Source organism: Chlorocebus sabaeus, chromosome 11 (genome assembly GCF_047675955.1).
Source record: "Chlorocebus sabaeus isolate Y175 chromosome 11, mChlSab1.0.hap1, whole genome shotgun sequence".
Taxonomy (NCBI): Eukaryota; Metazoa; Chordata; class Mammalia; order Primates; family Cercopithecidae; genus Chlorocebus; species Chlorocebus sabaeus.
In genome coordinates this window covers 20,925,268-20,997,356 of record NC_132914.1, presented here as the reverse complement: position 1 = coordinate 20,997,356, position 72,089 = coordinate 20,925,268, and the positions used below count along the sequence as shown (strand labels likewise).

The following is a 72,089-nucleotide window of genomic DNA, read 5'->3' as shown; positions in this document are numbered from 1 at the left end:
CTATTACTTGTAGTTTTAAAAGAGGAAGTGAAATTTCCTATTTTATGGGCTTGCATTTATATAAGAATTCTTTATAAGTGAAAAAAGAAAAAAGTAATAATGATTACCTGAGTAATGAGGAAGGCAAGATATATACTGAGAAAGCAGAGAGCTAGTGGGGAAGCAATGTTTCACTGAATAACTTTTTATATTTTTGATATTTGAATTATGTGCAATAAGGAGGGAGGAAGGAGAAAGGATGAAAACTGAGAGGAAGATTTAGGTGACCTAAGGGAAAAAATAAGAGGACAAAAATAAAAAGCCAGCATGAAGAAATGACTGCTAGAATCTAACTAGTGTTGATTTAGGCATTTCAAGGGGGAACAAGTTGATGATCTTAAGAAGGGGAGTGCAGTACAAAGTCTGCTCAAAGAAAAATAAATTTGTGTTTAATGCATTATACACTGACCAATACAAATGATGTGAGTTTTATATTCAGTTTTGTTCTTCTATCAGGTGATAAGCACAGAAGTGAGTTTCTGTTCATAGACAGGCTTTTTTAAAGCATGTGTGTAAAAGGTTGCTGATTTCATAAAAATTGAGAATGGATTTAAGATTCTAGTCCTAAGACCCAATTCATTATCAGACCATTTCATGAAAAGATATTCCAAAGTCCAGAGTCAGACTGTAACTGTGGGGAATGGATTATCCAGAATGTATCTGGACATAAGGAGAGAAATCAGCCACTTTGCTCTTCTACAGGATAATAATATGGTCCTGATGCTGTGTTGACTTAAAAACCAGGAGGTTCCTAATGTCTGCAAGCATTCCCTTTAATAGAAATATTAAATCTACATGCTGCCTTAAAGAACATTGTAAACCCTACTGAAAAAGAACTATGGTACAGCCATATGTTAAGCTTTTCAGATCTAGTGAGCTCCTGCCTTACACGTGGAATCTTCCTAACACTAAGAAAGCTTCCTGGCATTCCAACCTGAGAATCTGATGAGCCTCAAGAAGTTTTTTCAAGGCATGCTGGCTTTGTACTTGCTCTCAGTGGCTCCTGCATTCTAAGCTGAATAGCTGTAGCCTTTGTCAAAAAAATCAGAAACTTTATCCAACCTGTGAATAGGGTGGAGTAGAAAGGAAAGAGAGGAGTCAGAGAGGAGAGGTAGGAGTCAGAGAGAACAAAGAGAGTGTACAGAGAGAGTGGAGAGAGAGAGAAGGCAAGGGAGAGAGAAAAGAGAGAGAAAGGACAGAAGGAGTTTAAAGAGAGAGGTGGGGGGACTACTGGATATTGTGATATTGTTGTATACTAGACTACTTTGGTTGCACTTTGGATACACTCTACTACTCTGCGCAGTATGGAACATAGCAACTGTATTTCAAGTTGTGACCTGCCTCCAGTCATGTTTTTCTCAAGCTACTTTCTTTACTTCATCATTTCAAAGCACTTTTATTATTTGCTCATTCCCAGCTGATTTTTTTCTTCTGCAATTTCCATTGAAGGCAAGTAGAACCACTATAAAAGTTGTATTCTAACATCTAGAAGGTCAGACTTCCTTAGTATTTTTGAAGCAACTCTAGAATGCTATTTGTTAGTTACTTAGAGTCAAACTGTTCAGTGTAGTAATGAAGACACACACACATACACACACATATCTAAAATATAAAAAATATATTTGAAACAACACGAAAGTGGGTAATGCCTACACTGGCTGGTTCTCCCCCAAATCCCCTTTTAACCTTATAATAACCCTACAAGACAGACATCTTCACTCCAGGTTATGCAGGAGCTAATTGAGCTCAGCAGATTATATTGTCTAAATTGCAGAGCAAAGAAGCATTTCAAGTTCAGATCTTCTTATTTCAGAACTCATGTTCTGCCCCACCCCAATAGCTTTCCTAGGTATTGCTCTTATTCTGTTTTTTCAAACCCTACTCAACTCTGACCTAACACCCTACATTCAATTCAATCTCCTGTGCAGGTCAGGCAGCTGATTTTGTCTTCTAACATTATATCATTATGGAAATAATTTTCATAAGTAAGCAATCAATGTGTCATTGTTAGTTGTTACTCCTCATATTAGAAGGTAATCTGATATGCCTTTGGCATCTTTGTTTGCAGAGCTCTTGAGTACAAGAGCTATGAATTCTTTCTGAGCTCCCAGAATTACACATCCTTGAACTTTGCAGATTACTATTATATCTTTTCAGTCCTGGACTGAAACTTGTAACCCCGAAATAAAACTTACAAGTTTTTTAAACTCTGCACCAGAATTGTTGAACAAGCACAGAGAAGTTCAGGTCAATTTGGCTGAGCCAGGTTTAAAAAAAAAATCTATTTGCTATGCACATTTGATTTGTGGTGTGCAATAGATTCCAGAAATAAATACAAGATTTGTTTGATGAAAGCTATGATGAAAAATGGAATATTGACTTATGCTACCTCCAGGCCATTTTTCATTTATACATGTAATAAGCATTTATTGAACCTCTTCTAAGTCTCAGAATTTGCTAAATACAATCCAGAAAACACAAAACAAACTTAATAACATGTGATGCCTACCAGGCAATAGTGGTGAAAGCATTGGACTGGACATTTGGAAACCTAACTTAAAAATCGACTTGCATGTAACTTGATGTCCAGTAAATCATTAAATCTCTTCAGTCCTCTAGCTACACAATGAGTTAAATTATACATTTGTGGGTTTCTTTCAAAGCTCAAAGTTGTGTGGCCTGTAATAATAGGTCCTGAATAACTGACAAAGTTGAAAAATACAGATGTTGCCTAACTCTCCAGACAAAATGTGAGGTGGGATTTTCAAGTTTAAAAAAAAAAAAAATATATAGGATGTACTTTAAGTATTTCCTGATAAATTATTTGAATTTTTGAAATGTTTATTTTTCTTTTAAGTCATCCCCTTGGTTTAGGCTTTTTTTTGTTAAAGAATTCTACAGCATATAATTGCACTACAGGTAGGTATTAAGTAACCATAAGAAACAGCAACAAAAAAAGTAACAACAACAAACTGATCACCCATTTCTCTGTTATCAAGGTATTTTTGTATAGTCTATTTTAGGTGACATTGCAAAATGTATGTGATTTAATTTCTCTTGTGTCTTTGGTGAAATCGCCATCTCAGTTCTTGTCTGTATTTCATGCTATTAACATATGTTGGCATCTGAATCCATATTCAGAATTTTCTCATCTCATTCCAAAGAAGTAATTTTTACTAATAGATGGTATTTCTAATAAGCTTAAAACATACATTTGAGACATAAACCTCATCTCTAGACCCTTGTAGAATATCTTCTAATCAATATTTCTTACATGGAATCTGTTGAATTTTGTGCTAAGTCTTTCTAATAGAATTTTATTTCTTATTTTTATTTTGAATTGTGTGTGGGATATGAAATACTGTATTAGAGAAGCTGTGTTGAAAAGTCACTTCTTAAATTCCTACAGTGAATTCTTCTCTACATGTACTACTAATGACAAGATCAAGGATTGCTTGAATAATGGGTGCTAACACAGTGAACAACAAAAGGACTCCAAGTAAAAATGTTTATCCACAAAACTACAAAAACTCAAATATAACATGATTTATCAAGATAACTGACTCAATAAAATATACTTCTGTTCCCAAAGAGACTATTTGTCAGAATGGTTCCTGCTCCCCAGACAGCAGAGTTTATAAGAATGAGCCAAAACATCAGCAAAATGTAGGAATTCCTCTACAAGACAGTGGAATTAAACTAGTCTTGTAATTATAGTCATGAGAAACAGGACTTAAATCATGTTCATCTTTTCCTAAATCATTGAAAAAATCGAGGAGAAGCTGGGAAGTAGTTGTAGCCAGAAAAGAGAGGGAGCAATTTTAAGCAAAAACTATTTTAGCAAAAGCAAAAAAAACTTATGTCGAGAAAGAATCTGCATATATTGCTTCAAGGAATGTTACTGTGTAAATAGAGTGTCCATGAAAAAACAGATCCTAATTCACACACACACACATATAGTCAAACAGTAGCACTGCTCTCAGTAATTGCTTGACATGCCAGCCTCACCCTGGGTGCCACTTTCTATTTTTTGAATGAATCTAATAGAACCCTCTTGTTACATTTCTAATTGTCTTCCCTGTTGAGACACAAATGTGTCAAAATCAAAAACATTAAATCCCAAATTTATATTCTTTTTAACCTCGAAGTGTCTCCTTTCCCATACAGATTATACCATATAAATGGTACATATGGGAAGAAAGTAGGCTAATGTAAAGTGATTTTAAAGATCTAATTGCTTATTATTCCTCATCTCTGGGCAGGGCATCTCTGAAAAAAAGGCAGCAGCCCCATTCAGGGACTTATAGATAAAACCCCCATCTCCCTGGGACAGAACAACTTGGGGAAGGGGCGGCTGTGGATGGGCACACCTTCAGCAGACTTAAACATCCCTGCCTGACAGCTCTAAAGAAAGCAGCAGATCTCCCGGTCCCGCGTTCAAGTTCTGATAAGGGATAGACTGCCTCGTCAGTGGGTCTCTGACCCCCGTGCATCCTGACTGGGAGACACCTCCCAGTAGTGGCTAACAGACACCTCATACAGGAGAGCTCTGGCTGGCATCTGTGGGTGCCCCTCTGGGATGAAGCTTCCAGAGGAAGGAACAGGCAGCAATCATTGCTGTTCTGCAGCCTCTGCTGGTGATACCCAGGCAAACAGGGTCTGGAGTAGACCTCCAGCAAACTCCAGCAGACCTGCAGCAGAGGGACCTGACAGTTGGAAGGAAAACTAACAAACAGAAAGGAATAGTATCAACATCAACAAAAATGATGTCCACTGAGAGACCCCATCTGAAGGTCACCAACATCAAAGACCAAAGGTAGATAAATCCATGAAGATGGGGAGAAAACAACTTATATTTTCTAACTAATAACCTCAAAGGGATCTTAAATTCCAGGTATAAAGATGTGTATTTACTTTAACACAGCAAATCTACACTTGCTGAGACTTAGTATAACTATCACCAATATAAAACAAATGCCAAGATTATATTTCAAATTCTTGATAAAATATGTGCACAGGAATAACTGTTAAGTCTAATTATAAGCTAATTTCAGTTATCTTACCTGTACCAGCATTTTAGAATGTTCTGAAGCATTTCCACTGATAAAATAACCGAAAGAGAAGACAGTTCCATTTCTCAATATGAAAACCTGTAAACATTAGAATATTAGATACAACCTTAAACAAACAGCTGTCCAGTTTTTTTACAATGCCCCATAGATACTAGAAAGAGTAAAATAAAATTTGAAAAGTATACAAGATACTGATTTCAGGAAAAAATTGCATAGGTAGTGAATTAAAAACATAATGTTGATAATAGTGTATCCGTTGCTGCTGCTTCCAATAAACAAATATTTATTTATAGCTTACTATGTCCCAGAAGGATGCTAAGAATATTATGTGCAGTCCTACATCTTTATGTCTGTATCATCTATATCTTTATGTCTACATCCATGTTTGTATAGATGATATAGACATGATATAGATATATAGCTTTATGTCTACATTTATGTTTATATAAATCTACATCTATGTAGATATTTATATAGATCTACATCTATGTAGATATTTATATAGATCTATGCTTATATAGCTCTACATCTGTAAAACATTACTCTTGCTGATCACACCACATCTAGAGCTCTGGTTTTCATTCTAGAAGTGACATTTAAAAAGAAGATATAAATCACTAGAACAAATCCAGAAAAAAGTAACAGCACAATATAGGAGCTTAAAGTCACGCTATAGAAAGAATGATAGGAGAAACCAGAAATAGTTGTCCAGAAGAAGAAAAGGAAAAAATGACTGTTACATACCTACCATGTATGAGGCCCTGTGTTAAATAATTGTATTAAGTTAGCCAGGAAAAAAAAAACGCTAAACCACTTTGCCTTACAAAAAAGTTTACAATCTTTAAGAAAAGCCTCTCTCATGAACTGACCATTTTGTTTATCTGAGCAAGGAGATTATTTGGAAATATGCAAAATGAGCTGGAAGCTGAGTTTGGAAGTAGGGACTGGAAAGAACTGCATTAATTCTGATTAATTATAGTATTTTTGTGTTAATTATGAAAAATTAATAAATTGGAATAAATCTGGATATCTCAAAGACAATAATGAATGGAAGGCATAATCATGTCAATATAATCATGTCAATAATACAAAACTACAAAAGTCATAATAAGCTGACATTCTTACTAAAAAAACTAAATATAAAAAATAAACTATTAATATATAGGGAAAAGATTATTCAGCTTTAAAGAAAGGTAGCCATTGTGAGCCAAGATCATGCCACTGCACTCCAGCCTGGGCGACAGACTCTGTCTCAAAAAAAAAAAAAAAGAAAAAGAAAGGAAGAAAGGTAGCCATCAATCTGAGTGGTTGCACTTTTATTAAATGCAGAGGGAAAAATAGGTAATGTTTGCCATTACCATCATTAACTAAACTTTTGGGGAGGTCTTATTGAATGGAATAAAAAAATAAAATTTAAAAATTAATATAAATATTAGAAACAATGAGATACTATCATCTACTTTGCAGATAATATGCTTGCATACTTAAAAATTTAGTAGATAGTATTTAGTAAAAGAATTTGGTAAAGTGGCTAGATACAAGGTAAATATATAAAATAGTGTTTCCATGTTAGCAATAACTATCCAAAAATGTAAATGGTAAAAATTCCAATAAAAGAGTTACAAACAAAAGTATAAAGTCTTATTGGGGATATGAAATATTATCTGAACAAAATTAAGAATGTTCTTGAATGGGAAATAGAAATTATCCTAAAATTAATATAAAAATGTAATATCTCCCCAATTTTAATCCCAGCTCTCTTATTTTGGGAGAGGGGAAGAAGAGCTAGATAAAATTATCTTACATTTTAGAGAAACAACAGACTTCTAAGATAGCAATCATGAATCCTAAGAGTATTGAAAAGGAAACTGACATTACCAGTTAACAAAGATAAAACCAATATAATCAGAAATAAATGTATGAAAAATTAAGTGTGAACAGTTTATAAAATAATGGTACAATAAGTTATCTTCTTATCTTACCTATCTTGTATCATATATAAAAAATTTCAAATAAAATTTTAAAATAATGTAAAATTCAAGAAAAATCAAATAAAATGCATATGTATAATCTAGGATTTGGAAGGACAATTGATTTATATTTTTTTAACTATATGGGTAAAAAAGTTCAATTAAAAAGTCAGTAGGAAAACCATAGTTTGGGCAAATATATTTGTAATGCTTTTTAAAGATAAAGGGTTGATTAATATTAAAGAGGTTTTGTTTTAAAAAAAGTTTTAATTGATCATAGATATGAATTAGCAATTCTGGGAAGTACCAATCCAAATGTCCAATAAATATGAAAATCTATTCAGTCTTCCTAGTATTCATTCATTCAAGAAATATGTATTGGGTTTTTATCAAATTGTTAATGAGATATAATTTAGTTTTAAAAGGATTATTCTGATTTGCTGAGAGCAGAACAAAAGAGTGTAAATCCAGAAGCAGAGAAGCCAACTGGGAGAGGATTGTAATAGTCGAGGCAATATATGATATATAAATTTGGTTGTTAAGAAAACATTGAATTCTGAATAATTTTTTTTTTTTTTTGAGACGGAGTCCCGCTCTGTCGCTCAGGCTGGAGTGAAGTGGCGCGATCTCAGCTCACTGCAAGCTCTGCCTCCCAGGTTCTTGCCATTCTCCTGCCTCAGCCTCCCAAGTAGATGGGACTACAGGCGCTCACCACCACGCCCGGCTAATTTTTTTTTTTTTTTGTATTTTTAATAGAGACGGGGTTTCACCTTGTTAGCCAGGATGATCTCGATCTCCTGACCTCCTGATCTGCCCACCTTGGCCTCCCAAAGTGTTGGGATTACAGGCGTGAGCCACCGCACCTGGCTGAATTCTGAATAATTTTTAAAGAAGATCAGTTGATAGAAGGGGAGTAATCTGGAGGAGTAGGTTTGGAAGAAAATAAGAAGGTCTATTTTGTGTATGTTACATTTATAGCACCTATTAGACATATAAAAGTAAACTGTTTGATGAAAGTGTCTAGAATTTGGACATTAAGTCCAGATTGGAAGTATAAATGTTGGAGTTAAGAGAACACTGATTAAGTAATAAAACTAAATGAGGTCACAGAGAATTAGTGTAGATAGGGAAAATGTCCAAGGGCCGAACTTTGGCCCACTTTCATGTTTAGAAAGTGAAGACAAGTAACCAGCAAAGAAAACTCATTCAATGATATGGAAAAACAAACAAACAAACAAACAAACAAAAAACAAAAAACAGTAGAATGTGATATCCTAGAAGTTAAGTGAGGAAAGTATTTTAAAAAGAAAATGTGATCAATCAACTGCTGACAGTTAAGAAAGAAAATAACTGAAAATAGATTTACTCACATGGAGATCATTGGTGACTTTGGCAAAATGCATCTGTGGAGTGCTGGGTCAAAGTGTTGAGTAGGGCAGGTTCAAGAGACAATGAGTATTGTTTTAAGCCGGTACATTTCAGGATAATTTCTCATACATTAAAAGTTAACTGATGCAAAGAGTGTGGTATCAAGAAAGTTTTTTTGAAAATGAGAAACTTCAGTATATTTTATGCTGATAATATTCATAAATAAAAAAGAAAAATTACTGAAGTCTTTGAGCAAGGAAGATGAAATCTAGCACACAAGTAAAAATGTTGACCTTTGATAGGTATGTGGATAATTCTTTGGCAGTAACAAGAAAAAAGGAATAATGGGAACTAATATGGGTAGATTGGGAGATGTGGTGTTAGGTGTGTACAGAAGTTCTTTTCTGATGGCTTCTATTTTCTTGGTGAAATTGGAAGTGACATCATTAGCTAAAGGTAAGATAGGAGAGGAATTTTTAGAGATTGGTGCAGAGAAAAGATGTAAAATCAAAATCTAGCTTAGTGGAATGAATGGTTTATAGAAATGTTTTAAGATTGTGGGCAGCTTTAAGGATATACTTACGATTTTGAGGTCATGAATTTAAACTGAGAGCAGTCAGCATGGTTTCTTATTGTTTCCAGCACATTCACCTGGATATGTGCTGATTAAACAGAGTTGAGGATTATGGCTGGCAAGCACAGCAACAGGACAGAAAGACAAGGCCATTATTTCTTATAGTGAATGACAATTGAAATTATTCTGAATAAAAGAGAAAAATGATTTCAGTGAAGTGAGGGATAGTAAGAAGGTGGTAGATTTAGGTGGAGTAGAAATGATTTTTGGAATTGGAATAACAGCAGAAATAAACTAGAAAGATGGAAAGTTGTGGTCAGAAAATAGAATAATTAAAGCTATGATTATGAAAAGCTTTCAGTTATTGGTAATAAGTCTTACATTATGGCTCAGAGTACAGTAATTGGCTATGATAGAATATAGAACAAAATAATTAGAATAAAGGAGATTTAGGCATTAAAAAAACCAGGATATTTGAAAGATTATCTATGTTGATATTACAGTCACTAAGATGAATGCAGACAGGAGCAGTGTTGGGGGTGTGCCCTCAAACCTGAAATTCAACCACTCAGGAAATAACGAAGAGTGATTAGTGAGTTCTGCAGTTGTCTCCAAAAAGTTGAGGTAGGATGTGGTTTGGTTTGACAGATTTAATATTAGTTACTTTTAGTGTAAGAGGGAGACATAAGAAAAGTAGCAATAAAAACCAAAGTGAAACTTTGCTACTTCCACATCAATGGTGGGATTTGAGGAAGACTTTAATTAAGAGAGCACTGTGAGAGAAGGAGTGTCTTCAAGGAGACTCAGGTTTTATTCAGTTAGGACAGTAAGTGACATAATGCTCAGAAAATGTACATAAATATATAGTATCTTTCTTGCTCTAGACCATTATTTCTCTCTCTCTCTCTCTCACACACACACACACACACCTACTTATAAACATATGTATCAGACAATACCATCTCTTACTCCTCTTTTTCAAGTAATCTCTCATCATAAGTAGTAAAGGTGTTAGCACCAAATCACTGTTTTCTTTTCCTTACTACATCTGACTCTTGCTGATTTCTTTTCCTTTCTCCTCCTCCTCTTCCTCCTTCGTCTTCCTCCTCCCCCTCCTCCTCCTCCTCTTCTTCTTTTCTTTTTCTTTCTTCTTATTTCTTCTTCCTTCTTCCTCTTCCTCTTCCTTTACATGTAGTTTATTCCAGAGATTGCAGAAAACACAATTTAGAGAGTATACAAAATGAGACAGGGAAATAAGAAAGCCAGTGAAGAATGCAAACACGTGAGTTATGTTGTGAGCTACTGTACACAATCTTTCTAAAGACCCTCTGAGGAACCACACTGAATATAACACAGTTGCTCCACCCAGGAGTCAGGGGTGTGGTGGCATTTATATGGCAGCTTATATCAGTTGCCAGTTTTGTTTTTGCTACTTTTATACAAATTTCTCTCTTGCTTGTTTTTCTTTTTATAGATTCAGGGCATACACGTGCAGATTTGTTACATGGATATATTACATAGTGGTGGAGTTTAGGCTTTAACTGTACCCATCACTGAAATAGTAAACATTGTACCCAATAGGTAATTTTTCGAGTCTTACTTCTACCCTACCTTCCTCACTGCCGATTTCAATATTCCCCAATGCTGATTTCCATATTCATGTAGAATGTTCATTTTAGATCTTAGCCTTTCAGTTCTTAACTTTCTTACCCTGAATGATCTTATCTGCTATCCCCTGTTGCATTGTTGAAACCTAGATATTGTCATGGCCAATAACTGTTGTGGCAGATGTTGACAACTAGTTATCCAAAGATCATTTGTAACTCTCCCTTGCCTGCATCTACACTAGAGAGTGCAAAAGCTAAAAGCTTTATTCTGGGGTCCCACATGGTGACCACATTAAATATAAATGAAAGTCCACTGTCTCTTTCACTTTCTCTTTCTTCTTGCCTGGAACACAGACACATGACTTGGAGTTGCAGCAGTTACTGGAAGCCACGAGGTAAGAAGCATAAGGATCAAAGCCAATGTATTGAGGTAGTAGAGCAAAACATTGAAAAATGTCTAAGGCTTCCACATCTGGCCATGGTTTAATTTGTATCAGTCTAATTGTCAAACTGAGAACTAGAAGAGCAGGGTAAGATGAGGGTGGGGGAGAACTGATGGAAGACATGGAAGAAAAGTTATGAGAAGTTATAATCTCTGGGAAAATAGAAGCAATGCATATAAGACATACTACTATTCAACTGCGATAAATACAAAGAAAACCATATCGAGACACATCACAGTAGAATTACTGAACACCAACAGCAAAGCAAAAAATCTTAAAATCAGCCAGAAAAAAACAGACATAATACCTTCAAAGAAGCAACAATGTTAGCTGACTTCTCTAAAGAATGAAAGCTGAAGGAGAATGTAAAATGTATGCCAAAATATTGGAAGATAATAACTGCCAACCTAGAAATCTACAATCAGCAAAACTATCTTTAAAAAAATATTTTAGGCCAGGAGTGGTGTGGTGGTGCACACCTGTAATCCCAGCACTTTAGGAGGCTGAGGCGGATGGATCACCTGAGGTCAGGAGTTTGTGACCAGCCTGACTAACATGGTAAAACCCCATCTCCACTAAATACCAAAAAATTAGCTGGGCATGGTGACGCATGCCTGTAATCCAGGCTACTTGGGAGGCTGAGAGAGAAGAATCGCTTGTACCTGGGAGGCAGAGGTTGCAGTGAGCCAAGATCACACCATTGCACTCCAGCCTGGGCAACAAGAGCGAAAGTCTGTTTAAAAAAAAAAAGATCTTTAAAATTTTAACATATGAAAAATTTATAAGAAAAAGAATATGAGTATATTAATTACTACAGAACTGTATACTTAAAAATGGTAAAGATGGTAAGTTGTATTTTATTGCAATCAACTTTTTTTTAAAGAAAAATTGTCAACAGCAAACCTACTCTAAGCAAACATAAGGAAAACACTAAAGGAAGTTCTGGGAGGCAGATATTTAAATAAATAAATGAACATTAATAAAGTTAATACATGGTATATCTAAATGCATATAAAATAATAATGCCTTGTAGAATGTATAATATTTATAGAATTAAATACATAATGATAGTGCAAAAATTTGAAAGGAGTAAATGAAATTACAGTACTTAATGTTCTTAAATTTTGGGGAAATTGCCTTAAGTACCAATATGAGGAGGATTCTAATAAATCAAGGATTGATATTGCAATAGGTTAACTACTAAAAGTGCAGTGAAAATTTAAGAAGCAAAACTAAGAAGCCAACAGAAAAAATAAGAATAAAATTAGGCAAAACCTAAGCTAAAAAAATAGCTAAGAAGAGAGAAAGTAGAACAAGATAGATTTATAAACATGAAATTAATAGGGAACAGATATAAAATGGTAGATTCATGCACATGAAATAAATACTTCAATTAAAAGACAAAATTTTAAACCTGACAAAATTTAAAATCTATTTATATACCGATTTTGAGGAACACACCTTAATTATGACATGTAAAATTTTTTTTAATCTCAAAAGGATACACCATGAAACGCTAACTTAAAGAAAATTATCTTAGCTATGTTACCATCAGGTGAAGTAAAAATAAGTCAATGAATTATTAGGCATAAAGGGGACCATTTCAGTGATAAAACTGTCTATCAATTAAGGAGATATAACAATTCTACATTTTTATGCATTGAATAATGTAGTCTTCAAATAAATACAATTTAATGAACAAAAACCAGAAAAAGACAAATTCTAATTGTAACAGGAAATTTTAACATAACTATCTCAAAAAGAGATAAGCAAATACATATAAAAGGTAAAACAAGTAGGCATGAATAAGATTTGAACATTAACAAACCTGACCTAATTAATATGTATCAGCACTGTACTAAAAATTTCAGCATGCACGTTCTTTTCTAGTTCACATGAAACCAGTACCAAAAATGAATGTATACAAATTTCTAAGAATTAACATCATACAAAATATATTTTGTGACCATCATGAAATTAAGTTTGAAATAAAAAACAAAAAAAAAACCCCACAAATATTTAAGAAGCAAAACCTGTCTAAATAACTCTTCTATCAAAGAAGTCACAGTAGAAAATTAAAATAAAAGAATAATATTACGATAAAATAATAATGAAAAGTCTGCATACCAACACTGTGGGGTACTGCTAAAGCTTAACAGAGCATCTGTTCTTAAACGTTAGCACTCATTAGGATCACCCGAGGGCTTCTTAAAGTACAAGGTGTTGTGCCCCATCCCCAGAGCTTCTTATTCAGTAGGTCTGGCACATGGCTTAACAATTTGCATTTCTAACAATATCCCAGAATATACTGATGCTTCTGGTTAAGGAACCACCTCTTATCCTAGAATATATACACAACTTTATGACAATAAATGTTATTTTAAAAACATTTTTTAGAAAAACAAAATTTACCAAAATTAGCACAAAAACAAATATGAAATCTTCATAGCTTTATCTATAGTTGACCCTTGAGCAACTCGGGTTTGAATTGCATAGGTCCACTTATACAAAGGTTTTATTTCAATAAATATACTGGAAACGTTTTTGGAGATTTGTGACAATTTAATAAAAGCTCTCAAATATTTAAAAAATATAAGAAAAATTTAGGTATGTCTTGAATGTATAAAATATATGTAGATAGTAGTCTACTTATTTACTACCATAATGCATACAAAAAACTATTACAAGAAGTTTATCAAAGTAAAGTTTTATGTTTAACTAAAGTTACATACACAAACATACACCATACAAGGTACCATTTGCAGTCAAGAGAAACATAAGCAAATGTAAAGATGCGGTTTTAAAATGGCATGAAATTAACTGTAGTTCACACTGTACTACTGTAACAGTTTCATAGCCACCCCCTATGGTTATTGCAGTGAGCTCAAGTATTGCAAATATCCATTTTAAATGCCTTGTGATGTTAATCATCTCTGCACGAGCAGTTTGTCTCCACAGTAAATTGCACATCACAGAAAAAAAAAATGGCCTCTTGCAGTTCTCACATGTGTTTTACTGTGTTTAGGGCAATACTTTAAACCTTGAATCACATCATGTGATCCATACGAAGTGCCACTAGTGATGCTGGCAATACTCCCAAGAAGCATACAGCAGTCATGACATTATAAGACAAGGTTGAATTGCCTGATACTCATCAGAGATTGAGATCTGTAATGGCAGTAGTCCTGCCATTTCAAGAGAAATAAATCCAGCAATAAGGACCATTGAAAAAAATGAAAAGGAAACTTGTGAACCCATAGCTGCAGCGACACCAGCAGGTGCAAAAGCCTTGCACTTTCTGTGAGATACTCTTTTATCTTATATTGAAAATGCAGCTGACAGCTTAAAGCAAAAAGAAAATGAAGGATCTAAAGCTGGAGAATTTAATGCCAGCAAAGGATGGTTGGATAATTTTAGAAGGAAGTTTGGCTTTTAAAATGTCAAAATAATAGGAAAAACAGCTTCTGTCAGTCAAAAGGCAACAGATAACTTCCCAGATGCCATTAAGAAAATGATTGAAGATAGGCCAGTCACAGTGGCTCACACCTGTAATCCCAGCACTTTGGGAGGTCAATGTGGGTGGATCACTTGAGCCCAGGAGTTTCAGACCAGCCTGGGCAACATGGTGAAACCCTGTTTCTACAAAAACAAAACAAAACAAAAACATATATATATATGAAGCCAGGCATGGTGGCATGCACTTGTAGTCCCACCTACTCAAGAGGCTCAGCTGGGAGGATCACTGGAGCCTGGGAGGTGTAGGTTGCAGTGAGCCCAGATCACACTCCAGCCTGGACAAGAGTGAGACCTTGTCTCAAAAAAAAAAAGAAAAAAAAGAAAATGGTTGAAGATAAAGAACATCTACCTGAATGGGTTTTTAATGTGGATAAAAGTGCCCTATTATAGAAAAAAAGAAATGTCACAATGAACATTTATTAGTAAGGAAGAGAAGAAAACGCCAGGATTTAAGGCAGAAAAGGATAGGCTAACTCTACTGTTTTGTGCAAATGCATTTGGGTTTATGATCAGGACTGTCCTTACCTATAAAGCTGCTAACCCCTGAATTTTTTGTTGCTTTTGTCATTGTTGGTTTTGCTTTGTTTTGTTTTAGAGACAAAGTCTCACTGTGTTCCCCAGGCTGGAGTGCAGTGGCACAATCATGACTCACTGAAGCCTTGGACTTCTGGCCTCAAATAATCCTCCCACTTTGGCCTCCCAAAGCAGTGAGATTACACACATGAGCCACCATGTCAAGCCTTCCCCTGAGATTTGAAGGTAAAAAATCAACACCAGTTGCCAGTCTTTTTGTTGTACACAAGAAGGCCGTGATGAGAACCCTTTTTCTGGATTGATTCTGTCAAAGCTCTGTCTCTGAAGTCAGGATGTTCCTTGAGAGTAAAAGACTGCTTTTTAAAGTTCTTTTGATATTGGACAATGCCCCTGGCCACCCAGAACCCCATGAGTTTAACACCAAAGGCACCAAAGTTGTCTACACACCCCGAAACACGATGTCTCTAATTCAGCCTCTAGACCACAGGGTCATAGGATCTTTAAGGCTCATTGCACGTGGCACTCTATGGAAAAAATTTTAACACCATGGGTGAGAACCTTGATAGAGAAAACATCATGAAAGTCTGGAAGAATTACACAATTGCAGATGCCATCGTTGTTTAGAAAAAGCCATGAAAGTCATCAAGCCTGAAACAGAGTTCTGCTGGAGAAAACTTTGTCCAGGGGTTGTGCATGATTTCACAGGATTTATGAAAGAGCCAATCAAATAAATCATAAAAGTGATTGTGAATATGGAAAGCAGGTAGGGACTGAAGGATTTCAAGATATGGGTTTTAGAGAAATTCAAGAGCTAATAGACACCACATGCAAGCAGTTAACAGAAGACAACATTATGGAAATGAATGCTTCTCAATCAATACCAGATGGTGGGGAAGAAGTCGTAGAAGAAGTGGTGCCAGAAAACAAATGGACATTAGACAGTTTGGTAAAAGGGTTCCAATTATTCAGGACTGCCTTTGACTTCTTTCACTACATGGACCCTTCCATGATATAGGCACTAAAACTAAAGCAAATAGTGGATGAAGTATTGGTCCCATATAGAAACATTTTTGGAGAAATAAAGTGCAAAGTCAGACAGAAATTACTGTATTTCTGTAAAGTTACACCTAATGTGCCTGCCTCTCCTACCTTTCTTTCCACCTCTGTCCCCTCTGCCACCTTTGAGGCAGCAAGGCCAACTCTTCCTCTCCCTCCTCAGCCTACTCAACCTGAAGAGATGAAAATGACCTTTATGATGATCCATCTCCACTCAATAGTAGATACATTTTCTCTTCCTTATGATTTTCTTAATAACATTTTATTTTCTCTAGCTACTTTATCGTAAGACTACAGTATATAATCCACATAACATATAAAATATGTGTTAATCGAGTATTTGTGTTATCAGTAAGGCTTCCAGTTAACAGTAGCTGATTAATAGTTAAGTTTTGGGGGTCTCAGAAGTCATACATAGTTTTTTGACCACATGGGGATTGGTGTCCCTAACCCCCACATTGTTCAAGAGTCAACTGCATTAATAAATTTAAATCTTTAAGAAACATTACACCAAGAAAACTCCAGACCCAAATGACTTTACCAGGGGATTTTTCCAGCCACTCAGGGAAAAAAACAAAAACAAACAAACAAACAAACAAAAACCACATTAATCTTACACAATGCCTTCTAGAGAACAGAGAAAAACAAAAACAAAAATAAAACAGCACAGCTTCTTTGATGAGGTTAGTGTATGACTAAATCAAAGCCTTAGAAGGATATTACAGGAAAAGAAAAAATATGTAGTTCAATCACTCTTATGAACATAGATCCCAATGTCCTAAAAATAAATAAAATAAAATAAATATTCAAACAAACTGCATCCATCACTATATAAAAAAGAGGGAGACAGGGAGGGAAAACTGAGTTATTGATGGCAACAGTAAGTAACTGTCTTGGATTGTCTACTTGGAGGTTTCCTGATAAGTGTTAAAATTAAATTAAAAACTTATGGCTGGGCACGGTGGCTCACGCCTGTAATCCCAGCACTTTGGAAGGCCGAGGCAGGGGGATCACGAGGTCAGGAGATTGAGACCATCCTGACTAACATGGTGAAACCCCGTCTCTACTAAAAATACAAAAAATTAGCCGGGCGTGGTGGCGGGTGCCTGTAGTACCAGCTACTCAGGAGGCTGAGGCAGGAGAATGGCATGAACCCGGGAGGCAGAGCTTACAATAAGCCGAGATCACGCCACTGCACTCCAGCCTGGGCGACAGAGTGAGACTCCATCTCAAAAAAAAAGTAAATAAATAAATAAAAGACTTAACCACAAAGACAGTCTTGGTTAGGTTTGCTATCATAGGCAACTAAGTGATTTATTTACTGACATTATTCTGTTATCCACAAAAATCACAATCTAAGCATCTAACCATTGACTCCTAAATTTCCAGTACCCCAATTTCAACAACTGTTCATCCCAACTTCGAATCTAGTCCATTAACTTGGTCACCTTTTCACTGTCCGCCCAGGCATCCCTTCCCTCCCTTCCCACCTTAGCCCATGGTCTATCACCACTGTCATTTCTTTATGTATATCCTCAACTCTTTTGGCATCATACTTCATTGCATTTGCCTGACAAAAGCCCAACTCTAGTTAAATTAAATGTCTGCACACTTCGTGACTGCACATAAGCAGCCCCCATGGTTGATTAAAACCAGCCACACTGCTAACCAGTCTCACTTTAAACCACTAACTGTGAGCCTTAGGAACTGCCCAGAAAACTTACCACATTTTCTCATCAGTTGATTCTTCCCCTCTTCATGTTGACAGTTTCACAGCTCATCCTCTACTTTCAAACATCCTGTACTTCTTCCTGCCCTCCTCACTCTCATCTGATGACTCCCTATTCTACTATCAAATAGAAGCAATCAGAAGAGAATGCCATCATCTTCTCCCACCAACTCTACCAACATATATGCAGCTCTAACCGTACATGCCCTGCCTTGCTACTAGTTCACTTGACTATCATACAAGAACATCGCGATGACCCTGGTTAAAATCAGAAAGATGCTTAGAAAACATGATACTAGAGCAGTGTTTCTCAAAATGTGGCATCCAGACCAGCAGCATCAACATCACTTGAAAACTTGTTATAAATGCAATTTCCCACCTATTAAATAGGAACTCTGGATGGGGGGAAACAGCACTCTGTGTTTATGAAGGCCTACAGGTAACTCGGATGCATGCTAAGGTTTGAGCACCCCTGGTCTAAAATGTATTGATCTAGTTATGTTTTAACTCTTGCTCAAAACAAAGTAGCATATAATAACTCATTGTTTTATTATTAGGAGGAAAGAAGAGAAAGAGGAGCACATTTAAGTACACAAGTTTTGACTTCAAGAAATTTATGGAAACTTGAAATTGCCCCAAGGTTCTAGCCCATTCCTTTTCTAGATGAAATTAAAGTCCAAGTATAGTAGTAACACATCCAAGTTCATATAGCTAGCCTTGAATCTGACCTTTAATGGTGATGTGTAATGGTCAAATGAATTAACTACCTCCTAAAATAGAGAGCTAATCTCTACCTTTCTATATTAGTTTCCTAGGACTGCCAAAACAAATTACCACAAACTGAATGGCTTAAAACAATGGAAACTATGGACACAGGGAGGGGAACAGCACCCACTGGGGTCTGTGGAGAGGGTAGGGAGGGAGAACATCAGGATAAACAGCTAATGCACGTGGGGGTTAATAGCTAGGTGACAGGTTGATAGGTGCAGCAAACCACCATGGCACAGGTTTACCTGTGTAACAACTGCAAATCCTGCACATGTATCCTGGAACTTAAAATAAAATAAAATAAACAAACTTATTCTCTCACAGTACGGAGGCTGCTAGCATCCTAAACCCGGATGTCAGCAGTGTTGGTTACTTCTGGAGGTTCTGAGAGGGAATCTGTTCCATGCCTCTCTGCTAGCCTCCGATGGTTGCAAGCAATCTTTGACATTTCTTGGCTTGTAGATGCATCACTCCAACATCGACCTCCATTTTCACATGGTATTCTCCCCTACATGTCTGTCTCTGTGTCCAGATTTTCCTTTTCTTAGAAGAAAATCAGTCATTTGATTAGGACTTACCCTAATCCACTCTCACCTCATTTTAACTTGATATACACTTTCAAAGACCTTATTTTCAAATAAGTATCTGTCACATTTACATGCATTGGGGGTTAGGACTTGAATATCTCTTTAGAAGGGAGGGAGAAGATAATAATTTAAACCAGTAAACTTTTCGACCATCTAAAAGCCATGGATAGGGGGAAATAAATTTTCTCGGCCTAAAGGAAAACGGAAATCCAAACTTCTCCTCACACAATCCACTGCTGACTCTCTGGGAAGCACAGACTAGCACACCATAATGCTCAGGATCGCTGCCTACCGCCTCAGCCTGCGCCCTATCACAAATGTTATATGTGCTTGCTTGCTGATGACTGGCTACTTCGACCACCTATTCCACTTGCTGGACCAAGGATGCTGATTTCTGAAATCCGCCTCCACGGCTGCCATGGCCCATGCAGAATGCTCCGTCCCATCCCACATCTATTAGGCCTCTCTCTCCAAGGCCACAGGTGAATCTAAATCCCAACAAGCAATAAAATAACATACATTCATATTATTTTATTTTTTAATGTACAAAAACATGAGTGTTCTCAGTAAAAGCAATATGGTATGAATATGTTGGTGGGATTAATCATCTGTATTTTACTTTCTAATGTGGCCGACCAAGCACTTGTGCTAGAAGCAGAAATTACAGCAGCTCTGCCACTGTCTTCTTTTCTCATTCTTGCATTGTTAATTTTTGTGAATCCATAGTTTTTTTCGGTAATCTTGTAGAACCATTGGAAAATGGTTTATCGGAAAAGGGTTACTATAGTTAAAACCAGATACCGTAATTTATAAATTCACTGCATTAGGCTCAGGAAAACCGATATACTGTCAATCTTTCTATGTTGTAATATTTCTACTTATCTTTCAGGATATATTGGGAAATGTACATTGTACATGATTGCTTCATATATGTCCAAGAAAAGAGGAAGAATAAGGAGAAAGAGGAGAAGGAAGAAGAGGAGGAGAAGAGAGGAAAAAGGAGAGGAATAGAAAGAGTAATCAAAAGAAGCAGTAGGAGCAGAAAAATCAGAAGAGCAGAAACAGTAGCAGCTGCCACCACCACTAGGATCAATTTATATGTTTAATATTAATATTTATTGTTCATAACTAATATTATGTAACTAGTATTAGATTAACATTCTAACATTTCCTTCATACTCCAATGGCTCATCTTATACATGCATTTTGAGAACGCCATCTAGGTGATGTCACCATTCATCTGAATGAAGCACCAAATAACTTGCTCTTTCAGTTCTTGATGTTCTTTCAGTTCTTGTTCTTTCAGTCCTCAATGTTCTCCTCTTATCTCTGCATGTGGTTGTTTCTTTTGTCATCTATTAACACTTCCCACCCGACCTCAAGCTTCCGTGCTTCTAGACTGCTTGCTCAACTATTCCTTTCAAAAGATCTTATGTTGCCTAGAGACATCCACTCTATTAATCCCTGTTACCATCCATATATATCCCCTTTAATGTCTTCACTTCCTTTCCAATATGGTATAAAAGACACAACCAAGTACGCTGGTTAATGTCTAGGATTCTAGGGTCCTACAGACCTGAATGTGTAACGTAGGGTGAGTTGCTTTACCTCTCTGAGCCTCAGTCTCTTTAACATGAAAAGTGGGGATAAAATACAAGCTGACACAGTCTTCTTAGGAATATTTAATAAAATAAGGTATGCAAAGTGTCATCTAGAATGCTTGTGGTTCTGAAAAAGATCAGTCAACTGCATGAATGTTACTGAGTGGCCAAGTGGGTGAAGTCTAAAAATATTAGTGAGTTTTGCAGCATAAACAAGTAAATATTCTGTAGTATTTTGATCATTTATGCCTGTTGATTTATTGGCTTCCATTCATCCCCATCTGGACTCTGCATCACCCTATCACAGCTGAAGATGAAAACGCTACCAAAATGCTGACAGTTTGCCACTGTCCGCCTTCCTCACAATCTTGTCATTTCATTATTGATCCTTGATACTTCTCTAGATCGTGGATAGCTCTCCTCTCCCAGCTTCATTGCTGACAACTCGATTTGGACACTATCAACGGGTTCGGTGTTAAAGGCACTGAGACACAGAGAAGTCAAAAAATGCAGGGTGAGTAGGCTGGGATGATAAATATCCTGAGATCTACCTCCAATACTGCACTGTAATGCATTACGTTTAGGATTGGAATTTAGTGTCATAAAATAATTTGGTTTAGAAAATGATTAACAGTCATAGAAAATTAAGTTGGGGGCTTAGAAATGCTTCTCCATTTCTACCTGAATAATGCAGTCATCAGCTTGACCATGAAGCATGCTCAGTGGCCATCCCTCACACAGTGCATATGGTATTTTGGGTCCAAGTCATCAGGAGCTGACCAGATAATTTTTAAGGACAAAGCATCATTCTTGAATTTTGCGTTAATTTGCACATGCCAGGTTTGATTTTGAATGCATGGACTTGGTGAAAATGTGGGTACATGTGTCTTAAGCTGTCACTTGGAGTAACACCTTCTCATGTATATGTTCCTGAAGTCTCACGCCTATCACGTCTATAAACTGCACATGTGGAACAACTGCTCTGGCAGTAATTGCTAAAGCACACAGGAAAGTTTCTGCCTCAGCTGTTCTCATTTCTCTGGTTTCCAGGCAGTCCCCCATCCCCCACACCTCCCCAACCCACCACACTCATTCTCATCCTGCCTAAGATTGTTTCCCCCAAGTGGTCAAACCGTGTAAGCCAAGTGGCATTTCTGTGATGCCATTCTTTCCAAAATTCTGCAGATGGACTAAAACTAATGAAAGCTAAACCTGAGCATAAAAGGCAATGACTTTTATACCTCAGGTACATACAATAGGAATCATTTAAGTTTACTGGAAACTTCATATTTTCTATTACTAGAACCCGGAATAGAATTCTGAGCACTTAAATTGGGCTTCTAGGATTCTGTTAGAGGTTACTTTACACTGAAAGCATCTAGGATATGTAATTTTATAAACGTTGAAGCCCCGAAAATGTTCTTAGTGTTTACAGGTTGGAGGAAAATAAGTGAAAATGGTAATAAAAAAGAGTCTGTTTATGCTTTTTTAGGGTTATGTATAGGGTTACATTTTGATAGTCTGCCCAGAATTTTAAAACATTGGATAAACATATCAAAAGTGCTTCAGACATGCCTTCATCTTTGCCTTTATTATTTTAGAAACACAATTTCCCTCCACATTGGCAGAGGCTGTACGCCATAATTTCTCATCTGCAACGTGTATATCAAGGTAGCATGGCCAGACCAGAATTGAAAACCTTCATGCTTTCATGAATGCCAAACAGACACAGCCATTTAAGATGATGTCACTTCAGAAGACAATGCTAACTCTGAACCCATATGGTGCAGAGTAAAATTGAAATGGCCAATTTCTATCAGCCCTCACAATATGGACAGCCATTTTCATTCAGTCCCACGCAATTCCATTCAGGTTCTCCATCTTTTTCTTAAATTTTAGATACTAGGGCTAAGTAGCGTGCATTTTATGAGCTTAACTACTGGTGAACAAAACAGGAATACTGTACTTTGTGAACTGTTTATACTAAGCAAGTTTATTCATTCCAGCATTATTCTTCTGCCTTTTAAAACATGCAACATATTTCACACATCCTAAACTTGTTCTCTTCAGTAAGTCAGAATGCCTTTAAATCTTTCAGTGGTATAAATAACAGCAAGCAATACCTAATAAAAGAGGAGGCATGAGCATACATTTCACCCAATAACGACTTGTATTGTATGCAAAAAAAAAAAAAAAAAAAAAAAGGCTAACATGTTATTATTTGGGAATTGCAAATAATAAAAAAAATTTAATTTTTGCTAGGAGGACCAGATTTTGAACTTATGTGTCTGCAAGGTGTGTTAAGACAATATTAGAATTAAAATGAGGCCGGGCGTGGTGGCTCACACATGTAATCCCAGCACTTTGGGAGGCCGAGGCAGGCGGATCGTGAGGTCAGAAGATCGAGACCGTCCTGGCTAATAAGGTGAAACACTGTCCCTACTAGAAATACACACACACACACACAAATTAGCTGGGCGTGGTGGCAGGCAGCTGCAGTCCCGGCTACTCGGGAGGCTGAGGCAGGAGAATGGCGTGAACCCGGGAGGTGGAGCTTGCAGTGAGCAGAGATCACGCCACTGCACTCCAGCCTGGGCGACAGAGCGAGACTCCGTCTCAAAAAAATAAAATAAAATAAAAAGAATTAAAACGAGAGAACTGGTGGTGGGAAAATAACTGCAATGGATGTAATTAAACCAGAATAGTCTGCTCACCAGCTGAATGTGCTGATGGGGAACATGTTTAAGAGAAGACACTTCAGCACTCTTAAGCCCCCCCAAAAAAGTAAAAGTAGAAATGGCCCAAACGTGTGTAGCTTTGGTAAACTACCTAACGTCTACATTGCTTCATTTATTAGCTTCACAATTAATAGGGTGAACTTAATTTTTTTTTTATTTTTATTTTTTATTTTTTTTTTGAGACACAATCTCGCTCAGTCGCCCAGGCTGGAGTGCAGTGGCGCGATCTCAGCTCACTACAAGCTCCGCCTCCCGGGTTCACACCATTCTCCTGCCTCAGCCTCCTGAGTAGCTGGGACTACAGGCGCCTGCCACCTTGCCCAGCTAATTTTTTTGTATTTTTAGTAGAGACGGGGTTTCACCGTGTTAGCCAGGATGGTCTCAATCTCCTGACCTCGTGATCCGCCCGCCTTGGGCTCCCAAAATTCTGGGATTACAGGCATGAGCCACAGCGCCTGGCCTGATTTTTTTTTTTTACTTAATATTGTCCTGATTTAGTCAATAAAGTCTACATGCTACACTAGCTCAGGAACTATTCTTTGATGGCTAATATCCAAAAAACTGTGAGATAACTTTATATTTAGTTACTGTTTTCAATTCTCTAAAAAGCAACACTTTGTTTTATGAACTATTAACAGATAGTTTAAAAACATTAAACATGTTTTCTTCAGAAAATCTGTAGCAGAAATAGACATGCCTTGTAAGTTGAGATACAAAAATATTTCCATCTTTATATGTTCTGTTAACGTATTCAAATACTACCTCTTTAGATGTTTATGTTTCCCAAAATGCTGAATTCTATCTATTTCTCTACAAACATTTGTAATTGACAAAGCATGTCATTGAAATATCCAGCTACCCACCATTAATGTTAATGATCAAGGGACACATTTCCAAAGATATACACTATCTGAAAAACAATCAGCCCTCACAATTCAGACAGCCATTTTATTCAGCTACTTGCCATTTCTTTCATATTCTTCCCCTCCGTCTTAAATTTTAGGCTCCAGAGCTGTGTTATACACACTTTTGAGAGCTTGGCTACTGCTAAACAAAATAGAAACACTGGGCTTTGTGGATCTTGGGATTACCATGTGTTTCTCAAGCCCACGTGCTTCAGAATATCCTGAAGTTTGTTAAGAATTAAAATCTGGGAGCTCCCTTAGGCCCTCTGAATCTGAATTCCTGCTGATGAAACAGAAGTAGCTATATTTTTTACACAACTTCATGGGGTTCTCATAAACACTAAAGGCTGGGATACACTGTCCTAGAGTAAAATGTCTTACAATTGCCACTTCCAAACATTTTTCAGCTTTAAGGGATTTACCTCTACGTGTCTCTTCTTTTTGCTAAACCATGAATAAGATTTGATTAATGAGAAGGACAACTATATTTCAGGACGAAGGACCATTTCTACTTTCTCTTACTTTTTTATTAAGCCTACAAATGCTGGAATGTCTACTCCAAAACATGTTCCCCATCAGCACACCAAATTACAAATACATTACCTAGATAGAGGACCTATAGACATATCTAGCTTCAGATGTGGTTTGGCTTTGCGTCCCCACCAAAATTGCATCTCAAACTGTAATCCCCAGATATTGAGGGAGGGACCTCGTGGAAAGTGTTTGGATCATGGAAGCGGTTTCCCCCATGCTGTTCTCATGATAGTGAGGGAGGTTCTTACAAGCTTTGATGGTTTTAAAAGGGGCAGTTTTTCCTGTGCTCTCCATTCTCTCTTGCCGCCCTGTGAAGAAGATGCCTGCCTCCCCTACTGCCATGATTGTAAGTTTCCTGAGGCCTCCCCAGTCATGCTGAACTGTGAATCAATTAAACCTCTTACCTTCATAATTACCCAGTCTCAGGCATTTCTTCATAGCAGTGTGAAAATGGACTAATACATCATGTTAGTGTAAAGACATTTCTTACCAAACATTTCCTCACAAGACCATATATTGGGCAGTAAGGCTCTCAGTAAGACAGGCAGAGAAAGATCTTGTAGGAGAAACTTCCATTTGCTTTTTTATATTTGCTGGGATGCCTTGCTTTATTCTTTTCCTTTCTTCTTGTCCTGAAGAACAAAGAATACCTACCTCTGCCCACTTCTATTTTTTCTTCCTTCCTTCCTTTTTTTTTTTTTTTTTTTTTTGAGACAGTCTCTTGCTCTGTCGCCCAGGCTGGAGTGCAGTGGCGCGATCTCGGCTCACTGCAAGCCCTGCCTCCCAGGTTCATGCCATTCTCCTGGCTCAGCCTCCCGAGTAGCTGGGACTACAGGCACCCACCACCACTAAGCCCGGCTAATTTTTTGTATTTTTAGTAGAGATGGGGTTTCACCATGTTAGCCAGGATGGTCCCGATCTCCTGACCTGGTGATCCGCCCACCTCGGCCTCCCAAAGTGCTGGGATTACAGGCGTGAGCCACCGCGTCCAGGCTCTTCATGTATTTTTCTATCACCATATTCACTGAAATATTTATGCTGTTGCTCCCTAAATATTTAAGAAACATGATAAGTTATACTATTTCTTAGTTCAGGCTGCATTTTATCATAAACATGTTGCCTTTTCATGAGATGGAGTGATGAGTAAACATCTATAAGTAAAAGGTCTTGGACCATCTAGAAAGTGTGCCAGACCATGCATCCAATAAAATCCAAGTTTGGAAAAAACATTCATTCTCCTTTGTATCAGAGTCCAGGATAATTGTGGTTTCTTTGAATTTCAAAGCATTACTGGAGTGTGGGCTACATTTTCTTGCAACTAGCATTCCTTCTGATATAATTTTTGCTGTTGTTTCTTGAATTACTAAATGTTTTTAAAAATTCAGTGTATTTCTACAATACAAGTCAAATTATAATAAAATTCAAGTCTCTGCTTGTTTTCATTCTGGATTCCTTTCTGGGCCAAGGATAGCCCAAATTAAGATAAAAAAATAAACCCCTGGGCTGTGTGACAACACTTAAATTCTAGTGCTCAATCCAGGACCACCACATTGAACCAGGCAGGCCATGTATGCCCAATATTGTGGAATGTCCTCAAGTTGTGCAATTTGGCAAAGCCAAGGACCCTCCCTGATGCCATGACTTATTAGCTCATGATATATGACAGCATAACTAAATGATCCTAATAGTATCCAGTGCTTCACCATACAGTTGTATTGTGAAAGCATTTCATAAATTGTGCTGTTCTATACAAATCAATTTCCTTTTCTCTTTGATAATCTCAAATTCAAGGAGCTTAAAATTAAATATATAATATGTTTTCATTATATTTTTGGTCTAAAACGGCCACTGTTTCCTGACATTTAAATTTTCTATCTAGGCTCAATCAATAGATATGCATATGTTTTCGATCTCTGAGTCACCTAATACCTAAGTGCTCTGAACAGGTGTCAGCTAAGAAACATATAATCCATTTAGTGGAGACCTATAATACTAGATTTGTTTTCACAGATGGTGTTGGATTATTAAAGTGGAAATAGGCCAAGAAGTCTTAAAACTACCTTTCCATTTAAGAGAGGGACATGCACTAAGCTGGACCTTGTATTATTTAAAGCTATGGTAAGTAAATTCAGCTCTAATCTTCTTATAGCCCAGTCTGACGAAATCTATTATTTTCTATGTCTTCTAAATTTTAGTTTTCCTGTTACTAATCCCTACATCATACAAATAGTTTCTGGGAAGAAACTATATCATTCACCTTCAATGTGTTTAGTTTGTGGCCATATCCTTTTATTTTCAGAAGGCAGGTAATGGATACTAAGGTGTTGAAACAGCATTAGGAAAAACAAATAATGCTAAATCTACCACAGTTTGACCATGGGGAAGTCATTTAATTTATCTTTAACTCAGTTTGGGTATCTGTTAAATAAGGCAATAAACTTTTTTAAACTACTAAGTTTTTTAGTTTATAGAAGTGTTAAAGTAGTTCAAAATGTGTTGTTTATTTTTTGAGATATAAATCCAAAGTGTTATCATTATTTCCCTAATCATATACAATATCTACTATTGATCTTTTAGTTAATAAAGGTGACAGTGTTGTGCAGTAGACAGATTTGGAGTTAATGAATTCAACTCTTTCACTTAGCTCTGTGATCCTGGGCAGTTACACGTGTATGACTTTGACTGCCTAGAATCTGACCTACCTTTATATTTCTGGAGAATTCCCAATGGTATGTGTTCTGTTGAACAACTTCCTCCTACAGAACCTGAAAAGAGCCAAAACCTACTTGTCTGTCTCCCACCACCAGCACCAAGAGCATTGGCACAAAATCTCGGCTCCAAGCAAATGCTTCTATCTGAGACTGAACTTGGATTGAGTAAAACAGGCAAAGAGAGAGTGGAATTCATTTTGTCAATGGGAATTGCAACGGTGGTACTCTTTTGGTCAGGATGGAAGTTCCAGGAGTTTCCATTTGGCTATTTCTACCAGGTGACTTTTATCGTATTGTCAAAATGCTGACTGAGGATTCAGCTGATTGTTGATATATCTATCTCAGCTTTATATTGAGAAACTGAGAAAAAAACAAAGCAGGGGATGGATTCAGGGTGTGATTTTTATATCAAAATTACAGTTATCATCTGACCTCTCAAAACCTGTCACTCAAAAAAGTGGATTCAATAATGTTCCAGGTTCCAAACAATTAGTTTTTAGCTCAGAGTTAGTGCTCAGATTAAGTCCAAAAGCAATTGTTTGTAATTTTTAGGCTGTCCTAGGCTATAGGGTAGGCTAGAGGAATGTTTACACTAATGACATGAAGCCATACCCTAACTGCCCATCCTCAAGCACATTTGGGCTCCCCTCAAGTGATGCCGGATATGTAAAAGTACAGTCATCAGATTACAGTAATTTTCCTCTCTTTATGAGGATACTCTCCAGGCAAATGAATTTATCAGAAACTATATTGAATGTAATCCTAAAGAAAATTAAATTTTTTAATGTGCTGAAACTTAAATATCTAAAATACATTAAAATCTCAAGCATATGTAAATGCTAAATAAGTGAATACCATTTAATTGAAAGATATTAAATCTGTCATTTTTTATTACCAAAAATTCACTTTGAGGTATATACTGCATCAGACCATTTTACAGTTGGAGAAATAGGCAGTGAGCAGCAGCCTTAGAGGATATTAACTGAGAATTTAAAACTTGTGGGGTTTTTAATTTAAAAATCAATCACTCTATAAATAAAATCCCAAAGGTATCAATATCAAGAAAATATTTTAATTTCTTCCATTTTAGAATATTCAATAAATATTTGATTTCAGAATTTCACTACTTTTGAAACATGTATTTTGAAAGGAAAATAATTAAGATAGATGATACCACATTCAAAATATACTTAATCTAGGGATATTATGAAGAATCTCTTTAAAAATTATTTTTAAAAATTTTAACAATTGGGGCTTGGGATGAAACTACGATAATTAACAGAGTGAGTGGCCTAGTGATTGTCAAGTTGACCAATGGAGTAGAGCACAGAAGCCCAGAAACAGAAATCTTCAAGTATGGAAATTTGGTATATGCAGAGACGAGAAAAGAAGGGGCTCTTTAATAAATGGAGCTAAAAAAAAAAAAAAACAGTTATCAGTTATGAGAAAAGATAAATTTGACTTGTATAGCATGTCATAATTTAAAAAAAAAAAAAACTCTGAATTGAATATGGATTGAAAATGTAAAAACTGGGGAAGGTGGCAAGCTAAAAGCAACTAGTGTGTGCTGCCTTCATGGAGAGAAACAGGAGGAGCGAGTGAACACAGCGCCTTCCACTGAAACATCCAGGTGGATGCACTGGGGTTCATCAAGAAAACAATTCAAGCCATGAAGAATGGAGAAAAGCAAGGCAGTACAACCACCAAGTCAGGGGACGCTCCCCAGCCTAGGGAAGTGATGAGTGAGTGAGCAACCCTGGACACCCATGCTTCTCCCATGGATCTTTGCACCCCTGCGTCAGGAGATCCCCTCATGAACCCGCTCCACAAGGGCTTGCAGTCTGATGCACAGAGCTACATGGAGTCTTGATAGAAGCCACTCAGGCACACATGAAGTCCTGGGAGCTTTAGATACCCAGGCTTCCCAGCAAAAGTGGCTGCAACTCTGGCGAAGTGGGAGGCTAGGCCCTCATACATACCCCTCGAAAAGCAGCTGTTCCAGAAGGCTGAGCAGTGATGATCTGCAGGCCCCACTTCCATGACACTTCCCAGGACCCATTGACTCGGAACTCCGGTAAGCCACTGGTAGCAGCATTGCACCCCTCTGAGGGAGCTCCCAGAGGAAGGGGTGGGAGCCATCTTAGCTGTTTCTCAGTTTTAGCCATTGCTGCCTTCAGTGTAGGTGCCCTATGAAAAAGTGGTCAGACTGCTTTTTATACAGGTCCCCGACCCTCACTCAGTGAGACCTCCTGATGGGTCACCAGCCCTTCTTGGTGGTGTTTTCCAGCTGGCAGTGGTTCCGAGTCTCTCTGGGACGGAGGCCCCAGCTGGGGGGATGGACCGCCATCTTTGCTAACAGCCTTAGCCACTGTTGCCTTTGGGCTCTAGGGAGTCCCAGGAAACTAGGGAATGAAGCGCTCCCCAGCACAGTGCAGCAGCTCTACAGAGAAGCAGTCAGATTGATTCTTCATGCAAGTCCTTGATCCTGTTTCTCTTAAAGGGGCAGAATCTCCAAACCGAGGACTACAACCATGCCCACAGTTGTGTTTAGGCAAGCAAATAGGTTCGTACCTCCCTGGGATGGAGCTCCCAGAGAAAAGAGCAGGCTGCCATCTTTGCTGTTTTGCAGCCTTTACTATTGACACCTTCAAGTACAGGAAAACCCAAGGTCACTAGGGGCTGAAGTGAACCCTCAGCATACTGCAGCAGCCCTAGGGAAAAGTAGCCAGGCTGTTATATGGGTCCTAAATTTTGTATCTTCTTAACTGGGTATGTCCTCCAGGATTGGGTCTCCAGCCACCCCCCTGCTGGGACTATTGAGCCAGTAGGAGCTCTGCAACTCCCTGGGACAGAGCTCCCAGTGAGAGCGGCAGGTTGCCATCTTTGCTGTCTTGCAGCCCTCAACCTTGCTGCCTCCAGGCTCCAGGGAGTCCATGAAGCCCAGCGGCTGGTCTGGGTCCCCACCACAGAGCACCCACCTCACAGAAAAGTGGCCAGACTGTTCTCTATGCAGGTCCTAGTCCACACTTCTCCTCACTAGGCAGGACTGCCTGACCTGGGACTCCAGTAAAACTGCCTTGCCCCTGCCTGATTTCCTCAATTAGAAACAGCCCAGCAGTTAAAGGAATACCAACATGCAGCTATGAGAAAAAAACAACACAAGAATTCTGGCAACTCAAATGGCCAGAGTGTTTTGTGTACTCTGAACAACTACGGTAGTTCTTCAAAAAGGGTTCTTAACCAGCTTGAGTTGGCTGAAATGACAGAAATAGAATTCAGAATATGGATAGGAATAAAGACCATTGAGATTCAGGAGAAGAGAAAAATCCAATCCAAGGAAACTAACAATCACAATAAGACAAAATAGGAGCTGACAAACAAAATAGCCGTATAAAAAAGGGACCTAACTGATCTAATCGGCTGAAAAATACAGTACAAAAATTTCACAATGCAATCACAAGTATTAACGCAGAATAGACCAAGTTGAGAAAAGAATGTTAGAATTTGAAGACGGGCTCCCTGAAATAAGACAGACAAAAATAAAAAAGAATAAAAAGCAATGAATAAAACCTTTCAGAAATATGGAATTATGTAAGGAGGCCAAATATACAAATTATTGGCATCCCTGAAAGGGACAGGGAAAAAGTGAAAAACTTGGAAAACATATTATGGGATATTGTCATGAACATTTCCCCAACCTCTCTAGAGAGGCCAACAGTCGAATTCAGGAAATACAGAGAACCTCTGTAAGAGATCTACTGTAAAACACCTATAGTTAACAATACTGTCTTACATACTTAAAATTTTACTAGAACTATAAAGTAGTTCTTATGTTAAGTGTTCTCATTACAATAATGGTAGTAGTAATAATAATAAGTGATGAGGGTGTGAGGGAATTTTGGAATTAATAGATATCTTTATGGCAGATTGCAGTGTCTACTTATATCCAAATTTATGGTGTTGTGTACATTAAATATATACAGCTTTTCATATGTCAATCACATCTCAATAAAGTGGGTTTTTTAATATATAAAAAAAGAAATGCCTGTAGTCCTGGCAACTCAGGAAGGTGAGGCTGGAGGACCACTTGAACCCAAGACTTTGGGTCTAACCTGGGCAACTCGAAATTAAACATAATAATAATAAGACATCACAGTATCAAGGCTAACAATCTTTTGTGTGGCCTTCATCGTACTGCCTGATGACACACAGGACTGTAATGAAATATGACGTGCCCTAATTGCAGTAACTAGATATAAAACAAAGTAGAATGAATTTGGAGTGGTAAGAAGGGCAGTAGTTTTTCAGGATGTAAAGAAATGAGAAACAGGAATAAGATTGTTGAAACGTAAACGGGAAGAATCAGCAATATGAGAAACATGCAAATGAATAGAATTAAAGACCTCTGCATTATTCTAATTTAATCTGCATTTGGCAAGCATTTCATGACACAGCTTCATCCACTTTACCACTAATGTATTCAAGACAGTGGTCCTCAAATTTTAGCTGAAATCAGAATCACCGGGGGACCTGGTATAACCCTCAGAGGCTCAGGTCTATCCCCTTCAATAAGCCTGCCCCTCTCTGTTCTTTCTGAGTTCTGGTGTTCTTGTATGTACGAAACTTTGAAAGCCAGCGATGCAGAAAAATACACAGAGGGAAAACTCATAATATCACCAATAGCTGTAATGATTCCCCAAAAGATAGAACAGAAAACTATTCTTTTCCCTCGGTGCCCATGCAAATCTGTTTTCTGAGGCTAATTCTTTGGATCATTTTAACAAAACCTAGGTAGATGCCATGGCTCTTCTGATCATCAGAAAATATAAAGTCCTCTAGTCACTTCTAGTTACAAAAAGCTTGATTTCGGTGTTCAAAATATTCTCAAGTAATAGTCAAAGCTCCAAACTTCATTTAAAGTTTATCCTCTCCTGGCTCAGGCTAAGGAACAGGTTGCTAGACTGCAGAGTGGAAAGGACAACGTTTTAGGTGTTTTTTTCACTGCCTAAAACGTCCACCCCACCTCTCTCTCTCAACAACTGGTTTCAGATCATCTAGATCTGTGGGAGACACTAAAAAGCAGTAAGGTCCAAGAAAGTTCTCACTTGATATCCAGACCAATATGGTCTGGATTTGGTTTCTCCTGATTCTTGCAGCATTTTTTACTTCTTATGGAACCCTGTCACTGATAATGGACTCTCCTCTCCCACTGTTGCTTTTTAAATACAACTGAGGTCTCTTCTGCCTGGCCATTTACTACTTCACTCTGATTTTTTGAGGTCCATTACACTCTCCATGGAGAGAATCACCACTCCAAGGTGACTTCAGGTGTGTTTCTCTCTTCCACTTGGCCTTCAGGAGCCTTCCTTCCGAAGACCTCTGGCAACACAGGCTGTTCCTAAGGCAACCAGCCTCCTCTCTGGACAGCTGCAGAAGGGATGGTCAGGGCAGCCGGTGCTTTTAGGCTTTTCTAGCAGCAATTTCTGCTCCATGACCCCAGGCTCACAAAGCAACCTATTATCCTGAATCCCCTCTTTTTTTTTTTTTTTTTTTTTTTTTTTTGAGTCTTGCTGTGTTGCCCAGGCTGCAGTGCGGTAGAGTGATCTCAACTCACTGCAACCTCTGCCTCCCGTGTTCAAGTGATTCTCCTGGCTCAGCCTCTCGAGTAGCTGGGATTACAGGCATGCACCACCATACCCGGCTAATTTTTTGTATTTTTAGTAGAGATGGGGTTTCGAGGGGAGTTGAAGGAGACATTTCACAGCAGTCCCACTCAAGTAATCTCAACTTAAAGAGATACAATTAAAACTAAATAGCATGAAAAGGTAAACAGAAAACACTTGGCCACAATGTATTAGGTAAAATCAAGAAATATGTAACAATAGCCATATTATTGGAACAAAGTAGAATTGAAAGTAGCTTTTTTAACATGAGTAAAAAAGGATCATTAAGATAATATGAGGTAAAGTTCAAGATATATCAAAATACACAAAGCAAAATTCTTGGTATTTAGCAATGACATAGAATTATTCAGTTTTATACATATTTTCTGTCCTTTAAACAATTATATGGAATATATATTAAAAATTATAATAATGAAATTCAGAATTTTATATATATCAAATTTTGTAAGCATTTAAACAGAGAGTTAACCAGTGCACATAGTCCTTAAAAAATGATATATGTTATAATAAGGTCTACATATATAAATAATATAGTTTATGTATAGTTTATAAAATATATAATATATAAAATAAATAATATAAATAAAATATATAGTATTTTATATATATTATATTTTATGTATGATGTTTTATTTATTATATAACATATATATTAATCTACAAAAAAACTAAATTCCAGAGTGTCAAAAATGTGCTACCTATAGTCTTTCTCTAGTAAAACTAGATATTTACAGATGATGTTGAAGACCCAAGTTGGTTGACACTTTGAAACGTTTCTTAAATATTGGAACAAAAATATCAATCTACAATTATAAACTATTCAGGAACTAATGATGATGAGTGACCCCTGTTCCAACATTTTCAGGAGATGGTCAAGGCAATTTTGTTTTTAATTATGATTTAAAATCATTTAAAATGCATTATTTGTCTTTTATTTCAGAAACTTAAATTCAAGAATTTGGAAAATAATCCATAGAAATCTAAGGAAATCAGAAAGAAAATATTAATGATTTGGAGTTTTTGGAATACAATGCTAAATAAGTCAGAATACCTACCTTTTCATTTATTTATGAAAAAAATATTGGCTGCTTAATTTGTGCTCAGCATTTTTCTATACATAAAATAGGCAAGAGTCACAGGTCTTGTGCTCAAGAAATTTAAATTCAGCAAGGATTTATTATTTATTTACTTCCTTTATGTAACTGGATGATTAAAATATAAGAGATAAGCTCCCTGATAGTAATAAGTGCAGACAACAGAGAGAAGGTTGCTGGACCCCCTACCAGCCATAATGCAGCAGTGATGGTTTCCTGAGAGGCAAGTTACATAAACTAAGTCCTGAGGGTAAATAGCATTATCCATCAGGAAGGAGAGTGTTCTCAGCACAAGGAGAAGAATGTGAAAGGAGAGAAAACAGAGTATGTTTGGAAAACTAAAGATATTTCGACATTGTTAGATATTAAATAATGAAATGTAGTATGAGAGAGGTGAGCTTTGACCTATCATAAAAGCTTTATAGAAAATATTAGGCTGGGCACGGTGGCTTACACCTTTAATCCCAGCACTATGGGAGGTCAAGGCTGGCAAATCACGAGGTCAAGAGATCGAGACCATCCTGGCCAACATGGTGAAACCCCCCCATCTCTACTGAAAATACAAAAATTAGCTGGGCATGGTGGCACGTGACTGTAGTCCCAGCTACTTGGGAGGCTGAGGCAGGAGAATCGCTTGAAGCTGGGAGGCGGCTGTTGCAGTGAGCCGAGGTCACACCACTGCACTCCAGCCTGGCGACAGAGCAACGCTCCGTCTCAAAAAAAAAAAAAAAAAAATTTAAGGAATGTCAACTTCATCCTGAGGAGGTAGAAAGAATTGTGTGTAGGGGTGTGACTTGAGAAGACGTATATTTGAAAAATGTTATGAGATGGGAAGAAGGATACATATCCTCTCCTTTTCAGGGTGAGACCCACACTCTCTACAGCAGAAGTTCAGAAGAAGAAAGGAACGCCCCAAACCCAAAACACATGTAAAGGGAGCCAGAAACTGAGTACCAAAAAATACTGACTACTAAAACACAGAAGTGCCAAAGGTGAAGGATAAAAGTAAAAGCTGCCAGAGATAAAGGGACAAGAAGAACATAAATCTTGAGAGAAGAGTGGAAGTGCAATACTATAAAATTAACAGAGACTTTATAAATGACTAGAAGTGAGGAAAATTGCCACCGCATCCATTGATAATGACAGGAGAATAATTTCAGCAGAGAGCTGCACCACAATTTCATTAGGTTTCCTTTAAGTATCCTGGTATGCTACTTTCTAGAAACTGGCCATCAGTCTTATTTTGTAACTTTAATTCTCCAACCAATTTAAAATAAGGATTATATTCTCATCCCCAAGATGCCTAATGGGCTGAATCCTAATACTTAAAATTCAGGTTTGTCTATGAGAGAGTGGGGAATTGCTTGGAACTGGTAATAGTGGCTACTCTAAGCAAGGACTTTAAACAAAACAGAAATTTTATGAGAAATTTCTGACTAATATCTTTCAAATAGATTATTAATTTAATAATACTGGAAGGTTTTAATAAAATCATGCTAATGTCACTGTAACATCATTGTCAGCAACAATGTTATAGCATCAACTTATAACCAAAGCAATATATATTAGAAGTGACTGGCTAAACCCAGAAATGTGAATTATGGGAATATATGAAATTGCAAGAATAAGTTATTAGAGGTATGATTAATGAAGCATCACTTTTTCTCCACCATGTGGCAAGTCTTACCCCAGAGTTACTGAGCCCTTCTGAGTTCATCAGTTTGGTTACCAATTATTTCCCAATATCTATTAATGGCAGACACTAATTTTATTTTTCTCCATGGTATTCTTAAAGTACCCTTAAGGATAAAGTAGAATGGAAGTGAATCATTTGTTCTGGCTGTAATGACTGGCCAACTCAAAACATTGAATGCCAGCTCTGAGCAATATGATGAATGCCACCTTAAATACATAAAACGAAAAACTTCGTTATGTTGACATAATAGATAAGTCAAAATTTGCAGAATTTTAGTAAACTTGGAATTCTAGGATGACATATGCATACGATTAGCTGTTCATTCAATTATTAATTTATTCACTCAATCACCTGTATACCAAATATGTGTTAAGTATCTGTTACGTGCCAGGAACCTGTTCCAGGTGCAGAGAATACAGTGAATAAACAGATTAAACCCTGCTCCCAATGAACATCTTCATGTTACTTGATATGAGTTCATTCCTTGAAGAAAAATTCATTACGAATTTGCCTGTTTTTTAAAGAGAGGGCATGTGTACTTTCAAAGATTTAGATAGAGATTAGTTTGTGACATATAGTTTCTCTCTTTCCCAAATATATTTAAAATATTTATTGTCTTTGACAAAAAAATGAAATCATGGCTCTCAGTTGAAGGCCAAGAAAAGGATCTATCATATATTTACATTTCTATTCTTGAAAAAGAATTCTAATCACAACAGAAGATGTTTTTTTAAAAAAGTATTTTAAAGAAATTATAATTTCAAATTTGAAATCTGTCAGCCAAACACTTAATTCACCGGTCATCGGCATATTTCAAGACTCAGTAATCTCCAGATGTGTTTGAATTACACCAATAAAGTAAGATTAAGTACATGTCAACCCATGTTTTACAACTTGCATAGCTTCTTATGCCTTTGTTCTGCTTACATATTGTGAGGCAGTGTTTATCTTTTTGCATATTTCTGAGTGATAGCATATAAAGTCATACAGTATTTAGAGTTTTTACAACTTTTTTACCTACTCATGAAACATTATCACTCATCAATGCAAAAGGCATGCATAAGATAAGGACACCTCGGTGGTTTTCTTTAAATTCAGGAAGAACTTCATTAAAATTCCCACAATTTTATGACTGTTGCAGTCTAGGCCACATATTTTATTTTTATTTTGTGACTTGCTACAAATAAATTCTTGCTTAGTCCCAGACTTCTCTCCTAGCTTGATAAAATGTAAGAGCCCCTTTTAAATTAGTATATGTTTTGACATCTTCAGTGGGTTTTATATGTACTCAAGTGGTTCTTTTCCTACACGGTTTTCTCATATTATTGAATAAGCTAAGGAAAAACCGATGTATTACTATGTTTGGTGAATTTTCAAATTTAGTATTAAATGTATGCTCTTTTGTAAAAATCTACTTGCAATTCGTGTGTTGAAATATTTATTCGTCTCTTACTCTAATTTAATCCACCAATTGATCAGTCATTAATTCAATATTTATCTAGTCCCTACTCTGTTCGACGCACTATTCTGGTTGCCAAAAATATAAGTGAACAAAATGAATGAAATTCCTGCCCTTGTAGCACTGTCATGCCCTCTCAATAGTAAACTTTTTTTATAAGAAATGCAACCTTCTAATCACAAAATTTAATTGTGCTCCACTTTCTTCAACCTCTCTTAAAGTTTCAATTATTTATAAGCATAATTTTTCCAAAAAATAGATTTCAAAATCACAATAATGTATAGCACATTTCATATCTCTCTTGCTTTCTAAATTTTTCCAGGGCTTGCTTTCCAATTAGAACCACCTTGTGTTATAAATGTCTCCTCTTATATCTAAAATTTTTGGTAAAACAATTGGCACAAATGATAGAATGCTCAATAGTTTTACTATTGAAAATATGAATATGAATAATTTTTTTAATTTAGTAGTATACTTTAAAATTTCATACGTTGAGGAAATGTAGGTTGATTATTTTTGTGGCAGAGGTTGATAGTAGTCCTCCAATGTGTATGTTCTCCTTTCTTCGTAATTCAACCTTGCCCTTGTTGGGTTCTTTTATCAGTAAGATGCTGGAGTTTAATCAGCCACAGCAGACTGTGAGGTGGAAGCCACTTGGTGATTGTGGCCCAGCACCAAGATAGAAGGCATTTGGATCCCTGGTGATCACAGACCCAGCATGTCATCTCTGCACAGGTGACATTAGATTCTATTTGAAGAAGAAGACATCCATATTGTTTAAGACATTGTTATTTAGAGATTTCTGTCAGTAGCAGGCAAACCTAATCCTAACTAACATAGCCTACAACGTCCTTTCACAAATTTAACAATCTATGCTACATCCTGCATAATTCTTACCATCTTGATTACTTACTGAAGATGATGAAACGTTCATCTCTGTCACATGACTATTATTGGCAATAGCATGATTCACCTTCTTGGAGATTTTCCTGAAAAATAAAAATACCAATGTTTGTTTTGACCTTATTTGCATATAATCACAGATATGTAGAGATAAACCAAATCAATCTTGAACAAAATAGCAAATGACTGGTGATAATAAAAATATCTGTATGGAGAGAGGCACAGCTGAAAAGGTAAGAGGAAGCCACACAAATACCAGCTAAGCATGGGGAAGGCAATGCTTGAGTATTTAATTGAGTCATTTCAAGTTGTATATGACTTTTACTTGTTTTTATCAACTACAATGTTTATTTCATTTAACCACAGTAAAACGAAAACTGTGACTTGTGTTTCACAGGGAGTATAACTGATTTAATGGAATTGTTGCAGTTTTATCACTTTTCTGAGTTAAATTTTGCCTCCCCTAACTTTTCTGGGAAATAAAAATTCACATATTCTCTGTTCTTTTTTTCCTTCCTCTGCTTAATTCTATCTTATGCAGGACATTTTATAGAAGGCTCATGTTCATTTTCTAATCAACATGGCATATATTAAAAATCAGATCCATCATGGGTCATGCAACTATCATATGACGCTGATTATTTTTCCAAATTCCAATGATTTACAACTGCCGTTTAATTGCCTGAGAGCATTTTAATCCAGGGTAGTTAACATTACTTGAACTGCTACATCATTTAATTGTAATATTATAGGTTTACAAGCAAAAGCAAGCCTTGAACTAGAGACAGCAAGTCTATAAAAAAAAAAAAAATCCAAAAGAAACCATCAAGTTTTAAAAGTTTATGTCAGAAATATCTCATTTAGTTCAAATAAACTAATGTGAAATAATATCCTTTAAAACATGTAAATAAAGAGCTAAGTACCTAAAAGTAAAAAACAATATCTAGAGGAAAGAGATAATTTATGTGTTGGATAGTGAGATTGGGCATAAAAAGTCTGGTTCCCAAAACATTTATGAAATATTTACACCATTCCTCAGGAAATGGCTAGAATATAAACAAAGTACCCTACCTAGGAGAGCTTCAAAAATCATTTTTATAGTGGCGATTAATTTAATTTCTGAAACTCCAAGGAAATTACAAATCTATTGTGAATGTTTATGGTACTTGACAAATCAAGACCAGAAATTTTATCATCATTCACAATCATCATCAATTACAAAACTATTCAAGAGAGTTACATAAGAAAAAAATACTTTTAGCTTAGATGCAACGGAGCAAAAGTATGCTTCAAATTGTTTTTAGCATGATACACAGAAGTCCAAGTTACATTTTAAAATTTTTGATTCTACTACACATGATTTTATTAGATTTTAATACATTACTAAACCAGAATAGCAAATGCCATACCCTGGTATCACACCAGCTAAAAAAATATGATCAGAAATTCACTTATTCCATAAATATGAAAGTGTGAAAATTTATGGACTTTCTTTTTTTATAATTTTAAGTTTTAAAAATTTTAGCAACTCTATGTTCCCCACTGCAGTACAGAGAAGCAATATGGTATTGTGAATAAGAGTGGTTAATCAAATTGTCCTGGGTTCAAATCCAGGTTCTGTGCCATCTGTGTAATCTTGAATAAATTATTCATCTCCACTTGCCTCAGTTGTAAAAATAAGAACAACATTTATCGCATAAGGTCATGTAAGGAGTAGATTGCAAAGCTCAGAGCTTCAAGTAAGAAGTGGGTATAAAAATCCAATTCTGGCCTCATTTACTCTCATTTATTTACTCTTTTTTAGGTCTTCGAGCAGCAGCCCAAGGAAGGAAAATAAGGACACACATTTTTGGCTGGATTAGTAATGTCTTTCCTTTGTCTTCATCCACCAGTGTTCTTGGTACACTGAGAGGAAACAAGAAATTTAAAAAACCTTATTTTCCATGTCAGAAGCTATTACATCATTCCATTTGCAATAACATACTTTAATCTTCTCCAGGTTTCATAAATTCTTGGGACAATTATAATAAATGTCATTTGCTTGGAAACCTAAAGAAGAATGCATAGTTAAATTTTTCACAGTATGACCCCCATTATAGTAATACTGAAGGAGAAGCTAAGTGGTTGAATTGGAAGGATAAGCGATAATATTGCTATGCTTCTGAAAGAGTACCCATTCAGGAAATGTTAGGAAATCTCAGTATTTGGATCCAAAGCCCTTGCCAAGAGACCTTGGCAGATGCAGCAAATCAGTCCTTTATTAGATGTGTCAGTCTCAGTTGCACACATATCTTGATAGTTAAGATGGAAATGTTCATCCCCTAGTCACAATGGAGATAAGTGCTGAAAAACCTCTAGAGACAGGCTACTTAACAACTAGTGAGATTCCCTGGGATACCCATGTAGAATCTCCTGCATTTCGTTTGAGGTTTCCTCCCAGTACACTCAGATAATTGACTTTTTTTTATTTTTTAAATTAATTCCACATTAGATTCTGTATTACTATGAACCACACTACCGTTTATGGAGAATTAACATCTGGTTACAAACAGTGGTCTCATTGTTTCAACCTCATGTGGGCTTACAGGATTTATAGGAAGTTCTCTGAAACCAACACTTCCTTATTCTGTTTAAGGATTATCAAAGATTTATGAATTCATTTTATAAAATTTCCATCCTTAACCACACTTTTTAAACACCTTCTAAAAATCAATTACCTCATTTTCAATTAATTAAGCCAATTAAACTATGAAAGATGTTCACGTAATGATAGCTCCACAGTTAACACATTTCAAGAAGCTGTTTTGCCTTTCACATCTCTTCCGTTACATGCAGAGTACTTATCTCTACCGGGATCCTCTCTATATCAGTCCTCATTTGTAAAGGTAGAGACCCAAACATTACATCTTAATATGTACTTTTTACATTTAAATTGTAGTCAAGAATTTTAAAAAATTATATCATAGTAAAATGTCTATTTTGCCATTGAAACAGTTCCAATATGACATTAATGTATCAGAGCATCCTTACGAACCCCACAAATATATACAATTATTATTTGTCACTTTAAAAAAGTAAAGAATAAAAGAGCACTTAACGTTTTAGTAAATCGAGGCTTGTAAGTAATGCGAATATTGTCTTCTAGCTTCTCAGAAAGTGTGGAACATTGGCCTTCCTTTTCAGATTCACGTGAGAGCTTGGTAAGTTTTATTCTTAAATGAGATAGACGAGTGTTCTGAGCTCATCTTTTCACTCCCAACTCTGGAGAGAGAATGATGCCTACTTACACTCGGATGCACTGGGTCATATACCTTCACCAGATCACTAAGCCCAGGTCAAATGCATATGATGGTGTGTCACTTTCTACCTAGAAAACAGCGATCATTCCATCAGCCTTCAGTGTGTTTCTTCTAGGGGCATAAAAGGTAAGATGGCAAGGATGCCTAATGCCGAACACTAAGTGGACAAGTGACCTCCAGCAGGTTAAAGCAGCATAAAAGAAGGCTGAGTTAGTAGTGAAAGGAGCTAGAAGCCTAAATTATCCAACAGTATGTATTTCCTAGCTATGTTCTCTCCTAGCCTCAATTTACTCTTATATAAACAGAGTAAAATCAACATGAGTGACCCACTAGAGCAGAAGGGGGTGAGAAATATAGGAGGGCAATGATTTAGACCAGGCAGAAGAATGGGCTTGAAGAAGTCTTTCCCAGAGTAGTTGATGCTTTAAGACAGGTATAGGACTCACCTGGGTGAATAAGATTTTGAAAGAAAGGTGGCTTAGACAGAAGGGATAGTGAATGTGCAGGGTTATTTGGTTCATGAGATAATCAAAACATTTATCCCACATTGTGCTTGGTCCTTAACTGTTAATATGTTCTCTCTTTAGTCCAACAAGGCAGATGTTGCCTAATCCAACAAGAAAATGTTTGCTTTTGGCTAATGTGCTGCCAGCGACATTCTTAGCACTCAACAGAAGAGCACCCTAGAACTATGGAAAGGCAGCTGCACTAGTGTATGAACTCTGCCATTGCACAGAGCCCTGCACTTAGGAGGTTTCTAAACTTGTTAATGCTTTGCTGCTGTTGTCTTAAAATTCTTAATAATTTTGAACAAAGCAACTCACATTTTCATTTTTCACTGGTCCCCACAAATTACATAGCCAGTCCTATTTATGCTATCAGATAATCCCAATTTGTGTAAATCAGATGGATTCACATTCTGGTTTTCTTACTTTTTAGCTTCATGAACTTCTAGGAGCTTTAATGATAGAAATATCAATTTTTTTTTTTTTTACTCATTTGTGAGGATCAAATATATTTTGATTATAAAACTAATTTTTATTTTATAAAGTATTGCAGAAACAGAACAGTAATCAGTCAGCTAATGAGATTCTTGTTTATTTTTAAAAAATTCACTTATTTGGAATGATTTCAAATATCTGGAAATTAGTACGTGCCTACTGCCATTTCCTCTCTCTTCTTCTCCTCTTTTTCTCTGTTCCTATTCTGTCCTTTGCAATTGAGTTTATAGTATATGCTAAATACTGCACTGAGTGCCAAAAACATAGATCGAAGCAGACACAGTCTCTTCCCTTGAGGAGCTTATACTTGCATAGAGGAAATAGAAGCAGAAATTGACAAGCTTGGTGAAGTGTAACAGGCATTTCATAGAAAAAGCACAGGGTGCAATAAGAATACACAAGAGAGCAGTAGCTAAGATTTGGGGGGGTGATGTGAGTGGAAGTGGCTCTGGGAAGTCTTTCCCAAGAGAGTTGATCATTCAAGAAAGAGATAGGATTTAGATGAAGGAAGGAGGCATTGGAATGAAGGTGTTTTAGGCAAAAGAGAAATTGTGTGTGCAGTCATAAAAGCTTGAAACACATGTTTCTTATGAGAAAGCACAAGTAGTTCTATTTATCTGTGTCAGAGATGCATGTGGAAGAATGAAGAGTTAGGAGGCTGGAAAGGGAAATAGGCAAAAGCCAGATCCACGGGTATTATAAGGGGTAAACCAGAGTTATAAATTCACCCTGAATGCTCCTTGAAAATTATAAAAAGGTAATGAAAGTAGAGAGATGATATGGCTAGAAAACAGTGTAGAGATGAATGATAACGCAACTTAGATAAGAAATATTTGTGGAAAAACAGCTGACTCTAGTGATACTATAGAATGGAAATTCAGAGCAAGCTTCAGGCCCTCAAGAAATATTTTATGGAGCAACTATGATGGAGCAAGTACTTTGTTATGTTCAGAGAACACAGAGATAACTAAGATAGATCCCCTCTTCCCCAGAAGGGTGGAATGCAGTGTAGTGAGTGCAGTGACATGCTCTACCCATGATATTGAACAGAAAAGGGGCCTCCAAACTTCCTAAGGGACATACAGAGTCTTTTGCAAAAGAGCTGACACTAAATCTCAGAGGAATGTCCTGAATTGAGACTTAAAAGATTAAAGGAAATAATCAGACACAGGACGAGATAATTAAAAAGAAGGAAATATTCTAGGCAAAGAAAGTAACATAAGCAAAGAAAAAGAAATGAGAACTTACATAGACGTGCAGCGTCCAGGGGAGAGGTGGATAAGAGACTGAACCGGAACAGTAATTGTAGATGAGGAATAAAAAGGAAAGCAGATTTATGGAATGTTTAGGAAGCATTAACATGACTTTGTCATTGTTTGGATGTGAGAAGTGATGGAGGTGGAAGAATGAGAGGAGACTTCTTTTCCACCTTGCCTCTTTTACCCCTTAAGTGCCAACAACCACAGACAATTTCCCAAGCTATTAATTTTAGCTAAGTGTTTTTCCTCCTCAGGCTATGTTTTAGGAGGAGAATCTGTGGTATAAATCTACAATCACTGTAAATTAATATAACTACAGTCACACTACTGTTTAACTTGATTCCAAAACAGATATACTTGGAATCCCAGCACAAACTTGGTTTTTCAAATATAGCTCCAGACGTAGTCATGGTCAACATGTCCCCTTGTCAAACAACAACTACTTACCATCAACTTAATACATCATATACAAGGCATAAAGATATCTCCTTCCTCAAATCAAATTCAAGTGGTTCCACTGTAGAATCACAGAATTTAGGGTTGGAAGGCATCTTAATATTTATAGAATCCAAATATTTGGGACACTCTCTGCAATCTGAATTTTGTATTCACAATTTTCTTGAGGTCAACAGGCTAGAGAACAAGACAACTTACCACTTGCTTTGATAAGTTTTTCTTTAAGTCCTAGTTCTGAGAAATAAAATGATTTGAGAACCTGAGGACAATAAAATATGACTACTGATTTCATAGTCCCATGTACTTTCAAATTCACTTTCCTATTTTGTCAAATCAAGGTTGAATTTTTCCCTCCTCATTTAAATGTTTCTCATGCTTTTTGCTGTAAGAATTATATTAAAATGAAATTAGTCACTGCTTGTTTTTATTTTGCCTGGCTTCTTCGACAGGAGAAAAGAACACAGACTAAAAGGAATATAAATCCAAAAGGATGAGTGAAATGGGAATACACAAGGCATGAGCAATAAGACTGTTCTGTCAGAAACAATGAGAATAACTGCTCTACAGCTTACAAACCAGAAACTTACACGTTGTATCTCATTAAATTTTATTTTGAATATTGAGAACATTCAGTGCATGGATAATATTTAAAAGTCATAACTCCAGAAGTAGAACCAGTTGATGAATAAAAAAAAATTCTAGTCAAAACATAATTTATCTATTATGTACAGGACAGGCCAAAACCTCGTTTTGCCTCCTGGAAAATTATTTACAAGAAAATGATTGCTTAGAATGTTCCTTCTTTAGGAGCTCCCCAAAATCTCTAAATATAGGTGGTTACATTAACTAATTCAACCTAGAAAACAAGCACATCCCCCACTTACGTATATACATGTCTTACCAGATTTATAATCTATACTATTTGGAGCAAGGAAAAAGGATTTACATATTGAAACAAAAGGAAAATTATAAATTTTTTTATTATTCGATAAGGCAGTCATAAATTTCTGACATAAACACATGATTATAAATGGAAGGTGTCTTTCTAATGTATCATACTAGATATGCTATAAGTTCTGAAACATGAGATCAATCCATGACTAATGGCCTGATAAAAGTCATGACTGAATAAATGGGATGACAGCCAAGGAACAGATTCCTGTGAATAAATAATAATCAAATGCCACACATGTAGCTTAATTAACACTGCCCTTTACTTATTTTTCAAAATCTTGCATTCATTCAATGAATATGTGAAGATCTACTATATGCTAGACTTAACTCAATTTGTAGCAAGTTAATGATCATAAATAGGTGATGAAGTCTAATCTCTTCCCTAAAAGATTTTTGTCTTATTCACTGCTGATCTTGTGTGCTTTTTTGTTGTTGCTGAAATTGATAAATGTTCACCACATTCAGTAATACTTTCCAGACTTCCAGACAAATGAATTCATAACATACACATTCGCTTCCCATTAAATACACAAGTTTTACAGTTTTTGTTTCCAGAGAATCCAGACTAAGTTTATTTTTAAGAAGAATTAATGAAATAAGAAAATGATTGCATAGTCTAGACTCAAAGCCACTGTTGGTCTAGATAGTAACTTCAGTGATGTACTTCTTTTTTCCTCAGGGACCTGTTCCAATTAAAATGAATCTACTCTCCTGTAAAGCTCTCTTTATCTGGCTACCACGTACTTAATGAGAACTTCAATACCTGCTCCTGACTGGTTCAGATAGGCTTTCAGGACAAATTCCTTTATTTTTGCTATTTTATTTTATTTTACTTTATTTTATTTTATTTTACTTTATTTTATTTTATTTATTTATTTTTGAGATGGAATCTCGCTCTGTCACCCAGGCTGGAGTGCAGTGACATGATTTCCGCTCATTGCAACCTCTGCCTCCCAGGTTCAAGAGATTCTCCTGCCTCAGCCTCACCAGTAGCTGGGATTATAGGCATGCACCACCACACCCAGATAATTTTTTGTATTTTTAGTAGAGATGGGGTTTCGTCATGTTGGCCAGGCTAGTCTAGAACTCCTGACCTCAGGTGATCCGCCTGCCTCAGCCTCCCAAAGTGCTGGGATTACAGGGTTGAGCCACTGTGCCCGGCCAATTTTTGCTATATTAAATATTGACTTTGCAATGACTTTTCCTAATATTTTTAAAGAGATGGTCTTATTTCCTTTTATCTTTTCTACTATAGTTTCCTAGAAAAGGGGAAAGTTTTTTAGGAATGGAATTTTGTGGTTTATTTTCATTGTTCTCAGCATATATCTGTTTTTTGTTCATCTACTTTATTTTCAGTTGAGGTCAATGATCATATTTATGGTTGTATTTTGCATTATAACAAAAAAATTTTCAAGCCATAATTCATCAATTGAGTACTCCTCTGCAGATTATGTAGATTTATATAGACATGTTTATATTATGCCAATCTACTAATATTAATGTAGACAGTAGTGATTTTATAATGTTCCAAATAGCTAATTAATTAAGGTTTTCTAAGATTGACACTCTGGAATTGAATTTCTCTAAATATTAGTCTACAGAGAATGCTTATGAAATTAGACTGTGGATATACACTAAGTAATGTTAAAGGCTCAATAAAAGAATCTTATTAACCTCAATTCTTCTCTAATTATTCAATATTTCATTAGGTAACTTGATAACTGTGTCTATTCCTTAAAATGTTGAAATGATGTCTCTCTCAATTTGACTCAATGTCTTCAACAACTTTCCCAAGGTCACACAGCCAACAACAACCTAGAAATGGATTAAGATTCTGTATAACTCAAAAGCTTGCACATTCCACACGAGGCAGAAATCCATCAACACATTGTCCCCGCCTCCCCCATATCCTGCTTTTCCTATATCTCTACATAAGTGACAAGCAACCTAATCTACTAAGTCACTCAAGTCAGAAAACCAAAAGCCATCTCTAATGGAATGGATGTTTGTGACTCTCAAAACTCATATGTTGGAATTTAATCCTTCATACAGTGCTGTTTGGAAGGTAATGAGGTCATGAGGGTGGACCTTCATGGGTGGGATAGGTGTCCATATATAAGGGACTCCAGAAAGCTCTCTCACTCTTTCCACCACGTGAGGATACAATGAGAATAGGGCAGTCTGCAACCCTCCCCAGAAGCCAACCACGCTGGCACTCTGACCTTAGACTTCAATCTCCAGAACTGTAACAAATGAATTCTGTTGTTTATAAGCTACCTAGTGCGTGAGACACTGTTAAAGCAGCCTGAACTGACTAAGACACCATCTGAGACTGCTCTCTCTCTCTCTCAGAGGACATTTACAAGTAGGCCCTCAGAAGAGCTGAGTTTCCTTTTTTGACATTCCTGGTGCCTGACCCTTTATTTCCATTTCTTCTTCCACCATGTTAGATAAAGTCTTTATGCTTTTCCCCAACTGAAGTTCTCTTCTTCCTCTCCATCATTAATCTTCTACACATTCCTATAATGTCTGGAAATTAAATAACAGGTGTACAAAAACTATTTTTTTTCTTAGACAGAATCTCGCTCTGTCGACCAGGCTGGAGTGCAGTGGTATGATCTCGGCTCATTGCAAGCTCCGCCTCCCGGGTTCACGCCATTCTCCTGCCTCAGCCTCACGAGTAGCTGGGACTACAGGTGCCCGCCACCTATTTTTAGTAGAGACGGGGTTTTACCATGTTAGCCAGGATGGTCTTGATCTCCTGACCTCATGATCCGCCCGTCTCAGCCTCCCAAAGTGCCAGGATTACAGGCGTGAGCCACTGCGCCCAGCCACAAAAACTATTTTTTTTAATGGATGAATGTTTAGAGCAATTCCGCTATTCCAGGTAGGTACTTCAGGAGCTAGAATTTCACATAACTGAAATGAGGTAACATAGGCTCAAATCAACTAATCCTTACCAATCCTCCCATCATAAATCCTCCTTAACATAGACAAACTTTCTAAAAGGAGAAACTAACTTCATGTACATACACACACACACACACACAATTCTTGAGTGACGCCTTACAAGATAAATGTCAATTTCATTTAGCATGTGATATATTGTTTTCTGTGATCCAAGCCCTTTTAGTCCTTCCTGGCATTCCACACCTGTACCTTATTCTCCAGTTATAGTTAACCACTGAGTCTTCCATGAACATGCCAAGGGTTTTCTTGTTTCTACAACTTTGTTCAGCTACTTAAATTATCCTAATATATTTTGCTTTCCCCAATTTCTTCAGGTCAAATGATGTCTCCTTGGTGATGCCTTCTGTAAGTTTCTCCTATGGAGACATTGAGACAATGTGAATGACTGGCCAACATTAACATCACTCCAAATAATTGGTTTAAATCAAGATAATCTCATTCTTCTATACAGATTCAGAATGGTGCATGACACAACTCTAGCCTACACCCACTGTTACTTTGTATGTTTCACATCTATTACAAAACTTTAATTTCTTTAGTGGCAAGAAATATATCACTTAAGTTTGTAATGGTCATATATATAACTCATCTAGTAAATAGAACCATATATGTAATCATTTATATTGTAGGTATTGTCATTTAGTAAGCAGAATTATGTTTGCATTTGTAATGGTTAATATTGAATGTCAACTTGATCGCATTACAACAGCAAAATATTGTTCCTGGGTGTCTCTGTGAGCGTGTCACCAAAGGAGATTAACCTTTGAGTCAGTAAACTGGGAGACACAGACTCACCCTCAATCTGGGTAGGCAGATCTAGTGCAGCTATGATAAAAAGCAGGCAGGGGAATGTGGAAAGACTGGACTAGTTTAGTCTTCTGGGCTACATCTTCCTCCTGTGCTGGGTGTTTCCTGCCCTGGAACATTGGAATCCGAGTTCTTTGGCTTTGGGACTCTCGGACCTTCGACCACACACTGAAGGCTGCACTGTTGGCTTCCCTACTTTTGAGGTTTTGGGACTCAGACTGGCTTCCTTGCTTCTCAGCTTGCAGACAGCCTATTGTGGGACTTCATCTTGTGATCATGAGAGTCAATACTCCTTAACAAATTTCCCTGTATAAATACCTATCCTATTAGTTCTGTCCCTCTAGAGAACCCTAATACAGACTGTCATGTAGGAGACTTCATCTTCGTTGCAACTGTCATAGAGTAGGCATTTAAATGTTGATATAGTAAATTGATATTTAAAAGTAGTGTTTATATGATAATCTATATAAAGATGTGACTTAATTCGAACGTTTTTCAGCATAATGCATTTTCTCCACTCTATTACTATAGCTTTAATACAGTATTACAGATGTAATATAGTATGTATTGTCTGTTCTCGCACTGCTATAAAGAAATACCTGAAACTAGGTAATTTAAAAAGAAGAGGCTTAATTGACTCATGGTTCTGCAGGCTGTACAGGAAGCATGACACTTAGGGAGGCCTTAGGAAACTCTGTTTCTTCTTCTTTTTTTTTTTTTTTTGAGACGGAGTCTCTCTCTGTTGCCCAGGCTGGAGTGCAGTGGCGTGATCTCGGCTCACTGCAAGCTCCACCTCCCAGGTTCACGCCATCCTCTTGGCTCAGCCTCCTGTGTAGCTGGGACTACAGGTGCCCACCACCATATCTGGCTAATTTTTTGTATTTTTAGTAGAGACGGGGTTACACCATGTTAGCCAGGATGGTCTTGATCTCCTGACCTCGTGATCCCCCTGCCTCGGCCTCCCAAAGTGCTGGGATTACAGGCGTGAGCCACCATGTCTGGCAGGAAACTTTCAATCATGGCAGAAGGTGAAGGGGAAGCAGGCATGTCTTATGTGGCCAGAGCAGAAGGAAAAAAGAGGTGGGGAGGTGCCACACACTTTTGAACAATCAGATCGCATGAAAGTTCTACCATGAGATGGATGGTGCTAAACCACTAGAAACAACCCCCGAGATCCAATCACCTCCCACCAGGCCCCACCTTCAGTATTGGGAATTACAGTTCAACATGGAATTTGGGTGAAGACAGATCCAAACTATATCAGTTGGTGTTTTTTCTTAGAGACTTCATCCAGTATTTTCAGATTCTTTAGACTGTTTATGGTAAACTTTTTAAATTTCAGATAGCCCTATCCTTAAAAAGATGTGCTACATTGTATGCCATTATACTGTTTTCTTCTTTCTTGAGATTCTATAATTGAATCTGATTTTGTCATGTTTCCTCAATATATTCTTAAAACAGTTGATCTGACCATACATTGCCCCATTTCAGTTATATGGAATTCCAGCTCCTGCAGTACCTACCTGGAATAGTGGTACTGCTCTAAACACTCATTCACGCAAAAAATACTTTTTGAACACCCATTTTTTAATTTCTAGACATTATAGGAACGTATAGGTGACATTTTGGTTCTTAATTTCTCACAGTATAAGATATAGGAAAGAAATAGAACAATTTGGCATGAGAAAACTGTTACTGAAACACCAGGGGTTTGGTCTAGGTCCTGCTGCTCACTACACAGAAAGCTAATCACTGAGGCAATGAGTATTGCCAGGGAAGAAGGCTTTAATTGGGTGCTGCAGCTGAGGAGACAGAAGATCAGTCTCCATCCCCTGACCAAATAAACTTGGAGGCTTATGCAGTAGAGAAGAAATGTAACTCTTTGTGGGAAAATAGGAACTAGGCAGGAAGCAATCATCATGAATGAGGGGCTTGGCCTCTCATGGTCTAGATGTGAGGACCTGGTGAGTTTCAGTTCTTTGATACCTTTTGAGACCTCTGGTAGTCCTTTCCTGAGGAAGGAACTCAGATAAAACAAATGTAAGTTTCAAGCACTAAGATCAGAATTATTTCCATGTTTAAATATGGTCAATTTCTATGTTTATTAAAAAAAAATCTGTCTATGAAACAATTGAGGTGGTTTTAAACCACATAAATGTTGGAGTGAAATATATGTAGATTCGGTGCCTGGCCTTAAATTTCTAACTGCCAGACTTTGGAGAAGTTACATCACGTCTGTGAGATTCTCAGGTTCTCCATCTGTAATCTGTAGTAAACTGTTGGGTTATTGTAGGATTGTATGTCTGTGAAAAGTATTTTGCATTCTGCCTCATCTTTAGTAAGGAATCAGCAAGCAGTAACATTTCAACAGAAGTATTTACAAGCAATCATGAGGTAAAAGGAAGAGAATGTCCAAGAGGAAAATAAGAAGACTTCATAAAGGAAGTGTCATAAGAAGATAGACTTGAAAAATTAGTGTCGTTTTGCAGGTAGACAAAGGAGGGAGGACATTCCCGGTAAAGAGAGCAATGTGAGTAAAGACACGGATACCTGTGATACAGAATTTTTCCCTGACCCCTTCATAGGACTCGCTCTAGTCCTTTTCTTCTAATGGTAACATATATTCTGGAAAAAAATATATGATTGGTTCTAAAGTCTCCCTGTTGTATTCTCATTTTATTATCTGTGGAGAAGGTAAGCCCATAGTGCCTTTATCATAACTGTTTTCCTGATGCAATACTTGACTTGTTGATAGAACTGGGCTGTTGAAAGTATCTAACTATAATCTTGGCAACAAATATTATACCAAAAGCTAACAGTTTTGCCTCACAATCAGTTTTTTCTTAAGCACACTAACAACTCTATTTTTACCTCTTTTTTGACTCATCTCCACAACAGTTGAGCTTCTGCCACCAAATCTACTTGATACAATTCATACCACTCTCTCTCATGACCAGTCATTCCCCATTTTTGTCCAACAGCTTTTTAAGAAAGTCAATAGAGTTTGAGTGCATTGACTCTCCTTTGCTTTCAATTATCTTCTAAAGATTATCTGAGTTTTTCTTTTCTTACTACCTTAGTGCTTCCCTCCGTGTGTGTGCATTTGTGTGGTATTGTAGATTTCTGAGCATAATTAAGATCACCACTAGTGTCTCCTATGAGTATCTCTTCACTGAGAGAACAGTAATATCAGAAATGCACTCTACACCCGAGGGCAGAAGATACTTATCTATTAAGTTTAGCTGTAGGTTGGTCTACCTTCTTGTCCTTTTCTTAGAATAAAGGAAGGTATGGAAATAGGATTCTCATGAGAGGAATACTATTCCTGTCATGTAAGACATGTTATAGAAACCATGAAATTCCTTATAATAGAATATGAACCAAGTACTCAATTATGTTTTTATGTCAAAAAACACAAAGGCAAGTAAGGTTTTGTTCACTAAGGATAAAGGGTTCTCTAAATCTTAGGTCGTGAGGATTCTAGGCAATTCTGAAAGATGTGGCAAGAATGACCCACGTGATCTTGCAGTCACTGAGGCTAAGTAGGGTATACTGCCTGAAGTCTGACATAAGTGGTGAAGAAACAGACTCTAGAGCTAGGATACCACTTGTAGCCATGTCATCTTGGGAAGAGACCCTCACCTCTCAGATGCTTCAGTTTCATCACCTCCAAAATAGTTTTGGCCTCATAGGTTTGTCATGAAGAGTTAAAGAACTGATACATTAAAGCTTGGCTGGGACATGGAAAGCTCTTGATATATGTTGAATATTCTGGTTTATAATTCCAATGAGACCACTAAAACAGAAAGACGAAGAAAAAACAAAAGTGCCATGCTGATCTACTCTCTCTAAAGTTAAAGAGTTTATCTTGGTCTGAGTACCAATCGTTTATTTTACATGATTAAGAATGGTTATCCACTTTCTACATGCTAAAATTTCACTGGTGGATATATCACGTAACCCTCTTCCCCAAGTGGCTTCTCCTGCTAACCCCCCTTCCCAACGGTTTTTTTAAACATAAGACAAACATTCTTCTCTGAAAATCTCCAGTACGTGCACACTTGATCCAAACTGGGGTCAGAGTTTAACTCTTTATTCCCTTGTATCTTTCCCCTTGCTTAGTTTTTAATCATGCTGATTAAATGTTAAATTCTAAAAGGATATTTCCATTCTGTTTTCAACTCTTCCTTTTGATATATTTTAAATGCTTGTTTACTAACATTTTTCATAAAACAAACATGCAAATCATTCCCAAATCATGAAGATGTGTGATCCTAAACTGTTCATTCTAAAAGAAAGAGAAATCCAGATTAGTAAAGGGAAAATGGGTCAGAAACAAACACTGATGCAAGTCTTTATTTTAAATATATTGTGCTTACATTTCTTGTAAAATTATAATTATCAGGAACCAGCAGAATTTGACTTAAAGTTTTTATTCTATTTAAAATCCAACAGGGCCAACCAAATGTCATAAAAGTGATTTTTTTTTTTTCTTCTTGCCTAATTGAATTAAGACATGACTTTTTTGGTACAAAGCTATCTTCAAAACTCAGTAGTCGACTTTAGCTTTGTTTAAGGGAATGAACAGTCAGAAAAAAGTTAAAGGAGTTCACCAAGACCAAGCAAGAGCAACATGGGACTGAATGCTCTCATGAGTCCACTACAGAGTAAGGTTTGTTTTAAATGAATGTGGTATCTCAGTTCGGATCTCTCAGTTTAGGGTTCGGTAGCAGCTGGCAGTCATTCTACCTTTTTTTTTTTTAATTTCCTGATTACAGTATATGTATCTAATCATGCTATCATACATTTTACTTAACAAGCAAGTTCTAGGCCTTCTCTGTGTCACAGAAGAAAATATATTTTCATGAAGCTTATAAGAAGGCAAGTGAGGAGGGCAAACCATTTCCTGATAAAAGCTGTTTCTAAGAGATATAAATAGAAGCTTTCCCAGGACTGTAGCTTGATGCTATATTGGGAATCATGTAACATTTACAATATATTTCTATGCAAGACAATCTTGTGCTAAAGAATTGCTAAAAGAGACAGTGCCTTTGGAGCGCACCATATGTGTTATTCAAAAGCAGTGGCAAGTCCAAGCTCCTATCTTAATCCTGGCTTGTTATTATGGTAAGTAGCTTTCTGATTTTTTGCTTTGTCCAGGTAGCATTGCAGTATTTTGCCCATTAGAAGTAGATAGTGAAAACTCTTCTCAAAATTCAATTTACTTGATCTGTTGCTACTATGATAGAATTTAAAGTTTTTTTTAAAAAAGGGGATAAAATCTTTTAGTTAAGCTCCTTTAGAATGAAAGAAATAGATTTAACACAAAAACGGAAAGAGCATTCAATTATCTAAAACTGCGCCAATGCATTGATCTAAAACATTCATGAAAGCTAATAAGAATGCCTAAAATTCTGAATTTAGAAACTTATTTTAATATGTGATAGTTTACTAGAAATACCTACTCATTGCCTTCCTAAAGAACCTGTGATATGTGAAATTTTACATCCCAGTGTCTCAGTTTTTTGCATAAATTCTACATTGTTCAATACTTTAAACAATTCTTAGAAAGAAATCTACAAACAGATGTGCATAATAAAGATGTTTGTGAAGCTCTCTAATTAAAGTAATTTTGTGAACTTGGATACTAATGTCACTATGATATTTCCCTAACACTAAATTTTATCATAAATTTTCAAGTTATAAATGGAATTCTTAACCTGAAGATGATGAAAAAGGATAGTAAAATTATGCTACATGTAAACCTGAGGAGGCATGATAATCGTAGACAAATAGACAAATTTTTTCTCAAGAATATCAAAGGGCTGGCCAGGTGTGGTGGCTCACACCTGTAATCTCAGCACTTTGGGAGGCCGAGGAGGGCAGATGATGAGGTCAGGAGATTGAGACCATCCTGGCTAACATGGTGAAACCCCATCTCTACTAAAAACACAAAGAATTAGCCGGGCGTGGTGGTGAGCGCCTGCAGTCCCAGCTACTTGGGAGGCTGAGGCAGGAGAATGGTGTGAACCTGGGAGGCGGAGCTTGCAGTGAGCTGAGATCATGTCACTGCACTCTAGCCTGGGTGACAGAGCAATACTCCGTCTCAAAAAAAAAAAGAAAAAGAAAAAAAGTAGTGAATTGATAGTTCAATATAGCACTTATAATTTCAAGTGTAATTCCAAATAAGTGGAAAGTGAATAAGTAACTTCTGAGCTAGAAGGGAAATGAAATAATAACAGTGGAGATGAGTAGAAAGTAGAAAATAAGATGGTAGATTTAAATCTAAATGTATAAATAAATAGTTATATTAAATGTAAACAACACTATAGTGAAATAACAAATTTTTCAGAGTAGATATGAACAATTCTTTTTAGCTAAAGACATATATAAATGAAAATACATGAAGGTTGATGAAGAATGAAAAAATCAAATAATCAAAGTTGATGTTGGCTTCAAGAGGCAGTGGAAGTTTCCTAAAGCCCATTTTCTACTGATTATAACTGAAATTCTGCATGGGCAGGGGGAACTATCTGAGGCTCTCTGAAACATAAAGGGGGAGGGAGTTAAAACTTGAAGAAGTGGCCAAGGTGGGCAGATCACAAGGTCAGGAGTTTGAGACCAGCCTGACCAACATGGTGAAACCCCACCTCTACTAAAAATACAAAAATTAGCCAGGCTTAGTGGCGTGTGCCTGTAATCCCAGCTACTCAGGAGGCTGATGCAGGAGAATCGCATGAACCTCGGAGGCAGAGGTTGCAGTGAGCTGAGATCGCACCATTGCATTCCAGACTAGGCGACAGAGAGAGACTATCTCAAAAGAAAAATAAAACCAAACAAAACATGAAGAAGTAATCCACACACAAGAGTAAGTCTGACTTTTTTTCTTCCATTTTCGCTCCATTAGTGGACCCCTGTTGGAGAGTAGTACAATGCAGACATCTAAAACTCAAAACCCCACCTTCTCTTCTCCAGATTAGTCATGAGAAAAAGCTCTAGCAGGCAGGAGAGTAAAAGAGACAGAACCATAAAAAGTTTCTCCTAATTCTGTGTATGAACTCACAAGAGTCTTGTCCTAGGTTCTGAACCACACACGCACAGGACAGACAGAAATCAGGATAACAAAGGCTTAAAAAACTGATCAGAGATGCAAGGCACCACCCACAGAAAGTGAGTCAAAGCTCATAATGTGCAACTAATTAGGTTGATTACCTGTTAAAGCAAAAACAACATCCTCCAATGGACTCTCACAGAAGCCAGAGTCTACACACATAGCATTTACAATGTGTTGCTTAAAATCCAAATTACTTGACAAAGATGCATTCTTTTTTTTTTTTTTTTTTGAGACAGAGTCTCACACTGTCGCCCAGGCTGGAGTGCAGTGGTGCGATCTCGGTTCACTGCAACTTCTGCCTCCTGGGTTCATGCAATTCTCCTGCCTCAGCCTCCTGAGTAGCTGGGACTACAGGTGCCCGCCACCACACCTGGCTAATTTTTTTGTATTTTTAGTAGAGACAGGGTTTTACTATGTTGGTCAGACTGGTCTCGAACTCCTGACCTTGTGATTAGCCCACCTCGGCCTCCCAAAGTGCTGGGATTACAGGCATGAGCCACCGCACCCAGCCCCAAAGACCCATTTGTAATGGAAAGGCAGCTATAATAACTACATCCATACAAAAAAGGAAAATGAAAAATAAATAAAAAATAGAAAATCACAATAGGGATATATACACTATAAAAAAGAGAAGTGAAAACTTAAGGACTGAAAAAATACAGTGCCTGAAATAAAAATATCAGTTAATGGTCTTGAGAGTAGAATGAAGTGATAAATAAAAGATTCTGTGAATTTGGAGATATGTCAATAAAAAGTATCCATATGAAAAACTGAGAGAAAAAATGTTTTTTAAACAAAATAACTATAGCCTAAAGGATCTATGGATTAACATTAAAAAGATCTAAGATGTGTATTTAGCCCTATATATTTATAAAAGTTTAAGAATGTATATTATAATCCTCATAATTCCACTTCAAAAAAACAGAGATGTAACCAAAAAGACAACAGATACATTAAAATGGAATATTAAAACAAAAACTGTCAATGCAATAGAAGGCAGAAAAACGAGAAAAGAAATAAAAAACAGAAAAAAGAAGCATGTTTCCCCTCCCCAAAATGGTACACTGAAATTCAACCATATTAATAATTACATTAAATGTTAATGATCTCAGACAAGTGAAACAAAATACTGCCTTACAGGCCAAATCCAGTCTGCCACCCATTTTTGTAAATAAAGTTTTATTGGAACACAGCCATGCTCATTTGTTTATATATTATCTATGGCTGCTTTGTATGACAATGAGAGTTGAATAGGTGCAACAGAAATTGTGTGGCCCACAAAGCCAAAAATATTTATTTGGTCCATTACAGAAAAAGTTCACCAACCACTGGTCTAAATCTATGCTATGCAATAGAAATATAGGCCGGGTGCAGTGGCTCACGCCTGTAATCCCAGCACTTTTGGGAGGTCGAGGTGAGCAGATCACGAGGTCAGGAGATCAAGACCACAGTGAAACCCCGTCTCTACTAAAAAATACAAAAAATTAGTTGGGCGAGGTGTCGTGCGCCTGTAGCTCCAGCTACTCAGGAGGTTGAGGCAGGAGACTGGTGTGAACCCGGAAGACAGAGCTTACAGTGAGCCGAGATCACGCCACTGCACTCCAGCTGGGTGACAGAGCGAGACTCCGTCTCAAAAAAAAAAAAAAAAAAAAAAAATATAATATAATGTAATACAAGCCACTTCTGTGTTTTTCTGTAGGTACCTAAAAAAGTAAGCAAACTTAAACAGGTGAAAATACTTTTTAAAATGTATTTTATTTAACCCAATATGTGCAAATTATGATTTAAACACATAATCAATATAAAAAGTATTTAAAAGATATTTTACAATCTTCCTACTAAGTCTTTGAAATCCTGTGTGTATTTCCAATAACAGCACAACTCAATTCAGACCCGCCATATTTCAAGTGCTCAGTAGCCACATGTGGCACATAGCCATTGTAATGCATTGCACAAGTCTAAACACTTCAAGAGATGAGACTTTCATAGGAGGGATCAGCATGTGTTGCATGGGAAGAATGTAAATAATGGTAGCCAGAGAGTGGACTGTGATATATTAAATACGGCCACAAAACATTGCAACTCCTGCCATTAAGTAGTGGAATCTATTTCCCTATTCCTTGAAAATAGGCTTACCTTCTGACTTGTTTTGACTAACAGAATGTGATAAAATGTGTTGTATGAGTTCTAGAGCCTAATTCTCAATGAGACTTGTAGCTTTTTCTTTACATGCTTGGAAATTACCCTTGTTGTTTAAGGAAGCCTGGATCCAACTTTTGAAAGATAAGAGGTTTCACAGATCATTGATTATATAGGCAATAGCCAACACCAACACCCCAGGCATGAAAGTGAGGCTACATTCAATGCAGCCTCCCTGCCTGGCCCCCATCAAGCCACCAATGACTGCTACTCCATGAGTAAGCCCAGGTGAGGCCTGTGGAAAACAGCCTGGCTTACCCAAGGCAAAATTTCAGAATCATGGGCACATACATGGTTGTTGTTTGAAGCCATTAGGTTTTGGAGGGCAGAAATGTAACACAGCAATAGATGACTGACAGAATATAATTCTATAACCCAGAAATGTAACACAGCAATAGATGACTGACAGAATATAATTCTATAACCCGGGTCACCTGTGTAAGACCTTTCTGGGAAGTAGGATTTCTTGCTGAGCAAACTTCTATGCCTTTTACTAAAGTACTGAGAAAATTTAGCTGCTCTCTTGGGATGAAAATATATTTATGGCTATTTTTAGCCCTCTCTGCCACTTATAGTTTCTAAACAGCTCTCTTCATTGCCTATTGTCACTTCTATGGCAAGGACACATCTGTAACACTACACTTTCTGGCATTCCAGTGAAAAGAACCATTAAGTCTCTCTACTCTCACATTCCTACATTTCATAAGAAATGCTGTAATATTCCCTTTTTCTATGTTTTCTAAGATTATGGTTTTCGAACTGCCTCCTTCCCTCCATAGCTTAACAAGATTAACTTATATGGTGGTGAAGTGGGTGGCTGCTTCTGCCCAATCACCTCTTTTCCTAATTTTTTCCTGTCTTAAAGCTATTCATGACAGATTCCCTTTGAAAAACCTCTGGCTGGCCAAAATGGATTCGGGTCACAGGTCTAAAGTATACAAATGAGAGTGAATGGAGAATAGGAATTACATTGGTTGTTTGCACATTATCCTACACTATGGTTTTAATAGTAGTCTCCTCTGAAATTTATGTTGAAACTTAATCCCAGGCGGAGGTTCCAAGATGGCCAAAGGAACAGCTCCAGTCTACAGCTCCCAGCGTGAGCGACGCAGAAGATGGGTGACTTCTGCATTTCCAACTGAGGCACCAGGTTCATCTCACTGGGACTTGTCAGACAGTGGGCGCAGCCCACAGAGCAGGGTGGGACATTGCCTCACCCAGGAAGCGCAAGGGGTCAGGGAATTCCCCTTCCTAGCCAAGGGAAGCTGTGACAGATGGTACCTGGAAAATCGGGACACTCGCACCCTAATACTGCGCTTTTCCAACGGTCTTAGCAAATGGCACACCAGGAGATTATATCCCGCACCTGGCTCGGAGGGTCCCATGCCCACAGAGCCTCGCTCACTGGTAGCACAGCACTCAGATCGAACTGCAAGGCGACAGTGAGCCTGGGGGAGGGGCATCCACCATTGCTGGGGCTTCAGTAGGTAAACAAAGCATCCAGGAAACTGGAACTGGGTGGAGCCCATGGCAACTCAAGGAGGCTTTCCTGCCTCTGTAAACTCCACCTCTGGGGGCAGGGCATAGCTGAACAAAAGGCAGCAGAAACTTCTGCAGACTTAAATGTCCCTGTCTGACACCTTTGAAGAGAGTAGTGGTTCTCCCAGCATGGAGTTTGAGATCTGAAAATGGACAGACTGGCTCCTCAAGTGGGTCCCTGAACCCCAAGTAGCCTAACTGAGAGACACCTCCCAGTAGGGGCTGACTGACACCTCATACAGCCAGGTGCCCCTCTGAGACGAAGCTTCCAGGGGAAGGATCAGGCAGCAACATTTGCCGTTCTGCAATATTTGCTGTCCTACAGCCTCCGCTGGTGATACCCAGGCAAACAGGGTCTGGAGTGGACTTCCAGCAAACTCCAACAGACCTGCAGCTGAGGGTTCTGACTGTTAGAAGGAAAACTAACAAACAGAAAGGACATCCACACCAAAACCCCATCTGTATGTCACCATCATCAAAGACCAAAGGTAGATAAAACCACAAAGAAGGGGAGAAACCAGAGCAGAAAAGCTGAAAATTCTAAAAATCAGAGCACCTCTTCTCCTCCAAAGGAACGCAACTCCTCACCAGCAATGGAACAAAGCTGGATGGAGAATGACTTTGACGAGTTGAGAGAAGAAGGCTTCAGACGATCGGTAATAACAAACTTCTCCGAGCTAAAGGAGGATGTTCAAACCCATCGCAAGGAAGCTAAAAACCTTGAAAAAAGATTAGACGAATGGCTAACTAGAATAAACAGTATAAAGAAGACCTTAAATGACCTGATGGAGTGGAAAACCATGGCATAAGAATTATGTTTCATATGCACAAGTTTCAGTAGCTGATTTGATCAACTGGAAGAAAGGGTATCAGTGGTTGAAGATCAAATGAATGAAATGAAGCTAGAAGAGAAGTTTAGAGAAAAAAGAGTAAAAAGAAATGAACAAATCCTCCAAGAAATATGGGACTATGTGAAAAGACCAAATCTACGTCTGATTGGTGTACCTAGAAGTGACGGGGAGAATGGAATTAAGTTGGAAAACACTCTTCAGGAAATTATTCAGAACTTCCCCAACCCAGCAAGGCAAATTCAGGAAATACAGAGAACGCCACAAAGATACTCCTCAAGAAGAGCAACTCCAAGGCACATAACTGTCAGATTCACCAAAGTTGAAATAAAGGAAAAAATGTCAAGGGCAGCCAGAAAGGTCCGGTTACCCACAAAGGGAAGCCCATCAGACTAACAGTGGATCTCTTGGCAGAAACTCTAGAAGCCAGAAGAGAGTGGGGACCAATATTCAACATTCTTAAAGAAAAGAATTTTCAACCCAGAACTTCATATCCAAACAAACTAAGCTTCATAAGTGAAGGAGAAATGCTTATAAACAAATGCTGAGAGATTTTGGCACCACCAGGCCTGCCCTACAAGAGCTCCTGAAGGAAGCACTAAACATGGAAAGGAACAACCAGTACCAGCCACTGCAATAACATGCCAAATTGTAAAGACCATCGATGCTACGAAGAAACTGCATCAACTAATGAGCAAAATAACAAGCTAACATCATAATGACAGGATCAAATTCACACATAACATATAACAATATTAACCTTAAATGTAAATGGGCTAAATGCTCCAATTAAAAGACACAGACTGGCAAATTGGATAAAGAGTCAAGACCTATCAGTGTGCTGTATTCAGGAGACCCATCTCACATGCAGAGACACACATAGGCTCAAAATAAAGGGATGGAGGAAGATCTACCAAGCAAATGGAAAACAACCAAAACAAAAAAAAGCAGGGGTTGCAATCCTAGTCTCTGATAAGACAGACTTTAAACCGACAAATGTCAAAAGAGACAAAGAATGCCATTACATAATGGTAAAGGAATCAACTCAACAGGAAGAGCTAACTATCTTAAATACATATGCACCCCATACAGGAGCACCCAGATTCATAAAGCAAGTCTTTAGAGACCTACAAAGAGACTTAGACTCCCACACAATAATAATGGGAGATTTTAACATCCCACTGTCAACATTAGACAGATCAACGAGACAGAAAGTTAACAAGGATATCCAGGAATTGAACTCAGCTCTGCACCAAGCAGACCTAATAGACATCAACAGAACTTTCCACCCCAAATCAACAGAATATACATTCTTCTCAGCATCACATTGTACTTATTCCAAAACTGACCACATAGTTAGAAGTAAAGCACTCCTCAGCAAATGTACAAGAATAGAAACTATAACAAACTGTCTCAGACCACAATGCAATCAAACTAAACTCAGGATTAAGAAACTCACTGGAAACTGCTCAACTACATGGAAACTGAACAACCTGCTCCTGAATGACTACTGGGTACATAATGGAATGAAAGCAGAAATAAAGATGTTCTTTGAAACCAATGAGAAAAAAGACACAACATAGCAGAATCTCTGGGACACATTTAAAGCAGTGTGTAGAGGCACATTTATAGCACTAAATGCCCACAAGAGAAAGCAGGAAAGATCTAAAATTGACACCCTGACATCACAATTAAAAGAACTAGAGATGCAAGAGCAGACACATTCCAAAGCTAGCAGAAGGCAAGAAATAACTAAGATCAGAGCAGAACTGAAGGAGATAGAGACACAAAAATCCCTTCAAAAAATCAATGAATCCTGGAGCTGGTTTTTTGAAAAGACCAACAAAATTGATAGACTGCTAGCAAGACTAATAAAGAAAAATAGAGAGAAGAATCAAATAGATGCAACAAAAAATGATAAAGAGGATACTACCACTGATCCCACAGAAACACAAACTACCATCAGAAAGTACTATAAACACCTCTACACAAATAAACTAGAAAATCTAGAAGAAATGGATAAATTCCTGGACACATACACCCTCCCAAGACTAAATCAGGAAGAAGTTGAATCCCTGAATAGACCAATAACAGGCTCTGAAATTGAGGCAATAATTAATTAATAGCCTACCAACCAAAAAAAGTACAGGACCAGACAGATTCACATCCGAATTCTACCAGAGGTACAAAGAGGAGCTGGTATTGTTCCTTCTGAAACTATTCCAATCAATAGAAAAAGAAGGAATCCTCCCTAACTCATTTTATGAGGCCAGAATCATCCTGATACCAAAGCCTGGCAGAGACACAACAACAAAGAAAGAGAATTATAGACCAATATCCCTGATGAAGATCAATGCAAAAATCCTCAATAAAATACTGGCAAACCAAATCCAGCAGCACATCAAAAAGCTTGTCCACCACAATCAAGTTGGCTTCATCCCTGGGATGCAAGGCTGGTTCAACATACACAAATCAATAAACATAATCCATCATATAAACAGAACCAAAGACAAAAACCACATGATTATCTCAATAGAGGCAGAAAAGGCCTTTGACAAAATTCAACAGCCCTTCATGCTAAAAACTCTCAATAAACTAGGTATTGATAGGACGTATCTCAAAATAATAAGAGCCATTTATGACAAACCCACAGCCAATATCATACGGAATGGGCAAAAACTGGAAGCATTCCCTTTGAAAACTGGCACAAGATAGGGACACCCTCTCCCACCACTCCTATTCAATATAGTGTTGGAAGTTCTGGCCAGGGCAATCAGTCAGGAGAAAGAAATAAAGGGTATTCAATTAAAAAAAGAGGAAGTCAAATTGTCCCTGTTTGCAGATGACATGATTGTATATTTAGAAAACCCGATCGTCTCAGCCCAAAATCTCCTTTAGCTGATAAGCAACTTCAGCAAAGTCTCAGGATACAAAATCAATGTGCAAAAATCACAAGCATCCCTATACACCAATAACAGACAAACAGAGAGCCAAATCATGAATGAACTCCCATTCACAATTGCTTCAGAGAGAATAAAATACCTAGGAATCAAACTTACAAGGGATGTGAAGGACCTCTTCAAGGAGAACTACAAACCACTGCTCAGTGAAATAAAAGAAGACACAAACAAATGGAAGAACACTCCATGCTCATGGATAGGAAGAATCAATACCGTGAAAATGGCCATACTGCCCAAGGTTCAATGCCATCCCCATCAAGCTACCAATGACTTTCTTCAATGCCATCCCCATCAAGCTACCAATGACTTTCTTCACAGAATTGGAAAAAAACTACCTTAAGGTTCATATGGAACCAAAAAGAGCCTGCATTGCCAAGACAATCCTAAGCCTAAAGAACAAAGCTAGAGGCATCATGCTACCTGACTTCAAACTATACTACAAAGCTACAGTAACCAAAACAGCATGGTACTGGTACCAAAACAGAGATATAGACCAATGGAACAGAACAGAGCCCTCAGAAATAATACCACACATCTACAACCATCTGATCTTTGACAAACCTGACAAAAACAAGAAATGAGGAAAGGATTCCCTATTTCATAAATGGTGCTGGGAAAACTGGCTAGCCATATGTAGAAAGCTGAAACTGGATCTCTTCCATACACCTTATACAAAAATTAATTCAAGATGGATTAAAGACTTAAATGTTAGACCTAAAACTATAAAAACCCTAGAAGAAAACCTCAGCAATACCATTCAGGACATAGACATGGGCAAGGATTTCATGACTACAACACTAAAAGCAATGGCAACAGAAGCCAAAATTGACAAATGGGATCTAATTAAACTAGAGTGCTTCTGCACAGCAAAAGAAACTACCATCAGAGTGAACAGGCAACCTACAGAATGGGAGAGAATGTTTACAATGTACCCATCTGACAAAGGGCTAATATCCAGAATCTACAAAGAACTTAAACAAATTTACAAGAAAAAAATCAAACAACCCCATCAAACAGTAGGCAAAGGATATGAATAGACATTTCTCAAAAGAAGACATGCATACAGCCAACAGACACATGAAAAAATGCTCATCATCACTGGCCATCAGAGAAATGCAAATCAAAACCACAATGAGATACCATCTCATGCCAGTTAGAATGGCAATCATTAAAAAGTCAGGAAACAACAGGTGCTGGAGAGGATGTGGAGAAATAGGATCACTTTTACACGGTTGGTGGGACTGTAAACTAATTCAACCATTGTGGAAGACAGTGTGGTGATTCCTCAAGGATCTAGAACCAGAAATACCATTTGACCCAGCCATCCCATTACTGGGTATATATCCAAAGGATTATAAATCATGCTGCTATAAAGACACATGCACACATATGTTTATGGTGGCACTATTCACAATAGCAAAGACTTGGAACCAACCCAAATGTCCATCAATGATAGACTGGATTAAGAAAACGTGGCACATATACACCATGGAATACTATGCAGCCATAAAAAAGAATGAGTTCATGTCCTTGTAGGGACATGGATGAAGCTGGAAACCATCATTCTGAGCAAACTGTTACAAGGACAGAAAACCAAACACTGCATGTTCTCAGTCATAGGTGGGAGTTCAACAATGAGAACACTTGGACACATCACAACATCATACACTAGGGCCTGTTGTGGAGTGGGGGGAGGGGGGCGAGATAGCATTAGGACAAATACCTAATGTAAATGATGAGTTAATGGGTGCAGCACACCAACATGGCACATGTATACATATGTAACAAACCTGCACATTGTGCACATGTACTCTAGAACTTAAAGTGTATTTAAAAAAAAAAAAAGAAAGAAAAAAGAAACTTAATCCCCAACGTGGCAGTATTGAGAGCTGGGCCTTTAGGAGGTGACTGGGTCATGAGGGATGGACTAATCCATTCATAGATTAATGGATAAATGGATCAACGGGTGGGTTTTCACAGGAGTGGGACTGGTGGCTCTATAAGAAGAGGAGGAGGCACCTGAGCTAGCACACTCAGCTCCCTCACCATGTGATGCCCTGCACCACCTCAGCACTCTGCAGAGTCCTTACCAACAAGAAGCCTTCACCAGATGCAGTCCCTAGACCTTGGACTTCTCAGTCTTTATAACTGTAAGAAACAAATTCCTTTTCTTTATAAATTACCCCATGTTTCAGGTATTCTGTTATAAGCAACACAAAACAGACTTAGACATCTTACTGCATTCATCTGTCCACAAAAGTTGCAAGTATATGGTTAGTAAATTATCTTATAAGCGCTCCCACACTGAATGCATGGTAAATGCCAAACATGTAATTGTAATTTATTAGTTGAACCAATAAATCCACCCAGATAAAATCCATGCCCTTCACATGTTGGTTTTACTCTCCTCTGGATGTTGGTGTTACCTCCAATCATTTTTTAGTTAGTTGGCATAAATTTTTCTCTCAGGCTGGGCGCGGTGGCTCACACCTGTAATCCAAGCACTTTGGGAGGCTGAGATGGGTGGATCACCTGAGGCCAGGAGTTCAAGACCAGCCTGGCCAACATGGTGAAATTCTGCCTCTACTAAAAATACAAAAATTAGCTGGGCATGGTGGCAAGTGCCTATGATCCCAGCTACTCGGGAGGCTGAGGCAGGAGAATCGCTTGAAACCAGGAGGTGGAGGTTGCAGTGGGCTAACATCGTGCCACGGCACTCCAGCCTGTGTGACAAAGTAAGACTCCGTCTAAAAAAAAAAAAAAAAATTCTCTAAACAGCCATGTAGACCATTAGTGTCTACTGGATAATTTTCTACTCAGAGACAAATAGAAAAGTGAATATGGCAGAGAAAGAGAGAGAATTATTGTTCACTTCATACCCATGAGAACATATTCTTAGTTTCCTTTTGACATCAAAGAGAGAAGTCCTTAATCTATAATTTTTGATGCTTTGATTAATCCAACAAAACAATAGCTGTGGTTTACAATTCGCTTCAATCAAGTAGATTTTATAGCTCACTGATTTTCTAAAATACCCTCATAAATAGATTCTATTATTGTTACTATAAGACAGTGTTATTATGCCAGACACTGACATAATATATGTGGGAATCAGTGCAAGACCTTGGAACATTGGTCTGGCATGAAACATAAATCAGATGCCATTCATTATATGAATGAATAAAAATATGGCTGGGTGCAGTAGCTCACACCTGTAATCCCAGCACTTTGGGAGGCCAGGACAGGCAGATCACTTGAACCCAGAAGTTTGAGACCAGTCTGGCAACATGGAAAAACCCCATCCCTACTAAAAATATAAAAAATTAGCCAGGTGTAGTGGCACATTCATCAAGTCACAGCTACTCAGGAGGCTGAGGGGGGAGAATCACCTGAGCTCAGGAAGTCAAGGCTGCAGTTAGCCATGATCATACCACTGCCCTCCAGCCTGGGTGACAGGAGGGTGACCCTGTCTATAGATTCGCTACTAATTTTCTGAATATCAATGTGATTAGCAAATGGCAAGAGCTGAGATTTATCTAAGAAGTGGTATTTTTTCAAAAATCCAAATTCTTAACTATCTCTTTTCAGAGCCTATTGAAACTTTAAGACAAAATAATACAAATATTTTTGGAAATAATATAAAATGAATACATAACATGTTTTCCATACATACATATGTACGCCAAAGTGATGGCAGCAGTGTCCCGTCCAGAGTGGCCTCTGCAGAGATGCCAGCTACAGCAGGGGAAGGCATGACTGACTGGGACTGCACGCTCTGTGGAGCTGGCAGGGCTGGGAACAGGTGGAACCCCGCCCCCTACCCAGTTGGCAGGGCGGGAGCCCCACACTCCCAGGCACAACTGCAGCTGCTCAGCTGTGGCTCTGGACCCAGGCATCCCTGCACTCTTAGGGGCCAAGAAGCCCTCCTTCACAGGCAGGCTTGGAGGTACCTGCTTCGGCTCCCTGGCCTTTCCCCACTCCTGGCACCCCCTCCAGGACAGAACAGAGTTGTGGCTGAGCCTGAGCGCTGTCACAAACCTGCTGGCTGTGCACGCACTTGGGCTGGGGCTGACACACCAGCCCCCTGCTGCTTTGTCCCCCTCCAGACTTTGGGTGTTAACAAGCATGGGAGGGAGGCCAAGGGGGGGAGGGGGCTGAGGGTGGCTCGGCACAGGCCTGCAGGTGCCCCTCTGTATGAACAGTCTGGGCACGATAGACAACAGGAGGCACACAGACTCCTGCGTGGAAAGGGGTGGGTCCCTGGTGAAACCCCACCCTCAAGCCAGGGATGGTCTGAAGCCTGGGGCCTGGGCTGCCAGCTCCAGGTGAAGGCTGCAGCTTACAGTGAGAACTTACGGTGCTTTTTCCCAGCCACCCATGGCCACCCATGGACCAATCAACATGTACTTCTTCCCTTCTGAGCCCGTTAAAAAAACCCAGACTCAGCCAAACTCAGAGAGACATCAGGACTACCAGCTGCAAAAACGAGCTACCCATTTTGGGTCTCTTTGACTGTTGGGATGATCTGCCTGCAGAAAACAGCTACCTACTGCGGTCTCTTCTCCACTGATTGCTGAGAGCTGGGGACTTGTTGGAACAACCTGCCTGCCGAAAAGAGCTACCCACTTCGGGTCTCCTAAGAACTGTCCTGTGCACAATGAAGCTCCTCTCCACCTTGCTCACCCTTCCGTTGTCCACATACCTCATTCTTCCTCGATGTGGGACAAGAATTTGGGACCCACCAAATGGGCAGGGCTGAAAGAGCTATAACACAAACAGGGCTTAAACACACCCCCCAGCTCAACAACTTGCAGGTGATGAGAAGGAGAGATGAGCTCCAGCCCTCCGGGGAGCCCAGACCTAAGGGCTCCCGGAGCCAGGGCTGTGGCACCCTCTTTGGGGCTCTGCAGTTCCTGATGTCTCCAAGCTTCCAGGCAATGCTGTGTTCCCCTTGTCCAGATGCAGGTGCCCACAGTGGGAGCCACATGTGGTACATCTGGTCCAGCTGCAGCCTATCAGTGAGCCAGCACCTGTGCTGGCACCTGGAGCTGCCCACCCCTCCACAGCAGCCAGCATGCCTGGCTGTGGGCAGTGGCCAGACCTGTGCTCACTCACCCACATACCCCTTGCTGCTCCATGCCAGGCTCACCCTTGGCAGGTGTGGAATTCAGGCCAGGAGTGAAAGCTGAGTGCAGCCTGCCAGGCAGAGTGGGCGGAAGGAGCCCAGCCAGCCCCAGCAATACTCAGGCAGAAGGTCCTGCCAGCCACAGAGGTTTCCAGCTGGTGAAGTAACACCCCAAAGATCTCATAACAAAGTTTACAAAGTGAGCAAACTCTGCTGTCTTATTCTAGAGAGATAGAAAGTAGAATGACACTGGCAAATATGGGAGACTCTTAGAAGGTCCTGATACAAATTTTGAAAAACAAACTTCATGATATTGAAAAGCTAATTTCAAAGTCTGATTAAATATTTTATCTTATTAACTTCACTTAGTAAATAACTAACTTCAAAGTCTGATTAAATATTTTAGTTTATTAACTTCACGTAGTAAATAACTATTCCAAAAATGTAATAATGCAGGTAAATGAGCATCCCATAACAAAGGATCCATTAAAAGACAGTTTTTAAGAAAAACTTGCTGCTTTTTATTACTCTTTATCCAAAAAGAAGAAAAGGAAAAGGAAAGAAAATACCCTTGGTACAATTTTTATTTCTTTGTTGCTTTTGTTCTCTCCACTCCGTTTATTTTCTTTTTGAGTCCAGGTATTTAATTTCATCAAGCTAAATGGTTGCATCATTATACAAGATTTTGATTTCAAATAATGCTGGATTTGATGGAACCAGTGATTCTAAACAGGCATAACAATGCATCAGGACTTCTCAGAGAAACACAATGGAATAATAAAATATAATTCATAAGTATAAAATTTGTAATATTAGTAATTTTGTTGAAAATACTTACTGAGCCAAGTTCTCCTTGGTGCCAAAGTCACTCCCCAACAGTAAACATAACAGTTCCAAAAAGTGGACTTCCAGTAGCCTGAGAAAGTTAACACTGTTCTTGAAGGATTAACTTAAATCCAAAGAAAACACAAACCCCTAAGTGTAGAGAGTTTCATTAAACTGAAATTAAGAGCAGTACTTTGAGAGACTGGTACAGAGAAAGCCAGGTTAAAAAGTGTCTTTTCAGTTGAAAAGAATAATAACCATTTAAAAATTATTCAAGGCCATTTAAATACAAATATTATATTAAGTCTCTTTGACCATAGTTTTTGGAAGGCTTAAGACTTTTGGGGATTTTTTAAAAATACAACATGCAAACTTTTTAATGCATATATGTATTTTCCCCTCAGCCTCTTAAAGCAAGCTAAATTTCCCCCCAGATCTTGTGTAAATATGCATATATAAAATGCCTTCAAGTAACTCTCTTTTTTGGCCCAGAATCCCGTGTATAGTATGTATGATGTTAATGAAGTTAATTACTCAACCTGTGGTCAGGATGCCAACCCACCCCCATGACCTCAGGTACCTTATTCTATCTGTTACAAACTCTTTCTCCAACACCTTCAACATCTCTATTTACCCAGGCAGACTGGCACCCTTAATTGTTTCTTCTCTGTGGGTAACAGAAGCTCTATAGGAAAAGTGGTGGCTACGTTCTCGATGCATAAGCAGCTTCAGAATCTACCTCTTAGGGTTCACTTTAAGGCCTTTCGTGACAGCTTTATTTACTCTTGTTTGTTTTTGTTTCCTATTGCCTCCAATTGAGGGCCTCCCTTTCGATACATGACAGTTGAAAACTCCACCTGCCTTTTAGTTCTCTCCCCTCTCAGAGGACTCTTTCCTTTGTTCTGCAGCCCAGAGGCCAGTCTCACCCTCACTCTACTGTTTCCTGGGTCGTGGGTTCACCTCAGGGCCTGGCCTGTCCATGGCCCCGCTTTACTCTTTATCCACATATGCAGTTAGCAGAAACCAGATCTTTTCTTACAGCTTTTAAATATGTTTAAGTCTGTCTCATCTAAAAAAATCTTTCATTACTTAAGTTCCTACTGCAGGTTCAGTCCCGCTGTCTACTTCTCTTTTTAATCAAGCTCCTTGAAAATATAGCCTGAACTTCAGTCTCCGTTTCACAGCCCCCAGAACATTGACTTCTGTTCCCAGCAGCACAAACAGCTTGCTCCTGCTAAGGATGCCACTGGCCACATCAGTAGCTCCAGAGGATACTCTTGTAAATTTATTTCAAACTCACTGTGGCCTGAGACACTATAGACCATTCCCTCTTTCTTGGAATTATCTCTGATGATATGTTTGGCACTTCATTCTTCTGGCTTCCTGGAAAAAAATAATTACATTAAGTACAAATGAAAATCATCTCAAACATTCATGAAAGTATGAAGATTGTAATCCGAAACTTCTTAATAGTACTACGCATTGAATACAAAGCAGCAAAAACTGCAGACACGTACCACATGTTGGTCTTCAGTATCTATTTGTTTAACTTTACCGGAAAGGTGCTGGCTGAGTGGGCCAAGAGTTATTCCAAGTTGGTTCTGATTCTTGAGGCCAGGGAAGATAGTCTGGAGCCCAAACCAGATCTACAGGCTGCACCGGACAAATTGTATCAAAGCCTAATGCTTCACCTGGAGGGCAACTCTCCAGAGCTGTGATTCTCCTTCTGCTGAAGCACATATGGTAGCCTGAAGTTTCCTGATAGAAAAAGAAAAAGAAAATGAAGGAAGAAGTGAAAAATTGGACAGGCTCAATCCTTTGTCTCCACTGTAATTTTCAGAGTGGTTGATGTGAGGTGCAGAGCTGAAGGCTGGCTGGAGGGAATGAGGTGCTTTCAATGATGTGCTGGCTTTTCTGAATGGAAGGGTAAGTGTCAGATCTGCTTTACCCTCCCACTGAAGTTTCTTTCAGTTCAACGGGAATTCCTTGAATGTCCACTATATGCCAGACATTCTGATGGGCAATAGAGTTACAAAGACAAGGAAGGCACAACCTGTATCCTTAAGGAGCATCAGTTTGGTGAACACTTGATTTCATCACGTGAGGATCAGAGACGCTCCTCTCCAGTGAAGCATCAGAATCCTT

At 37.9% G+C, this 72,089-nt stretch overlaps 1 long non-coding RNA gene across 1 annotated transcript; it reads left to right on the top strand.

Annotated features, from left to right (window-relative positions):
* The first annotated feature begins 38,334 nt into the window (after nt 1–38,334).
* LOC119621284 (uncharacterized) lies at nt 38,335–45,231 on the top strand. The gene is made up of 4 exons (XR_005237824.2): nt 38,335–38,420; nt 40,393–40,488; nt 41,734–41,788; nt 45,053–45,231. It is a non-coding gene; the product is annotated as an uncharacterized lncRNA (long non-coding RNA).
* Nucleotides 45,232–72,089: the final 26,858 nt, after the last annotated feature.